Here is a 72,089-nt window from a genome sequence, read left to right as displayed (position 1 = left end):
TTTGTTTGCTCTCACTCACTTTCTCTCTCTCTGCCCCAAATGACTCTATTTATCCAGAGTGGAAAAGCTTCAGCAGGAGAGACTGGGGACCCCCTACATCAGACTATCCAATAGCCAAGTGGTGAGGGCACTCCCTTCAGCAGTGGAGACTCCCTGTTGAAATCCTTATTCTCCCTTCGGGAACTTCAGCAAAGGGTCTTATTCCAGGTGATATCCAGGTGATATTCCAGGTGACTACCCTAACCACTGGGTTAAAAATTGTAAGGAATGTCCTCCTCCCCTCTGCCTGTTTTGTGTGAACTTGTCTGAGCTGCTCAAAGGGCACCTAGCTGATTGGGCACTGCATACAATTTAGGCAGCTAATCTTTCCTCCGGTTTGTGCATCACTCTGGGACTCAGGCAGGAGATAGGCATCAGGACACCTAGCAGAAGGAAGCAGTGTAGATGATCACAGGCAGCAACATAGGCACCTAGAAAGTTTTTATTGCAAAAACTTAGTTCAGCGGGAGTTTTGTGAATCACACTGTAACCTAAAACTGGGACTTAGGCTCCTAAGTATTTTTGTGAATCTAAGCCTAATTTACCATACTTGTCTGTATTTTTGATCAACGGCAAATCCTAGGTATTTCTGTGAAATACAAAGAAATAGATGAGGAAAAAGTATAATAATCCTTATATAGCAAGGAAACAAACAATACAAAGTCAATTTATTTATGTTATCAAATACATTGCAAAAATTAGTGTATGGCACTAGTGTATATAAAATACAAATATCACATTGACTTTACATTAATTCACTGTCCTGTCCTGTTGCTTAATGTGTAATTATGCCACTATACCAACACTTTTGAGACAAGATAGGAGATGTAGTCATTCTCTGAAGAGACAGATAAGAATTGCCTAAAACTGTCTTTTTAATCGAGGAGGATAGTAAGTTATTCTTTTTCACCTTCCCTCTACTCTGTGAAAAAACTTATGAATATAGACTATTTCCAACTCTTTTTTATTTACTTTTTTATTGGTTGATATTATAACATACATGCTTATGCCTTAAAATGTAGGCTCTGCACAAGACACGTGCAATGTGGTGCATAACTATTGTGCTATAAAACCAGATGCTTGGCTGGAGTAAATCAGCACAGCTCTTCTGAGGTCCATCACTAAAGGTTTTTCTAAACTAGAGGTTTTTTACCTCAAGTTAATTGATTGCCATTTAACTCAAGGCAGTTAACACATTTGGAAACGTTAGTCTGGATACTCCCGACATGCTTGTTCCAGGTTTCTAACATTTGCATTTTCCCCTCAGGATCAGCCACATAAAATGTGTTTGAACATAATATTTATTTAGGTATGTCAGAACAGCCTGAACAAATACACCTTCATGATTACCACTGTTCCCAGTTTGCAGGAGGAACTTTCATTCCCCTGTCCAGAGGCAATGAAATGGATCATGTTGATTATGCCATCTGTGCTGGCCAAGGACAAGGCTCTGACTTCTTGTGCCTGGCCTACACACAGGTTTTGTACCCGTATAAGTATTTTTGGTTAGGGTGTGATTTTTTGTTTAACCTCTAAATAATTCCACTGGTACAACCATTAGCACGGATGCAGTTATACCAATATGTGAAAAACCTATGCACTTTTATCTTAGTATGATTGTGTTCACACAGTTGTAATGCTTTAACTACTCTGGTACAGTTAAAGTGGTAAAACTTTTGTATGTAGATGTGTTCTTGCATCAGTTTTGCAAGGCTTGAGTCTATAAAACCTGTCTAGACTAATTCTAATTCTCTGTGGCAGTGACCCAGCACACATCAACATTTAACACCAAAATTGCAACAATGAAATCCAGATTGTACTCAGAAATGCCTTCTGGGATTAATGGTTGGCTTAGATTCTAGAATGGTTAGCACAGATGCTAAAAAAGACAGTACAATGACTGCCTTGAACTCATAACTAGAATGGATTCTAAACTGTTTTAATGGTAACCGGTGCAGGTTATCAACTCTAGATGTTTCACCTACTGAAGGTTATCTTCAGACTATCCTTCTCGGGTCTTCACTACAGTATTGTAAAAATTAATATGTTCCAAAAGTTTACTTGATGCCCTATAAACAGACGTATGCATGTTTAGCTACAGTTGAACATCACATTTTTCTGCTAGTCTATGAAATTAAATAGGCATTTATCTTATAATTCTCAAAACTCAGACACCGTATCTAACTTTTCTCTTTTAGAATTAATTCTTTGTATATTCCCAATCCTTGCGTTGCTGTAGGCCTTGTATTAATAAGTTATATAAAGGCAAGGTTAACATGGCTTACTTTGTAATGAATTCTAGTGACACCACGGGTTATTCATAGAATCATAGAATCATAGAATATCAGGGTTGGAAGGGACCCCAGAAGGTCATCTAGTCCAACCCCCTGCTCAAAGCAGGACCAAGTCCCAGTTAAATCATCCCAGCCAGGGCTTTGTCAAGCCTGACCTTAAAAACCTGTAAGGAAGGAGATTCTACCACCTCCCTAGGTAACGCATTCCAGTGTTTCACCACCCTCTTAGTGAAAAAGTTTTTCCTAATATCCAATCTAAACCTCCCCCATTGCAACTTGAGACCATTACTCCTCGTTCTGTCATCTGCTACCATTGAGAACAGTCTAGAGCCATCCTCTTTGGAACCCCCTTTCAGGTAGTTGAAAGCAGCTATCAAATCCCCCCTCATTCTTCTCTTCTGCAGACTAAACAATCCCAGCTCCCTCAGCCTCTCCTCATAAGTCATGTGCTCTAGACCCCTAATCATTTTTGTTGCCCTTCGCTGGACTCTTTCCAATTTATCCACATCCTTCTTGTAGTGTGGGGCCCAAAACTGGACACAGTACTCCAGATGAGGCCTCACCAGTGTCGAATAGAGGGGAACGATCACGTCCCTCGATCTGCTCGCTATGCCCCTACTTATACATCCCAAAATGCCATTGGCCTTCTTGGCAACAAGGGCACACTGCTGACTCATATCCAGCTTCTCGTCCACTGTCACCCCTAGGTCCTTTTCCGCAGAACTGCTGCCTAGCCATTTGGTCCCTAGTCTGTAGCGGTGCATTGGTATTCTGTAGTGCAAACTATTTATGTTTAGGTAATAGAAGACTGAATAACCTTGCCTAGTCTACAGCACTGTGTTGGAACAACTGTTGTAAGTCCCTGACATGCAATACTATGCATCCATACAAAAGCACTTGGAATGAATCCTGAGAATTCACATAACCATTGTTATCACACTTGTTTTGAGCATCATGTCACTGTACTTCATTGTACTGCCAATGTAGACTACAAGTGCTGATGTAATAGTTGTCATTGTGCAAATTAGTCCTCCCAGGGCAATCCCACAATGCTCCTGTCCACTCTTTAACATCAGATTTGACATCTTGGAACACTGTCTCTGTCACCCATTGAACTATTAACCTTATAATTGCATGTAAGCCTCAGAGCAACTGAGGTGGTATTTGTCTGGTATTGGCTTTGACTGGTTCCTTCACCCAGTGTACACATTATTACAGTATAAATGTATTTCAAAACATTAACAAATTCCTTTCACAATTAACCCCCACACTTTTTCAAAATTAAAAATATTTTATTTTTCCCTTAAGTTTTGCAACCCTGGGCTCCTGAAAAACATAAACACAAGATAGAGTGTTCAGTAAATACACATGACAGCCACATGTGTATACCCTACACAGTGTGCAGACTCCCTGTGGGAAGGGGGGCCAACACTGGCATCACAAGAGGCAGTAGTTTCACCTACACCTCGAGTATGCATAGGAAAAAATAGGGACTGGATAAAGAGACCTTGCTAAGAATCTACACATATACACAAGGCAATCCCTCCAGTCCCTCAAGTATATCCCACTGTTCTACTTACCTCCCAGGCTTTTTGCATTGCATTCCCCAGTGGTCTTCTCAGCATGCCCTAAGGCCCTTAATACATAAGGTGGGGCAGGGGAGGCCTGAGTGAACTAAGTGGGCCTGTTGGAGAAGTCAAGATGGATCTCATCCCTCCAGAAAAAGGCCTGGACCACTCTTGTCTCAGCATTCTATAGGAAGGGGAAAGAGAGAAAATCAAAACATGACATCAGCAAAAAAAAAAAAAAAACCTTTAGTTCCTGATCCCACAAAGAATTTAAGCATATACATAACTTTAAGCATCTAAGTCATCCCATTGACTTCACAGAGATACATGTATGATGGCCTTAATCTGTTAATTAGAAATGGTATAAATGTAATGTGCGTTCTTGTCAGGGAAAAATGGATAATGTCATTTTATATAGCACTCCTAATTGTTCAGGTTTCTTTCACAATGGGAAAGTTCACGTAATAAGTCAGACCTAGCTGCTTTCTTTAAGCAAATTTCTCTTTCAGTATGGATTATTCAAGACATTGTTTGCTGCCTAGACTATAATAATTCTAACTAAGAGTCAGTGTTTTCTGAGGTGTGTTGATATCTTTCGGGGGGTTTTTTCAGTTACTATCAGTAAGCCAAGTATTGCCCTGTCTGTAATTTTTTGGATGCTGACATGTGAAGGACATTTTGGCATTGGAATTGCCCTGTAGGAAACAGTTTAGTGACCTTCCATTAACTAGATTGAGCAGGTAATCATATTAGGGGCTATGGGCCATATTCTCTGTTGTATCCAGCTTCCACTGGGTAGAGCAAAGAGTGCTGAGGCTTTCAGGGAGCTGTTTACAATTTCCTGATACTCTTCCTGGCCTCAGTACTGAAGCAGGATACAGCTGCATCAGTTTAGTATAATTTCCAAGGGACCATACACCAGCTGAGGACTGCTGGATCACATTCTGATCTGGCCACTCCCCCTAAAACTCCTCTCCACTCCTTGTCTGCTCCCAATACACCGCCCCTCTCCCCCATCCCCCGCGCTGGAGGCTGCAGAGACTGAGGACTAAGAGTTAACTAGGCTGGCTCTAAGCCTTCTGGGAACAACTCTATGCCAGGGCCCCTGTGTGTGGTTTCAGATCGATTTGTGCCACTCAAGTAGAGCAAAGGGAGTGGGTCAGGGCCCATAATATAGCCCTGTGTTGTTGTTTTTTTCACTCACGCATGTTCACATAATATATTTCAAGTAACATTACATAGTGCATGACCTTCCAAAAGATAACCTCCTAATGTGAACTGTTAAGGTATGTTGAAAAATTTAAAAAGAGTAACCAAAGAATTTGTACTTTGAGTCCAAACATACACACAGACATACACATAATTCCATAATGTCTTGACAATTTTTGATAGTCGATTTCCACAGAGTAAGATCAGGACCAGGTTAACGCAAGGGCTTTAGACGCTCCAGCCCAGGGCCTCAGGCTAAGGGGGGACCCACAAAAATAAATCCATAATTATATACAATTCAGTGGCCACAAACCTGTCGATCGCAATTGATGTGTCAGTCCTGGAGCCTCTGCCAGCTGATTGCAATATCTCGGCTGCTAAAGTCCAGCAGCGCAGCAGGGCTCAGGCAGGCTTCCTGCATGCCATGGCCCCACGCCACTGCTGGAAGTGTCTGGCTGCGGGGGCGTTGCTTGCAGGCTTGGGCAGTGCATAGAGACATGCTGTCCCCGTCCCGCTAGGGGAGCGCAGAGACATGCCAGTAGCCGTCCAATTCTGGGAGCGGCGTGGGACTATGGCAGGCAGCCTGTCTGAGCCCTGTTGCGCTGCCGGCCAGGAGCAGCCTGTGGTAAGCACCTCCAAGACAGAGCCTACACCTCACACCCCCTCTGGCACCCCAACCCCCTGCCCCAGGTCAGAATCCCCTCCTGCACCAAACTCCCTTCCCTTACCCCACACCCTCTCCTGCACCCCAAAACTCTGCCCCAGCCTGGAGCCCCCTCCTGCACCCAAACTCTCTGAGAAAGAAACTAATAAAACAGCTGTTCTAAGGTAAGCAGTAGGCTATTTTGAATGAACTTAACTATATTCTACATGTTTTAAGACTGAAATGTAACCACAGAACGGCTTTATACTAATTAAAAGGCAAGTTTAGTATAGCATTAATAGCCTCCATATGATAATTGTGATAATTTTTTTTCATTTAGGAAAAAAGTCTTGTATACAGGGGCCCCACAAAATATAATAGCCCCGGGCCCACAGGAGAGTTCATTCGGCCCTGAGTAAGATCTACTTGTGGTAACATTTAGTTACTAGTCCTGTACAGCAGTGCAGAGAAAGAAAGTGGTATAAGGTGTCCCCTTACTTCCCATACCTTCCTTTTTAAAAAGTGTGCCTTGCAGCATGTCCTGAAGGTCAAGAGATTCAGGCTACTATAGAGTAGGAGAGACGCAAATACATTCAAAATTAAAGGGGTCCCTATGGAGAACACCCAGCCATCACAGCCTCTTTTCTTTTATACTGTGGGGGTCCAGCTCATATGCCTCTGCTAAACTCAACTGTGGGACCATAGCACAGTGCCATACGTGGTTTTTGTGGTAGGCAGGAACTAAGGGTCAGATTTGAAAAGATATTTATGTAAGATATTTATGATTTCCCACTGACACCAACAATAATGCTAAAACCTTAATCTCCAGCCCAAAATACCCAGGCAGCCAGTGCAGATGATGGAACACTTGCTGAATATTGAAATTATTAGGGCTGCTCAGTGCTGGAGTACACCAGCCCCCTAAGGCAACAATAATACTTATGCCAGATATACTGCAACTCAGAGACAAGCTAGCATTGTAGGCATTTCACCAGATAGGCCCCATAGGCGCTAGCCCTGGTGAGTCTCAGTAGTCACTCAGGTACATAGCTAAGTAAAAGGATATTTTATTAGGGTTGTCAGGAAAGGGAAAGGCTGAAGATTCCCTAGCTATATTTGTTTAAGCAGTTCCAGTTCAAAGTGAGCAATAGTGGTTCTTGTTTGAGCTTCTGTGCAGTCCAACTGAGAGTTAGGCCTCTTCAGGCCTAGTGCCTGAGGTGTCTTCTCCAGTCCAGTCTTTATTCCAGTAAATGGCAGCTTGCAGGTTTCCAGGCTAAGATGAGTTTTTGTTTCTTATTAGGGCCCCTCTTCATTAGCTCCCTGCTCAGACACTGCTGCTCCCCAACAAGTCCCACACAGACCTTCACCCAGCTCCAGCAGTCAGAGCATGTTTCACATATATCTCTTTTCCTGGGGGTTCCTGACTGCATCTAACTTCTCTAGCTCCTGGCTCCCTGTGCAGCTACTGCTTGCACACAGAGCCAGGCCATTTCCTGCTTTGAGACCCTTCCCCTTAACTGTGCAGGGAGAGGAAAGAGCAGAGGTAGGGGTGATGGAGTTATAATCCCCTGCTTAGCAGATACATCACAATCTGTAGACTGTCTCATTCTGCACTAGGTTTAACTTCTGAAGAGATCTCAGGCATAACTCCAAGTAGGTAAAGTGCTTTGCAGCAGTTGTCTCAAGCTGACAAAAATATGAAAGTCAATGACGAAGTATGCGCTGGAAAGGAAAAATTACATAAGCGGAAATGACATCTTCAGCTACAGCTGAAAGATGATTGTCCAGTTCTAAGTGCGAATCAGACCAGTCTCCCACGCTGTAAACATGAGTAATAATCAGAAGGAACACAACATCATTTGGTGGGACAGATATAGTTTTTGCCACATATTCTGTTGTTTTTTCCCCTAGCCCACCAATATCACTTCCATCTTATTTAGCCATAGCTTCTCCCACTTCTGTCTCATTCATGCCTTAGCCTTCACCGGAAGCTGGGAAAATTATGAGTTTGGTGCATGAACCACTTAATAATGTTCTATTGCCTGTGTTATGCAGGAGGTTAGACTGGACAATCATAAGGGTTTTTTCTGGCCTTGTAATCAGACCTGTGCAAGTCACGTACCTGCTTTGAGCAAATATTAAGGCAAGTCTTTTGGGATACTTTAATGAGAGTTTATATAACTTCTTTTTTTACTATATGTAAGTTATACATAAGTTGTGATTAATACATCTTGTATCATATGGATTTGTACTCGAAAACATGGGTTATTTTACTGTGCAATACGTTTAAGATAAAACATATGAGAGAAAATATGGGGTAATTTTAGCTGAACTTACATTTTAAAAATGTGCTTAAGTAAGTGACTTATACTTTCTGAAGGCTTTATATTTTGTTAAATTAGTATTTCCTAGTATTTATGTTGTAGTTAGTATTAGGAATCTTCAATCAATCGTCAGGTATTTTGTTGATCATTTTTCTATATGCTGATGAAGATGCCAAGAGATAGAGTCCTGCGCTCGGACAATTGGGCCTGATTTCAATACCCTTACTCACAACCAGCAATAACTTATGCCACAATAACCCTATCGCCTGATTGTAGTGCAATGATTGTAATGGGGGCTACAAGTCCATACTGAGCTTAGGCAGGAGGAGAAGGGGAGCCTATGCGGTCTCAGACAAGCAGCTCTGTTGCACCCACAGGCAGCTGCTAGAGCTGCCAATAATATTCACAACTGCACCCCCTGGAGGAGATAAGGCCTACTATAAAAGAGGGAGTATAGAGCAGGAGGAGGTAGAAAGGCCTGGGACAGCAAAGGGGCAACATACCTGCAGTTTTTATACATTTTCTTTGTGTGTTCTTTTTTGCCTGCCATACAATAAAGGTTTTTGGGGTTCTTCTTGTGGATATATTTCAAACAGCCACTTTTACCTCTAAGTGGATTGATCCATAATCAGATTTTGCTGGTCTATGTTGTATTTTCTTAGTGGAATGATTTTTTTAATCACTTTGTAAAAATTTCCATAATTTTTCTTGTCTTTTATACAGTTGTTGCCAATGGTAGCTAAAGAATACACATGAAATGTATTAAGTTACATGAGGCATACCTTTGCATTTCAATTATACCATTTTGTTTTTTAAAATATAAATAGGTGTGTGCTATGCATCTCAATGTGATTTTTTACATTTTAGCTGAGGTTTCTTTCAGGAACAAAATGAGACATCTAAAAGTATTTTAGTGTATAAGTCCCTTTTCATCAAAATGACAACACTCATTTACTGTATGTCTCCACTGAACTTCTCTCTAACCATGATTTCTTCTTTGGCAGAAAACACAAAAACAAAACAAGAACAATGGCAGTGCTGTTCCCTTAGCCAATGGGATTTCCACTGTCTCAAAGCCAGTACCATTGGTAATAAGTATGAAAATCATGCTGCTTTCACTGCTACAAGTATTATTTTCCCCAAAGCATGAAAAGCAAACTCACTCAATATAAACATGATGCACCAGCTCCAGAGAGCACTCTGTAAAAATACAAGGCTTGGTAAGCAGCTGGCATTGATTATAATATTTCCTCTACAGCATATATGTTTTCATCCTTGGGATTTCTTATTTGCAGATTTCCCCTAAAATTGCAAATTCAGTCAAACACAGAAAATGGCATAGTAATGATGACAGGATACTAGTCCACTAACTAGTAACTGGACTTTTCCCATGAGGTTTGAAATAGCTAGAAGAAAAAGTAAGGCAGCAGAAAACAAGCAAACCCCAATGGTCAGCAGTGTGGGAAAGAATTATAGAAGCCAGACTGACTTAACTATGAAAGATGTAATGGTACTAACTGACATGAATAATAACAACAACATATAGTACTTGGTACCCAGTGTTCTACATCTTTAAAGTGACATAGAATTATTGACCAATCTATCTTCTCAACTATGTGACATATGACATATTTATTACAATGCTGTATTAAAACTGCAGTCCTCTCCAGGTAGAACCAGGTTTTTCCAGTAATGCTGATAATGCTACCTACATTTCACACTGATTCACCTTAAGCTGTTTTGTCGCCATTCTTCCATTATGATATAAAGATAATTCTTTCTCCAATTAAAGTCAATTTAAGTGTTCCTATTAACTTTAAAGGGAGCAGAATAAGGCCCTCACTTAGAATCATAGAATCATAGAATAGAATCATAGAATATCAGGGTTGGAAGGGACCTCAGGAGGTCATCTAGTCCAACCCCCTGCTCAAAGCAGGACCAATCCCCAATCAAATCATCCCAGCCAAGGCTTTGTCAAGCCTGACCTTAAAAACTTCCAAGGAAGGAGATTCTACCACCTCCCTAGGTAACGCATTCCAGTGTTTCACCACCCTCCTAGTGAAAAAGTTTTTCCTAATATCCAACCTAAACCTCCCCCACTGCAACTTGAGACCATTACTCCTTGTCCTGTCCTCTTCTACCACTGAGAATAGTCTAGAACCATCCTCTCTGGAACCACCTCTCAGGTAGTTGAAAGCAGCTATCAAATCCCCCCTCAGTCTTCTCTTCTGCAGACTAAACAATCCCAGTTCCCTCAGCCTCTCCTCATAAGTCATGTGTTCCAGACCCCTAATCATTTTTGTTGCCCTTCGCTGGACTCTCTCCAATTTATCCACATCCTTCTTGTAGTGTGGGGCCCAAAACTGGACACAGTACTCCAGATGAGGCCTCACCAATGTCGAATGGAGGGGAACGATCACGTCCCTCGATCTGCTCGCTGTGCCCCTACTTATACATCCCAAAATGCCATTGGCCTTCTTGGCAACAAGGGCACACTGCTGACTCATATCCAGCTTCTCGTCCACTGTAACCCCTAGGTCCTTTTCCACAGAACTGCTGCCTAGCCATTCGGTCCCTAGTCTGTAGCTGTGCATTGGGTTCTTCCGTCCTAAGTGCAGGACCCTGCACTTATCCTTATTGAACCGCATCAGGTTTCTTTTGGCCCAATCCTCCAATTTGTCTAGGTCCCTCTGAATCCTATCCCTCCCCTCCAGCGTATCTACCACTCCTCCCAGTTTAGTATCATCCGCAAATTTGCTGAGAGTGCAATCCACACTATCCTCCAGATCATTTATGAAGATATTGAACAAAACCGGCCCCAGGACCGACCCCTGGGGCACTCCACTTGACACCGGCTGCCAACTAGACATGGAGCCATTGATCACTACCCGTTGAGCCCGACAATCTAGCCAACTTTCTACCCACCTTATAGTGCATTCATCCAGCCCATACTTCTTTAACTTGCTGACAAGAATACTGTGGGAGACCGTGTCAAAAGCTTTGCTAAAGTCAAGAAACAATACATCCACTGCTTTCCCTTCATCCACAGAATCAGTAATCTCATCATAGAAGGCTATTAGATTAGTCAGGCATGATCTACCCTTGGTGAATCCATGCTGACTGTTCCTGATCACTTTCCTCTCGTGTAAGTGCTTCAGGATTGATTCCTTGAGGACCTGCTCCATGATTTTTCCGGGGACTGAGGTGAGGCTGACTGGCCTGTAGTTCCCAGGATCCTCCTTATTCCCTTTTTTAAAGATTGGCACTACATTAGCCTTTTTCCAGTCATCTGGGACTTCCCCCGTTCGCCACGAGTTTTCAAAGATAATGGCCAATGGCTCTGCAATCACATCCGCCAATTCCTTTAGCACTCTCGGATGCATCTCGTCCGGCCCCATGGACTTGTGCACGTCCAGCTTTTCTAAATAGTCCCTAACCACCTCTTTCTCCACAGAGGGCTGGCCATCTGCTCCCCATGTTGTGATGCCCAGCGCAGCAGTCTGGGAGCTGTCCTTGTTAGTGAAGACAGAGGCAAAAAAAGCATTGAGTACATTAGCTTTTTCCACATCCTCTGTCAACCATTCTCTAATCTCAACAAAGGAAGAAATTTCACTTTCTCACATTGACAAGGGTATCAAACCATTCCATAACTCTTTAGGAAATATCGGTAGCTTGTTGTCTTTTTCATTAAGCTTAAGGCTGACTTTTCTGAAGCTACTTATGGTACTTGGACGCCTACAGTGAACAGGGCCTCCAGTTCCTTTAGGCAGCTTTGAAAATCCTGGATGTGGTTTGTCTTTTAGCTTTGAAGTATTAAAAATATTGAGCTTGGAGGAGAAAATAAATAATAATAATAATAATAATAATAATAATAATAGTAATAATAATAATTAATTAATAAAAAACCAGTGAGCAAGATTCTGTCCTTGCTGTCACTGAGCACTGCATTTGTGTAAGTACAGGCAAAATTGAGGCCAGTATGCTAAAGGAGAGCATCTAGCAGCATAACTCCTTACTCTTTCAAGGACAAAGGGTTCGCTGCAGTGCACCAACTGGTCATAATATGACCCTGAGAGAAACTGTATGCAAAGAAACGTAAGTGTGTCACTCTTGCAGCAACATCAATTACAAAAGAGGTAAAAGCAGCAGTGGCAGAAGCATTCTATTCCGCTTCACATTTTGGCTGGGAGATGACTTTTCACACTCTCAGTAAGTCATGTCATTGCACATGTCATCAAATGTCATAACAATGTGACATAGTTAACAGACAAAACTCTGGTTCCTTACTGAGCATTTAAAGGGACTGAATATAGCTCTTTTGGCTGGGAAAGTGACTGTCACTTGACTTTAAAAGCTAAAAAAGCCATGCAAAACATGTAAGCATGTTTGCTACAGGCAGGTTGCCTCCTTCTCTCCAGGAGAGATAAAAATGTAAATGTATGATGTTACACCCTCGCTGCTCCTTTAATCTCTACCCCTTAGAACATAGAAAGTCAGACAGAAGCGGCCTCTCTAGTACAGATTTTTAGGAGCAGAACAAAGATACTCTGAAAAAAAAGTAAGAGGTGTTTCTTCCTAACTTCCAGCCCTGAAAATAGCTTGGAATGTAAATGTCTATTTGGGTTCTTTGTACTTGTAAATTGAGTAAATTTGGTATGTAAGTCATCCAGGGATCTTTCCTTGGGGGGTGCCCCTTGATGTGGTGGGAAGACATGACCTTGAGAGCTATGCTGGCAGGTGTCTAACTCCTTGTAGGGCCATCCCAGCCAGACAAAGAGTCGGACCAGACAAAAAGCAGTCCATTGTTGCGGTAGATCAGACTCCTTAGCACAAGTAGACAGCTGGTCTAGGAGAAGGCACACTTTGTATTCAAACTGTTATGGCCTATGGACTTCAGAGGAGCAGCCACTTTCTGTTTTTGTCTGCATTGGCAATCAAGCTTTGTCACTGCTGCACAGCCCAGGCACTGGGTGGTGGTTACCTTTGCATTCAATGGTAATTGTCTTGCCTGCACCTCACAAGGAATTGCATTTTTGTTTGTCAGCCTGACATTCTGCACACCAGTGGACAAAATGTCCATCGAGGATGAGGTGAATGTGATTAGTTATGCACAAGCCAGTATCACTTAAAGCAACTCTTTGTGAAGGTCTGCAGTCCTTAATCCTTGCTATCTCCTCAGGCCCCACAATAAGTTGAGTGTAGTTCATCCATCAAACTCGACTGGAGACTCCATCATTAATGAGTGATGGTAAACTTGGATAGCCCCGTAACTCCATTTTTACACTCTCTTGTCAGAAAAAAAAAAACACAGGAGAAGAGTAACGTGGACCAATAAGTTTTATATCAGACTCCCAGGAGAGTGGAAAACCTAAGCGAGATCAAGGTGAATCACAAGTGAATTTAGGGAAAGTATTTTGCTTCTCACATCCAATTAATTATGGCATTCTTCCAATACTATAATGCCAATCTATTTCTTTCCAAATCCTAATACTTATAATTGTTACTGTTGTGACTTATGTCTGGGTCCTTTGAGGTTAAATTCTGTGGGTTGTTTTTTGGTGGGTTTTTTTGTTAAATTATCCTCTTTTCCTCAAGAAAATCCATTTTGTCATAAGCAAGTTGGGCCTAAGGATCCATGGGACCAGAAACCTAGATCTGCAGAGCCTGGGGTAGCTGATGTTACCACATGACTACTGGGCAGCTAGACTAGGTTGTCTCCAAGGAGCACTGTGGAGATTAGGCACCACAGGAAGTACCACCCAAAGGCACCAGAGCGTCAGCACTATGTGGGCCTATGATTGGCCCACACTTAATATTTAACCCTACAGGGCGGCCCAGGAAGCTGTCCAGGCCACTATGCATACTTCTGGCTTGCTGGGGCTCCAGGCTCCCTTTGCTTTTACCCTTGGTCTCCCATCTCTGACTTTGTCCTGACTTTGAACTTGACTACTGAATCTAGCTACTCCTGGATCTCTGACCTTGGCTGGAATCTGACCCTGACTCTTGCCTAGGGTGACCAGATGTCCCAATTGTATAGGGAAAGTCCCAATATTTGGGGCTGTGTCTTATATAGGGTCCTATTACCCCCCACTCCAGTCCCAATTTTTCACACTTGCTATGTGGTCACCCTACTCTTGCCTATTGATTTCAGCTCTCACAACTCTTCTGACACCTACTTGCCAATCACCACCTCACGGCTGACCCTTAACTCCATGGCACTAGCCCTGTTAGATGCCTTATCATCTGATATACTTTACCTTTAAAATAAAAGAGATTTCCTGATGTCAGGAACTTTTTACCAACTGGTACCAACATGCAATGAACAGTGTTAGAAACATGACCTTTGTTAAATATTAACACCTAATTACCACATGTATCTTGTTCTAATAATATAGGGCCACTGTGGTATCTCAGATACCTGTATATGGTAACTGGTGATAAGCTGATGTTACAGTTGTAGGCATAGCTATTTTACAAGTTTGCTGCAGCACACTTGTATTTATATGGGGGAAATATATCTCAGAGGTCATGTGGATCCAATAGTATGTTATCATGAAATAAAAGAGTTCATGATTCCAAGGAATGGTAGAAGGGAAAATAGCAGAATAAAGCCTATGGATTTCAAGATGGCAGACTTTATGAAACTTAGTGAATTGGTAGGAAATATTCCATGGGAAGCAAGTCTAAAAGAAAAAAGAGTTCAGGAGATTTGTCAGTTTTTGAAAGAAACATTATTAAGGGTGCTAGAGAAAACTATCCCAGTGTGAATGAACAGAGACCACCCCAACTTAACCAGGAGATTTTCAATGACCAGAAACTCAAAGAAGATTCATACAGAATGTGAAAACTAGGTCAAATTATGAAGAATGAATATAAAAAATCAAAACAAAACACAAGCCCATAGGGACAAAATTAGAAAGACCAAAGCATAACATGAGATTAAACTAGCTAGCTTCATAAAGAGTAACAAGAAAATATTTTACAAATACTTTAAAAGCAAGAGGAAAACCAATGACAGAATAAGCCCATCATTCAATGAGGAGGGAAAGACAGCCAGGGAAAATGCAGCAATGACTGAACTGTTAGATGCCTTTTTATTTCAGTTTTCACCAAAAAGATCAGCAATGATTGGACGTCTAACATAGTGAACATCAGTGTAAATGGGGTAGGATTTGAGGCTGAAATATGAAAAGAACAAGTTAAGAATTACTGAGGGAAGTTAGATGTCTTCATGTCATCAGGGCCCAAAGAAATACATCCTAGAATTCTAAGGCACTGACTGTAGAGATCTCTGAGCCATTAGCTATGAGAACTCTTGGTGAATTGGAGAGATCCCAGAGGACTGGAAAAGGGAAAATATATTGCCCATTGAATAAAAAAAAAAAGAATAAGGGCAACCCAGGGAATTATAAACCTGTCAGCTTAATTTTGGTATCTGGAAAGATAAAGGAGAAAATAATCATACAATCAGTTTGTAAGCCCTGGAAGATAATAAGATGATAAGTAACATTCAACATGGATTTGTCAAGAACAAATCATGTCAGACCAATCTAATACCCTTCTTTGACAGGAAAACAATCCTTGTGGATGGGGGTAAAATGATAGATGTAATATATCTTGACTTTAGTAAGGCTTTTGATTATCTCACATGATCTTATCATAAGCAAACTATGGAAACATAGCCGAGACAAACCTACCATAAGACCACAAATGGTTACAAAACTGTACTCAGAGATTTGTTCTCTATGGTTCATAGTCAAGCTGGAGGGGCATATCAATTGGGGTCCTGCAGGGATCTGCCCTGGGTGTGGTTCTATTCAATATCTTCATAAATGATCTGGATAATAGCATAGAGAGTACACTTATACAGTTTGCAAGATGATACCAAGCCTGGCAGGGGTTAGAAGTGCTTTGGAGGACATGATTAGTGATCATGTGATCACAATGATCTTGACAAACTGGAGGAATGGTCTGAAATAAATAGGATGAAATTCAAGATGACAAATGCAAAGTACTACACTTGGGAAGGAATAATTAATTGCACAAATACAAAATAGGAAATGACTTCCCAGGAAGGAGTACTGTGGAAAAAGATCAGGGGATTCTAGTAGATCACAAACTAAATATGAGTCAACAATGTAAGACTGTTGCCCAAAAAGCGAACATCATGATGGGATGTATTAGCAGGAGTGTTGTAAGCAACACATGAGAAGTAATTCTTCCACTCTATTGAGCATTGGTAACTAGAGTATTGTGTGCAGTTCTGGACATTACACTTCAGGAAAGATGTGGACAAATTGGAGAATGTCCAGAGGCAAGTAACAAAATTATTAGAGGTCTAGAAAACATGACCTATGAGGAAATATTGAAAAAACTGGGTTTGTTTAGTCTGGAGAAGAGGAGACAGAAGGGAGACATTATAAAAGTGTTTAAGAACGGTATATAAAAGGTTTTTATAAAGAGGCGGATGATAAATTGTTCTTCTTAACCACTGGACAAGAAGTAATGGGCTTAAATTGCAGCTACGAAGATTTAGCTTAGACTTTAGGAATAACTTCCTAACTGGAAGGGTAGTTAAACACTGGAATAAATTACCTAGGGAAGTTGTGGAATTTCATCCCTGGAGGTTTTTAAGAACAGGTTAGACAAACATCTGTCAGGGATGGTTTAGAGAATACTTCAGTCTGCCTTGGTGCAGGGGACTGGACCAGATGATCTATAGAATTTCTTTCCAATCCTACATTTCTGTTAGTACAGTGAATTTAGTTTATGACCATTGAACTTCTGTGTACATCATAAGAACAAGTAGAATATGTCCCTGTCTGATTATGTAATAATTTGCATGTACTGTGCATTAAAATGTTTTTCATACTTTAGAACTCCGGACTGCATGTGAAAAATATATGACATTACATCGTTAATCAATACTGGGTTCTTTGAAAGACTAAAAAGAAAATCCACCGTGCTAAAATCTTACTGTACTGTTGCCGGCACCCAGTGCCAGAGGCGAACAACAGCAGGGGGTTCGTTACCCGGTGTGCATCACTCAATAATCACAATGGGGTGGAGAAGCAGAAAAGTTTATTTGCAGCTGCAAACAAGGTACAGGGAGAATAGAATCTCAAATCCTGCACATCAGAGCAGGTCATTACACACACTTTTATATTCCTTAATGCTACTGCACTACACATCAGCCAAATTAAAACTTTACACAAATACTCTGCCTTCCTTATATGGGTTACAACAGTATTTATTTCCTGCAACCTCTAACAAGCATTCCTAGCAACTTAAACAACCAGCACATCCTGTCTGGCCTTGTAGCTGTCTCTCCTGTTATCTTTAACTTGGCGTCAGCAAACCTTACACTATAAGGCTTTATCTACAACTGCAACATTGTTTTAAGAGCAACAGAGCTTACTCAAACCAGCCAGGCCTGAATTCTTTTAAGGGGGGTTAAGAAGAAGCTCTTAGGCCTTCAGCAGGGAGACCTCCTCGACCCTTATGGTCTTCCATCCCCTCAACTTAACTAGTTGCCATGCCCTGGGGTCTCCAACAGTACCTTCCACAGATGCTTACAGAATGCTTTTACAGAAGGCATGCTGTTCTTCCCAGAATATACAGACCAGTTTTCTTGCTCAGATATTCACAGGGTGGTTGACACTTCAGGTGAAAAAGTTGTGAGTAGCAAGAAAAAGCCTTAGGAAACAAGACCCATAAAGTTGTGTCAAGATATGAGGTAGTACTCTTAAAATCAAGGATCTCCTTCCCCCTCCCCCTCCCCCCCGCATACATGCAGAATGATTCTTCCAGGGAATTTTTAAATTATATCTTCTGTATTTGGAAGGGTATTTAGCAATGCTATCTACATCAGCAAATTGTGAGATATTCCTTTATATTACTCCACCTTCTTCAAATCTAGCGTGTCAAATCCTATAAGTATCTCTAAAAATAGCAGTTTATTCCTGGTGTAAAGGATACACACACACATCCCCAACCTCTTTCTGAACTTCCTAAAACTTCCTGAACTGGTTTACTTTACTTCCTGGTTTACTTCTGAACTTCCTTAAACATCAATGGATAGCTGTCTTGTGACTTACTGAGACTGGAACCTCGTCATCCTCCAGAAGGGTAGAATAAGAGAGAGACATACCATTGGAATCCTCAGACACCAACCAGCTTCTGACTCTTCATGTCCCTTTCCATCAGAGGTTTCTCCAAAAAAATTACCCCATTTCATTCCCAGAAGCTGATAGAATCTAGTTTTTGTAATGCACATTGATTCAGGATTACCAGAATCTGTTTTCCTGAAAGATGAGCAATAAAATGAGTGCGCTGATCCTGTGGAGAAGAAGCCAAAGAATATTTGGTACTGTGTTAGAAGGGTCACCTTTCTTAATCAAAGGACACCTTAGAGGTGTCTTTGACAAATGACTGAAGTTGTGTAAATGATGGGTATTTTTTGACATCCTTTAGTTTCTTTTCCCCCCCTTCTCCTATTTTCATTGTGTTATCAGTCCCCTGAATAGTGAAGTCGGATACTGTCAGAGTATAGTGCCTTAGTATGAGAGCAGGTGTAACAAGAAAACTACTTGGAATGACTAACTGTTTATTCATTTTAGATTTCCTTGCCATTGGGGCTTTGGCATAGGTCTCCTGGTACCCCTGAAGATTTTCTTGCTCTATCTGAATGGAAATGGTCTGCTTGATATAAACACATTCACAACAGATGTTGTTGTTTTTCAAATTTAAGATTGTTTAATTTACATAGATATACACGAAACAAACCCAAACTTGGTGCCACAGACAGAAAATTGTCAATATATTTCACAAGGTTGTTCCCAGCTGCTTCCAACTCCTAAATTGGATTTGGATATTTGAAATATTTCCCCCTTTTCCAGGTTTTTCAAAATTCTCTCAAAATTTTTGGTACATCATCTCCCTTTTCTATTATATGTATCCCCACCCCCAGATGTTCCTTGGTTCAAAGGAAAACATATGCTGCTTATTAGCACTGGGTAGCATTCCTGCACTGATACTTTACACATCAGTATTCAGATGAGGCTAGTTCCTCTGAGAACAATGCTGTTCAGGAGCTGCTATATGATTCTCATAGAGATGAAATCTACAGGATTTGAGGGAACGAGGTCTGTGAAGAGAGGGGAAGCTAGCTGGTTGGAAAATAAAAACATTCACAGAAGGTTCGCTGTCCAAGAAATAACCAGAAGTACAAAGTAATAAAAAGCCTACCAGTAACAACTATCAGGTTGTCTAGTTAAATTACTGATTCTTGCTGTACTTTAATTCATACTGTGAGTGCAGTGTTTCAGTGAGAACTGAAAAAAGAAAAGGAGTATTAGTGGCACCTTAAAGACTAACCAATTTATTTGAGCATAAGCTTTTGTGAGCTACAGCTCACTTCATCGAACTGAGTCACTTAAGATAACTTATTTATTTAACTATCTATACAAAATAACTTAGTCAATAAAACCAGTACTGATGCTCCTGTAAACATTACTTGTTTTGGTCTCTGCAACAGGCTCTTGTCTCCATGCATTGTGAGAGTCAGAGTCAATAAAAAGTGTGGCACTGCACAGTGTCCTGTAGAATGCATGGCAACTTTAAACTTATTTCATCATGGAGCTTAATTCCGTATATGACACTGAATACACCCTCATGCTATAATACTTTTTACACAATTATTTTATTCCCCTCTGCCTCAGCTATAAAAACAAAAGAGTGTGGAGTGCTGCCTTTGTACCAATCATGGTATGTTTTAAATGTACAATAGACAAGCGACGTATGTATAACTAACCTGTACCAGCTTTCATTGCTACTGTGTCACTAATTTTAGTGAAGTCTAGATCTCTAATTCATTAAGGATAGAACTTACTTCAGATTGGGAAAAAATAAAAATTATACCTAATTATGTGATGGGCTGGCTGGCTCTTGGAAGGCACTAAATGAAAGATAATCCTGAAATACCTAAAAGGATAGATAGATTTTGTGGACACTTGTGATATAAATTACTGTCAGCAACTCACAGCACATGAACCATTGAACAATTGATAGATATCAAAAATATAGATTTGTTTGAATTAATTGGCATTCTTACCAGCCATCTTCAGGTTAAATAGTCAAACAGATTGAATTACTCTATAATCTCTAGAAGTCTAGGTAAATCTTGAGATATATTAGCTGAGTAGTGTGAAGAGGATTACACTATTCCTTGTCTGTGGAGAGAGAACTTATTTCAAAGATTGACAATCTTGCATCTTTCATGAGCACTAGATACACTTAAGACATTAAATTTTTTTTTGCTTTTTCTCATTTTCAGGCTTATATTATGCATCTTACACTTAATGAAAGTTTTAAACCTGATCTGAATTATTTTAGACACTCAGTGAGAAAATAGTGGTATTTGTCATCATCTTAAGTACAACTAGTGGTAAGAGGTATTTTTACTTCTGGGTAACAAAATATTCTGTTTTAATGAAGAGAAACCTATATCTTAGAGATATTACCAATGCCTTTAAAGTCACAAACTGTCACTCACCAAAATATATATATATATATATATATATTGGTTTCATACATTCAAAAATTACTCATGCAGGGAACAATTAGGAGTTTACTAGCTGATTGACAGATTATCTTTAAACAGAAAAGGTAATAAATAGAAAAATAGAGATGAGGAATAATAAGCATTCTTTACATAATCAATTTCCAGAAAGACTTTAGAAACTACAATAGAAAGCCTCCCTGATGAACTTTAACTTAAATATTTTATTTTATACAGTCTCTTACATGCTAAAACATTTACACTGGCCCAAATAATCTCTCTATTACACATCTGCAACCACTCTGAATTCAGTGCTATAAAGATTAGAATTTGACCCACTGAATTTAAATTTGAGACAGAATAAAATTATTTTAAAAGCAAGCAAGAAAACACTGCAGTTGTACCATTAGAATATGTAGTAGGAGTGACATGCTCAATGGAGATGATAAGGTGTTTGAAAAGAAATAATGGAAGAAAAAGGATCATGCTTTAAAATCCATTCAGCTCAGTTCTTCTTGAAGCAGATTGTAACAACAAGCCTTCTTCCCACTACATTGATTAATGGATTCTGTTGCGAAGTTGGCCTTGATTTAAAGAATGTCATTATTTTTTTCTTATTTGTTTTACTTCTAGAATTGTACTAAACAACATAACATACATAATGCACATTATATTTTATATGCTGTGGTTTGAGGCCCTACTTCACCCAATAAGGGCAGACACTGGAACAGCTATTACTCTTTGCAGGGGATTTCTCTAAAACATTAAATATCTGTTACATATTAAGTATGTCTTTCAAAGAGGTTTCATTATATGATGTTACTGGAAAAATTTAGATACATGATACTTTTTCTCTGACACCATACCTGGTAAGATGTGTTGTGCTGGTTTGCTATTTATATTACCACTCTTTGCTGAAAAGATACAAACAAAAAACAAATCCATTCCATTATATATTGCCTTTTTATCCTATCTATTAGATTTCATTAGAGTGTGAACCAACATGTTTATTCTACACATGGCTGTCTTTCTGTTTCAGGATCTGATCCAACTCTCATTAAAACTGCTGGAAAAAACATCCATTGACTTCAAAGAGAATTGGCTCAATGCCTATATTTGCAGAGCGAAACTATGGAGATCACCATGATATGTTAGTCAGTTATAACACCATATAACACATTTTAAAATTTCTCTGTCCCCTTCATATACATACACACAAACAAGGATGACTTTACTCCCAATAAAGCATTCAACTTTTCTTTTAAAAGCTTAGAACATGAAACTGCAATGTAGTACGTAATAGAAAAGAAAAGATCACACAAAATTTATTCAGATCTGTGTATGCATGTAAAGGGGACAGAAGTGAAGAAAAGTGTTATATAGTGGTAAAACTCTATGTGCTTTTCTGGAGACTCTTCTCAATACTTTACTTAGATGCAAACAGTGAACAAACTCTCTAGATCACAGGTAAATCATTCCAGGACAGTCTATGGACACAATCAATGGCAAAGGTCTTAGAGACTTAAATGGTACATAGTCAAGTCGTACATGATCCATACCTTAGAATGGAAGGTAATTTTCACACCTGTTTTATTGTAAACAAAGTACTTTTTCCACAGTAAGTACTGAGCTTGGGATTGTTTTTAGGCGTTTACAGAGATGAGTGCAGTATAAGAACCTTAAAGCAATAGAATAGAGTTTACTATATCCATTATCATTCTTATTCTTTTTGAGGGGAGAAAGTTCCTACTTTTCTCCTTGCAATTTACCACAGTTAGTTTCACATTCTACATTTACAAGAAACTTAATAAGGAAATATGTAATCAAAGTAATGTAACTTCATGATTATCTTGTTAAATTACTACCTTTCAGTTTCATTTGGTCATTATTAAATTTCCAGTTTAGAATCTCTATCTCCTGAGATTCATCTAAAGAAGAAAATATTGCAAATCTAGCCCATTTATTCAGCAATTAAAGTTTGTGATTTGTAAAAGAGTTACTGGGTAATTTATTGTGGAGTGACAGAGACTGGAAGGGGCAATAAGCAGAAAGAATGATTCATTTGTGAGCTTACAATAAAGCAGTTACTTTCCAGTTGCTGTTCTGTTCTGAGCTGATACTGACTTAATGCATTATCAATACTGACTGCTGAGATATGGGGACCAGTCATCTGAAACAGAACATGATCTGTGGTGATCAATGGGAATGTCATTGATCATTGTAAACACAGGATACATTATGCTTAGTACTGGGCCATTCAAGATGAAAGATGCTCTGGCACTCAATCATACTTCATCACTGGAAGGCAGATTAGCTTAATAGAAAATATATTAACCATGCTATCAAGGACTTTTCTACTCCCCTGGTAGTGTAATAGTCAAAGTCACCCTAAAAAACTGGATTATATTTGTTAGATAAGTGATAACAAAATATGAGTAACCTTGACATTTCTTCCAAGGAAGATATATATATATATATATATATATATTAGAGCAGCACATGACAGTTATTGTGGTACCTACTTTTCAGTTAATGATTCCTTTCTGTCTGTACTGCATTTTTGTAAATATTAAACACGTGCTATGTTTAGCTAGTTAACAAAAAGCATCCAGTCTTCATATAGCTTAGTGGCCACTTGGATCCAATAATGCATAACTTTATAGACCACATGCTCTTCCTCTCTATGCCTAGCATATTCTATAAATAATATTATGCGGTTGTGCACTTAAGTATTCAATACAAACCAAAACCAGCTTAAGATACATTAAGTCTGATAAAGATATGATTGTCTGCCATGGGAATTTATAGCAGTGTGCTGTCTGAGTTAAACACCACATTCCTCAGTCCTTCAAACAACAACTCACTGAGCTTCTGAAATTAATCAGCCTGAAAGCCAAATGAATCCCTTGGTTTTGATTCTTCTCATGCTGAAGATCCTTGATTTGATTCAAGTCAAATTTTTCATTTAATGGTTTGAACAAATGAAAGAAAGAGATGTGCCAGACAATGGACATGAGTCATTGCTCTGACAAATTTAATTCCTGAAATAAATGAAGAGCTCTGGCACTGAACCTTGAAGCACCTGGTTATGTTTTGACTTTGTATTGCCCTCCTGATCTTTAACAATGGAGTTATTCAGTCTCTCTTCTGTGACACTCAAATGTTTTAATAGAAATAGGAGACTTTACAAAGTCCGTATGGTCAATATTGCAATTCGGTCCTTGTTGATTTATTTTCTCCTACTGTCTTCTTACTTTCACAATGACTTGTACTGGAAGTATTTTACTTTGTGTCTATTAATCAAGTGCTGGAATTCACCATGTGTATCATAAACAAAAAATAATTACTGTGTACATTTTATCTCCCTTCAGGAGTGTTTTTGTTATGTAAAATGCTCAATTACAATTTCACTTTTTACAGAGAGCTCCGCTATTGTGTTGCAAATTCTTTGGTGGTTTAGTGATGTAATTTCATAGCAGTTAATAAAAGGGCATTGAACAACTGTACCAGGAACTCAATTTAGACAGAAGCCTCCCAATTATATGCTTCTATTTGGCAGGTAGGCAGTTGTGTGGGTTGATTGCTACCCTCTGCATTTTATAATATTTATTTAAAAATTTCATTGGCTTCTCCCTCCGCTTCTAAGTGCTTTGTCTTTCTCTTTCTCTCCCAGTCTTCTTTGATAAACCTGCAAGATTTGCTCTAAACTTATTATGACCCAAGTTCAAGTGAGAAAAAATATTTCTCTCCTGGTACTCAGTCCGTGCTATGTGCCTGTTTTGAAACCCCTTACTGGCTTCCATCTACCTTCCACATCAAGTCCACACATCTTGTCGTAACCAGTCAGCTCCTCTTGACATCTTAATGCTCATTACTTTCTATTCTCCTTCATGTTGTCTGTTCCCTTGCTAATACGGAGCCTTGCACACCTATTGTTCTATATACAGAATTAGTGTTACCTATTTTTTAATCAGGCTCTTATTTCTCTTTCTATATTTTAAACAATGTGCATCAAGTATGGGGGTTCAGAAGGATGATTTTACTTTCTTGTCTTTTTTTCTTTCATGTAGCAAAATTTTACATTTCAAATGATTTTTATGTGGAAAGAGAAGTCCAGACTAATTTCTAATTTGTTTAGTATTAATTTTATCCCACTTTGGAATAATAATCTGTTCAGCAATTAAACAAATATACTACAACTAACTGAATCTGTATGATGGCTATGGGTTATACTATATAAAAGATCTGTTTGGCTTGACAGTGTTCATTTTGTGTATATGAGTAAGGAGAGCTATCATCATCACAGACCAAGCCAGTCTGTTTAAAGACCTGGTTCATCAAGATACTTAAGCACAAAGGCCTAACTGGAAACCTGAGTAATCCCACCTAACTCAGTAGGGTAACTAGTGTTTAAAGGCTCCAATTCAGCCAACCATCCCTGTTCAGTTAACCACTTCACTATGTGCTTGAATCCAATTAAAGTGGGATTTAAGTATATGCTTAACTTTAAATACAAGTTTAAGTGCTGAATAATGATAGACTTAAGCATGTCCTTTAAAAGATACACTAAAGTGGAACTATGCACTTGCTTAGTTATCTTGTTGAGTTTGGACCTAATTGTCCTTTCCTGAACAATTTTTTTTTGTCTGGATAAATTAGATTTGTACAGCAATAGAAATAAAACTGCATCCAATGTTCCACTTTTGGATAGTAATTCATAAACTGTAGGTGAGTGCATTAATCTCGTTCTCCATTCTATATTCAAACTTCACAGTACATTGAAGAAGTTGGTCTTCACTCCTGAATTCATTTTTACCACTGGACTTAGACAAACCAAATTATGATAACACACTGTATAATAAATTTTAGACTGAGATTAGTTATGATGGAATTAGGTAGTTATTTATGAATGAATACATTAATCTCTTTCCAGTGCCACATCTACCTTAGTATATTTGCAACTCACGTACACATCTGAGAACCCAAATTAAAATAGGTGGTGGGGGACGAGAACAATTTATTTTTGTACTGTGGGTGAGGAGCTGGATCCCTGATATATACCAGCTGAATTCTATTTATTTCACAGATAAATTGTAGCATGATTGATTTATCCTAGGATTCTCTATTATTTGACTTATGTCAAATATAATATCTATTTAATGTAATTGCCGTAAATAGTTTGCTCAGTCAATATATGAACTACAACAAATTATACACAATGGTCCAGATCCTGTTTTCAGAGACACAATTTAAATGGAGTCACTATGGATTTGCTCTTGCTTAAATGAGGGCAGAATTTGGTAATGAAGAGTTTGAACTCCTATATTCAAGAAATACTGCATGTCCTTTGGACACACATTTTCCTTATCTTAGACATTCTTAGTCACAGCATAATAGAAGTACATGAGTAAAAGGATCCTGGTTAACACATCTATATTCATACTAACACAAGATGTGTAGTTTACCTTTGGAACAGAATAAATATAGGGCCTGATTCACCATTGCTGTGCACTTTGTATAATAATTTACACTAGTGGAAAGTGAAAGCTACTAGTCTGATATAGGAGCCTTTTTACATCACTTGCATACTCACTTTGTTCTAGTGCACTTTGCACAAAGTGCAAGGAAATGGTGAATCAGGCCCAGAGAATCTCTAAAGAGTGGTCAAACACTCAGTTTTGTTTGAATCTCTAAAAAGTGGTCAAACACTCAGAAGGGCTAGCCTATTACTCATAGTTTGGACTATGGCCCTAATCCATCAAAGCATATAAATATGTCTAAATCCCTCTTCAGCAAATCATTTCAACATCTTCTTAACCTGAATTACATGTTTAAGTCGCATTGAAATCAGTGGGACTTCAACATGTGCATCAGTATTTTGCTGGACAGCTGAATTTAGGGCTATTATTCTATATTGTTCCTAAAGGAGGAAACTTTGTAAAAGCCTTCCCTTATATTAAAATCCATTTTGTAATTTTGTTATTATAATTTGTGAGTCTATTCTAAAGGATTATATAATCCGTTTGTGGCCCTGAGACACAATTCAGTTTGTCTATAGGATTTATTCCAAAGTGGATAATGTCACATTCCCCACAATTAGATACAATATTTTGCTATTTCTTCTAACATTTGTAATGGCATTGTTTGAAAACCCCTCTTATATTTAAGTGTCTTTGGAAGGCATATGTGTGTGGTGAACTGTACATGGGGCACGGTAGCAGGGGGAAGAGAAGTTCTTTCAAAGTAGATCTAGCTCTCTACATGCCCAGCAGAAGAAAGAAAATAAATAAAAAGTGCAAATCCAAACATCCCTCAGAGTTCATTTTATTTTTAACTTCTTTTTGTCTGAGACTTCTGTGCTCAATGATGTTTTCTGACTGCATCTGAACAAAACAGTATAGTAAATTATAAAGCATATGATAGTTGTGATTGAAAAGTGGTGTCTGTATTCTCTCTGTGCACTGGGCAGAGAGCTTTCATTTCATATATCATTTATAACTTGCTTCAGTGATTCCACAAAGTCAGTAAAAATCTTTTACACAAAGAAAATCAGTTGAATATATTTGTTCAGAATGGCAAAAGCTACAGATAAGGTTAGGTTTGAGAATGTCTTTATAACCCCTGTTTTCACATGCACAGCACAACTTTCTAAAAAACTTCTCTTGTCTTGGCTGAAATGTTTTCAGAATTAGTTTTAGTGGAAAGTGGTTGGTAGTTAGTTGCATTTTTGAAAAGTTTGAGCAAAATCTACTTTATCATTATTAAGTTGAATGACATTAGGAAATGTTTTTTGCTGTGAAAAAAAAATTACTTTTCCCCCCATGAACTCATAATTGAAGACCAGCTACATTTTAAAGTTTGAGCACCTGCTATTCCATGTCTTCCACCCACACAGAAATCTCATTGGTGTCAATGGGATACGGCCTTCAACTGGTGAATAGAATTATAGCCTGGAAATTAGCCTTCACTAGTCTCTATGCAATTTGTGGGACTATGAAATAATCCTATCCACATCTAAATTATCTCTCAACTTCATTATTACAGCCCCATCCTCGACCTCCTAACCACTACGAAGACCTTCCACCAGTCCCTCTAATATGTCCATTAGAATAACCTTCTTGCACATTGGTGTGACTCTTTCCCCTGCTTAACCCTTGAACTCTTCTACTGACTCCCCTTCTCCACTGCATTCAGTTTAATGTTTTTCATGTCTTTCAAGTCCCTAACTTGTATGTTACCTATAGATCCAGCCTAGACTTTTATCATGCCCTCCCTTCCTTCACTCTTTGCTCCATCAGAGGTGCTAGCCTTGATGTCCGTTTGTCCAATCCTTTCATAACACTCTCCAGGCTTTCTTCGACAATGCTTCTTATGTGTGGAATTCCTCCCAATTCCTAGCCACCAAACCACTTCACTCTCTTCATAGAATTCCCTCCTTAAGAGTTATGACTTCTTTAGTCCCCTGAAGAATCAAAAACAATTATTTTAAAAATATAACTCCTTTGAACTGAATCAAGCCATGCAGGTGTCATATATGAGTAACTGCATTATTATTACCATATAAAATTAGATTAAAAATATTTTGGGGGGAACCATATTTTCATGTTTGTACAACTGTGGGTGTTGTCAATACAATTTGTAATAACTTACTAAAAAGCTTTAGATTATCCCTGAGGATCCATGCATGGAATTGATCCATGCATGGAATTGATGCATGGTTATGCAGAAGGGAATGAGCATCATCTCTGTGAAACAACTGTCTACATCTCTATTATGAATTGTTATGTATTATTTGTATTACCATAACATCTAGGAGCCAAAGCCAAAGTCTGCATAGCACTATATCTTGCAGAAGCAAGGATGTCTGCAGGGAAAGCCAGGCAGGCAGTAATATCATTCCAAAGTGGGTTATCTCCCTCTGGGTCCTTTTCAGAGCTGCCTATGTCCCAACCAATGTCAGGTCAGCTCCTGCTGAAACTTTGCTGCATGTTTGAGCAGGGGCAGGAACAAAGCAGTAGTCATGCCTGCTAGATTTGCAAAATCCTCTCCTGCCTTTCCCCTGTAGACCCCTAGAACCTTGAGAGTTCATGGCCCCTCAGAGCCCTAAGGCTAAAGGGGATGATTTCAGGATAATTTGATTAAGTAAAACTTCCCTTACAGATTTTTTTTAAATGGCAATTATTGAACCTACTTGGAGATCTGGATGCTAGAATAATCATTTGATTCATGATTTGGGGGTAGAGAGTGGGTGATGTAACCAACAGACCAATTTATTAGGTGATTACACCATTTATCACAATGTTCTGGATTTTTATATGGATATCAACTCCATATATGCAGTATAGATATAGATATACACAAACACACAAATAAATAAATGATACAAGATAATGTTTTATTTTTTTTTAAGTAGGATTCTACACAGGCACAAGAGTTAATACTGCAGATGCCAATGAATAACTGGGGTCTTAAAATTTGTTTCTGGCTCTTTTTATGTTTTTTTCAGTTGAACTGATTGGAACTAAGGTATTTAGTTGGTTGTGCACGTAGGGGAATCCAATCATAGTTCCAATGAAGTGACAAATCAGCAGGTGTAAATCAGTGCAGCTCTATTTAAGTAAATCAAGCTAGTTTAATTTAAGTCTGTTGAGATTCTGGACCCAGATATTTATAATGTCTCAAACAATCATAACAGTTTGCTTTCGGTCTATATTACACACAAGTAATGCATATATTAACATGGAGCTAAAAAAAAGAAAAACCCTTGTGCATTCAAGCATCTCTGATTTTGTTGAGTCTTTCGATTCTAAAGCCAAATGAATAGATTGGGCCCATCTCTAACAGCATGTTCTATCTTTGCTTAACACAATGTTTACAATAAGTAAAGACAAAAAATATTTCTTCTTTGAAAGTTTTGTCTGAACACATCATGCACATATTTCACTTGACTCTGGACAAAAAGCTAGTTCAGTAATAATCTACCAACACAACCCTGTCCCTTTCAGGTTTTCATACATGCTTTTGTGTTCTATATTTCATTGCAATCTTCTCTCCTAAGAATATTGCCATAGGCTGACAGTCAATATCAAAGCTCGGTCTCATCATGTCAAACATAATGAAAAGTAAAAAATAGCAAATGAGAAAGCTGGAACCAGACATTCCTATGGGTCCCACTTGTACAGATTCTGTAGGTTCCTCTGGTTTATCAAGCAGCTCTGAGTTAGAAAGATGCTTCGTCAGCTCTACTTGTATCACTAGAGTATCATCCATCAAAAACATCTAATGGAAAACAGCATACTAACCTAAGAAAGATATTCAAACTATATTATTGAATGCCATAGGGAACCTATCATTCCTTTTTTTTTTAAATCTCCCACTAATAAATAAACCCAGGGACAAAACTAAGGCCTGTTTTTAAAAATAAACAAACAAACAAAAAAACATAAGACTAAACCACATGTCCTGTTGGTGTTGAATATGCAGTTATTGAGTGTTACAATAATGGTGCTTGTTCCATGTTTCCCACTTAAGGAGAAGAACTCAGGGAGAACATGAAATCCTCTGCTATGTAGTACTGAAGCTCAGTACTGGTGGTAAATGGGGTCACTCACATTATCACTTACATACTGGGTCTTCCCTTACATGGAGAAATTTAGTCTAAATCTTTCAAGTATAAATTGTTACTCAAAGTGTGGATCCCACTTAAAACTGGCTTTTTATTGATAGGATTGGTGGTGATGTTCTTGATTTGCAGAAATTGCTGTCTTATTCAGCACAGTACTGACACGGCTGGGAGCACTGCTGACTTCTTCTGAAAGATTGTTCATGTTTTCCCAGACATCTGAAGTAGCAGCCATACAAGGTCTAGTAGCTCTTTAACACAGAGTCAGAAGATACCATGTGCCCGTTATTCTAGGATAGCTTAATTTCTTTCCATTGATAAAAAAAATACCAATCATTTGGTTTAGGAATGCTCAAGACCTTTTAAAATATTAGCGTAATAGTATTTTTGTATATAATAAAAGAAGGATGGCAGAATGTCTCTGTGATAGAGTGCTTGGAAGGCCAGTCAATCTAGCAGTTAGTGCACCTGACTTTCAGTTCCCTTCCTGGCTGAGGTACCTGGTTCCAAATATTTAGCCAGGAATCTTCTGGCCTCCACTCACATCTGGGCCTCAGCCCTTAAGCAGGTATGGTAGGGGGACACGCTGTGTCTCCACCAGGTCCAGCCCAAGAGAAGTAACACCAGCAGAGTCGTCCCAGCAGAGAGTCTAAAACCATTGTCCTGGACTACTTCCTACCTCCCTCGCTTCAGTCTGAGTCATTGCCTCTATAGTCCAAGCACTCTATAGTAGCGCCCCCTTGTGGACTTTTTGCAGCATCCTGCCACAGCCTCAATTCCCTTTGGGCAGGGGGAGATGTAAGTCTTGAGGAGCCTAGCCCCACAATGTCCTTACAGTTAAATAGTACAAGTCACTCACTGCTGGGTGCTTCCCAGTGTCTTCTACCTGGAACGCTCCCTTAGAATATGTGCTAGCTACTTATGCTACACAATCTGTTCCACACTCAGAGGACCTTTCCCAGACCTGAGGAAGAGCTGTGTGTAAGTCAGAAGCTTGTCTCTCTCACAAACAGAAGTTGGTCTATTAAAAGATATTACCGCCCCCACCTTGTCTCTTTAATATCCTGGGACCAACACAGCTACAACTATGCTGCATACCCCAGTGTTCTCAGCAGTCTGTCTCTGAGTCAAAGGTGCAATGCTTCTCCCACAGCAGCTGTCAGGCTTGTAAGTCACACTCCCCCTCATATAGATAGGTAGAGCTACTTCTTGCCTCTTCACCAGTCAGCTGAACTGAGCTATTTCTCCTCCTTTTCTTCTCCCTGTAGACTTGGCATTGCTGCAGGTATAGTGGGGCAGGGCTAGCTGGTCAAATAGGCTTTCTTTTTCCCTTTTCCTGTGGGTGTGAGGTTTCTCTGCTCCATCACAGTCTCCTCTCAAAATGCTGTCTCCCATTCCTCTCATTCCTCCACTAAACCCTCCTCTGCTCAGCTAATCAGTGATTACAATGAAGTAATGAAATCCACAAATAAAAAATAATGAAGAAAACTTCTTTATCAGAAAACCAACTTGTTGTTGTGATATCAACAAACACTCACTTTCATCTTCTTTTTTTCCCCTCACCTAACAAGGTTTCTAGTGATTGTAGAAATATAAGCATTTGTGCTGCTATAAAACCAACTTAATTTCACATACATATCTTGTCCCCCCAGTTTTTGGTTGAATTTGCCATTGAGGAATGTGTTTGATTACCTTGAGAGCAATCCCCATACCTATTGCAACTTTTCTCCTCTCCAATAACTTTAATAAGTCAAAGCTCTAAAGCAGGGGCGGCAAACTTTTTGGCCTGAGGGCCACATCGGGTTTCCAAGATTGTATGGAGGACTGGTTAGGGGAGGCTGTGTCTCCCCAAACAGTCAGGCATGGCCTGGCCCCTGGCTCCTATCCGACCCACCCTGCTTCTCGCCCCCTGACAGCTCCCCGGGGACTCCTGCCCCATCCAACCCCCGCGTCCCCTGACGGCCCCCTGGGACTCCTACCACATCCACCACCCCCTTCTCCCTGTCCCCTGACCACCCCCAGACCCGCCACCCCTGACTGCCCCCTGCCGCCCCATCCAACCCCCCTGTTCCCTGCCCTCTGACTGCCCCGAACCCTATCCACACCCCTGCCCCCGACCACCACCCCCAACTCCCCTGCCCTCTATCCAACCCTCCCTGCTCCCTGCCCCCTACCCCCTTACTGCGCTGCCTGGAGCACCGGTGTCTGGCGGCGCTACAGCCACACCACCCAGAGCTCCAGGTCAGACCGGGGCTCTGCAACTACGCTGCCCGGCCGCCCAGAGGATTGCACCTGCGGCGCAGCACTCTGGTGCTGCGGGGGAGAGGGGACAGTGGGGGAAGTGCCCGGGGCGAGCCTCCCGGGCCAGGAGCTCAGGGGCTGGGCAGGAGGGTCCCGCTGGCCGTAGTTTGCCCACCTCTGCTCTAAAGATGCTAACCTCTGACTTTACAATTCTGCCAAGTCCAATCAAAATTTTAATTATATGTGAACAGCTGTTTCTGCATTTACAGCCTTTGGGCCAAATTTGTAAAGATATTTAGGCACCTAAAGATGCAGATAGGTGCTTAGTGGGATTTTTCAGAAGCAACTAAATCCCACAGAAATCAATGTCCACGTGCTTTTGTAAATCCAACTAAGTGGCTATCTGCATCTGTAAGAACCTAAATAAATTAAAAAATCTGTCCCTTTATTCTTTATTTCTCCTATGTGCATTTCCAATTAGAAAATAGTGTGTCTGCTGACACCAGCTTCCGACCTGCTAAAAAATTCAACAAGCAGCACCAAATACTCAAAGAGAACTAACACCACAGGACCCACTGAGATGTCACATGTCTTGGCAGTCAGAAAAGGGGCATGAGTGAAGACACCTTAATTCTGTTTCCGACTCTTAGACTAGGTAGATTCTCAGCTACACCCAATGTGAGCTGTGTGTAGATCAAGAGGAAAAGGGAGTGCTGAGTGTGTACAAAATAACTTTTTGTGGCTCCCTGATTCTGAGGTTGCTTTTGCACTGACTTAGTCCCTAGCATAGTTTAGAGAAGCCTAAAGGCCACATTAAACTTCACTGTCTGAGGGATGTCACACTGCCAGCTACTGGAGAACTCCTCCAAACAAAAAAGAATCTCCAGCTGGCTGGATCCACTGACTGTAGAGCTCCTTTGTACTGGTGGACCAGCAAAAAGGGTCAATACCATGGCACAGAGATTAGCCCACTGCGTGACCATAAGCAGTTAACCTAAATGTCAGTTGTGGCTTGAGATGCAGCCTTTGATAGGGTGGAGGAAGAAAGTTCATAGCAGAACTGTGCAGAAAACAAAAAAGGAAAAGAACAATGGATACGTTATGCATGCATAAGTCTCCAATTTTAGTGCTGCTGTTCATTTGCATGGAGCTAATGTCCATGAAAAATTCCCTTCCCCTTTTATGTTTTTGATTCTTGCAGCAGAAGAGTGAATATATGCTGATACAACACAGTTATATACAGAACTAGAGTGGTGAGGGAAATGGAGACTCTGAATATAACCAACCGTTGTGCAGAATCCCAATATATTGGACTCAAAGATGCAGCCCTGCTCGGACCCTTATAGAACAGCTGGAACAAAGAGCAGATCCTAAAGTCCCTGTATCTGCCAAAGGGAAGATCCTCCCAGCTCATGTACTGTGGGAGACAGTCATAAGCTTGCCTTCTCCGGAACTTCTTGCACATCCTGGAGTAGGATGGGTGCTGTGGATGGGGAAGGCATGCTGAGGTTGGTGCCTTAAGATGTAACATTAAGGCTTATAAGGCTGCCTGAGGGTGCTGGTGTAACTTAGGGTACATTTACACTTCAAGCTGGAGGTGTAATTTCCAGCTCAGATAGACAATGCACATTAGCTCTGATCAAGCATACTAAAAATAGAAATGTAGCCATGGCAGCACAGGTAGTTGGATGGGCTAGCCACTTCAGTGAGTATCTAGCGATCAAGACAGAACTGCACTTAATGTGGCTAGCCCGTCTGACAGGCCCACTCCTGCAGCTATACTTCTGTTTTTCTCGCCCTATCTCAATCAAAGCTAGTGCCCATACATCTACCTGAACTGGAAATTATGCCTCCAGATTGAAGTGTAGACATACCCCTAGAAAGCCCTCAGGATTGTCTATGTCAGGGGCCACTCCATCCCCAAAGCAATCCAGGATCAGGAGGGTGCAATGGTGGTGGCTTAAAGCCATCTGAACCCTCAACCTCTGTCTGTGCTGCATTGCAAATTTCACTGTTATTTTATATTTCTAAGTCAAATGATGGATTTTGTTACGTTTAGGAAAAAGTTAAAACATTTCAGAGTACGAGAACATTTCAAATTATATTAACTTCAAGCTTTCAAAAGAAAATGAAAGTGACACTCTAGCAACAATGCTAATATGAAAGAACTTCCAAGAACCTGTATTTTTGTGTTTTCCAGTTAGGGCAAGGGACGTCTTCCTGTGAAATTAGGAAAACACTTACTGCAATATATGTATATTTGAATTAGAAATAGGATTATAATAATTAATTTATTTTAAATATCTATACGTAATCCTTTTATAATCCACTCTTAAAGTATACTGGACACATCTCCAAGCAAACATTATTCAAAATAGCAAAACATCATAAAATTAGACAATTGTAAAAGGAGAGAGACTGAAAAAGCTAACAGTTGGCTAAGTGGGTGTTTGCTGATTCACTGATACCATTCAGCATTTTCATTGGCTATGGCTAAGATTTGTAAAAAAAAAATAATGATTTGGGGTGTTTGAGTTTGGGGGTAAACAACCTGAGACACCTGACAGTGGTCTGATATTCAGAAAGGGTTGTGCACCTCTCTTCTCAAAATCAAGTCCCTCTAAGGGGTCCTGAGTTCTCCCCCAGATGCCCAATAAGTTTACCAAAGGCACAGCCCAAAAATTCTCTATATCTTTGACTCCAAGATTTTCCGTATCATTTTCTAATGTTTCTTAATACTGGAAATCATGTACTATTATATAGCATGGCCATAACTTGCCTCTGTAGGTCATTTGAATTAGTGAAATGCATGTGTGTATATATATTGTCTCCCTCCAACATTGCTACAGCTGCTTGCGGGGTCTGAAGTAATTATGTCAACAGGAGAGCTCTCTTCCATCAGCTTGGAGCATCTGCAGTAGCAGCGCGACAGCAGCTCAACGACATTGGAGCAGCTGCACCAATATAAGCTCTGTAGTGTAGCCATAGCCTAAGGGCATGTCTGCACTTGCCATTTAAAGTGGAAAAAGTCCCTTTTTTGCACAAAAACCATGGGAGCATCTACACTTGCCAATGACTTTTTGCAGAAGTTTCACCGCAAAAAGAAAACCGCCTCCATGAGAGGCGTACAGCTCTTACTGGTGATGCTTTTGCGGTGATGTGCAAGTGAAGACACGTTCTTCCTGTTTCCACAGCTTTTAACCTCCTGAGAATATCCCGCAGTGCCTAGGTGACCGCTCTGGCCAGCAGCTCTGCTGCTCTGTTGCCAGCTAAACAGACATCCACCCCTCCCCTGTAAAGCCCAGGGAACGTTGAAACTCCCCTTCCTGTTTTCTTGGCAAGTGATCACTTATCATCTGGCCAGGTGACAATACCTGCTGCACAGAGCAAATGACCCCTTGCTTGGAGCAATTCTGAGCTACTGGAGCTTATCAGTATTTGGGGAGAGGAGGCTGTGCAGGGACCCAGGATGCCCCGTGATCACCCACCCCCTTCCCACAAGACCCATCGTCAAAATGGAGAGAGCTCCACTGTGGGATAGCTTCCCTAGAGCGCTGCTCTCATCAGTGATGGAAGTGGTGCTAATGTGAACATTCTCTGATCCCTGAGGAATTAAGTGAGTCCACAAATCAGTGCTTTACTTTCGTCGGTTCCCTATCACCGGTGAAATTTACAGCGCAAAAACTCTTCAACTGTAGACATACCCTAAGGTACTTGCTCAAGATCACACAAGAAGTCTGTAGTGGAGTATGAAATTGAATGTGGGTCTTCAAAGTCCCAGGCCAGCAACAGAAGAAGTGGAGCTTTCTCCCTGTATATAGTATAAAAAGGAATTTAAAGGCACCAAAGCAGATAAAGTGAGAATCAGCCCAAATCTTCAGTCACAACTTGAAATTAACCCTTTTTAATTCTCAGAATATTTATTTATTTTCAAGTTCTCTAGATTTCTAGGTTTTGGTCTGAGACAAAAGCATAAGTGCTTCTAGAAATATGACAAGTAATCTGTTCTCATTAGGGCTGAAGACCCGTATTCAAAACTCTTGATTCTTGAACAGTTAACATTAGAGCTGGATGGACACTGGAAAACATACTTATCCAATATTTTATCTGAAAAAAATCATGACGTTTATTGGCTAAATCAAATTTTATGCAATCCACTTTAGGTTTGAGATAAGCATCAGAACTATGGGGATTTTATCAAAACCAAACCCCGCTGAGGTTCATTGATCTTTATGTTTTATCTTTGTTACTAAATACGTGCATAATGCAAAACATCTTATAGAAGATGTTGCATATAAGCAATCTTCTGTTATTCATATTCCTGCCTTGTACTATGTACTTTGATTAAAGAAAAGATAAAATTAGAGGGGGGGAAATAAGCCTCAAGAAAAAGGATTGTAGTTCATCTGAAATAAAACAGGGATGTATAATATATTTTAAAATCAGTGAGACTCTGTGTAGTTTAATTAGTAATAGTGAGAAAACTTTTAATACTGATAATTTACAGAACAAAATAATTCCAGACTAAATTCTGGGGAAAATGAGTTTGATAATGAGATTTCTACTTTCATCCGGAACAGAGTTACAATGAAACATTATTATTATTTGCTTTACTAACTAGTTCAGCTGTCTTATATTAAGTTTCCATTATGGGCTGTATGAAATGAGGGGGAAAAAAAGCAAGGTAAGATGTCTGCCTAAAAGAATTGCTCAATTTTGGGGAAAATGGGGAATTCCTTCATTATTTTGATTAAGAGAATCTGCAAAATCAGTCAAGATTATGCACAGTGTATTTGGTTAGTAGGAGGCAGCTTAATTTGGGAGCTGTAATACAGTATACAAGTTGCCAAAATGTCCATGTGTTCATCTACTTTTTATTGTGATTGTCTCTATGTGGACATAGATTGTTTAAAAAAATCATATAATATCATAGTTATTTAAGAATTTTCTATCTATGGGAATACATTTGGCAAGATAAAGCCCTCAGTGCAATGCAAACTTCTTGTACATTACAGTCTACACAACAACAGAAATGCTCTGAAGTGACAACTGTAAAACTGTAAAAAGAACAAGGAGTACTTGTGGCACCTTAGAGACTAACACTTTCACTTGGGCATAAGCTTTCGTGGGCTAAAACCCACTTTATCAGATGCATGCTGTGGAAAATACAGTAGGAAGATATATATATGCCGAGAACATGAAAAAATGGGGGTTGCCATACCAACTCTAATGAAACTAATCAATTAAGGTAGGCTATTATCACCAGGAGGAAAAAAAAAACTTTTGTACTGATAATCAGGATGGCCCATTTCAAACAGTTGACAAGAAGGTGTGAGTAACAGTAGAGAGAAAAAATTAGCATGGGGAAATAGTTTTTAGTTTGTGTAATGACCCATCCACTCCCAGTCTTTATTCAAGCCTAATTTAATGGTGTCCAGTTTGCAAATTAATTCCAGTTCTACAGTTTCTCGTTGAAGTCAGTTTTTGAAGTTTTTTTGTTGAAGAATTGCGACTTTTAGGTCTGCAATTGAATGACCAGGGAGGTTGAACTGTTCTCTGACTAGTTTCTGAATGTTATAATTCTTGATGTCTGATTTGTGTCCATTTATTCTTTTGCATAGAGACTGTCCGGTTTGGCCAATGTACATGGCAGAGGGGCATTGCTGGCACATGATGGCACCTATCACATTGGTAGATGTGCAGACGAACGAGCCCCTGATGGTGTGGCTGATGTGATTAGGTCCTATGATAGTGTCCCTTGAATAGATATTTGGACAGAGTTGGCAATGGGCTTTGTTGCAAAGATAGGTTCCTGGGTTTGTGTTTTTGTTGTGTGGTGGGTGGTTGCTGGTGAGTATTTGCTTCAGGTTGGGGGGCTGTCTGTAAGCGAGGACAGGCCTGTCTCCCAAGATCTGTTACAGTGAGGGATCGTCCTTCAGGATAGGTTGTAAAACTGTAGTTTATAAGGAATAAATGCACACTAGAATTCATTTTTGAATATGCACAGCTTGCTTTTGTTTTGTTTGTTTCATTGTTGTTGTTTTAATTTACACTTATCTTTATTTAGGTTTTCTTTCATAGCCATTTAAAATATATGCATTCAGTCTGTAGAAGAATATATTCCCAATGTTATAGTAAAAGAGAACCCTGGAAAAAATTCTTGCTTTTCCAAAGACTCTTTTCCATGCAGTTGACTAACGAAGAGACATGCCATTATAATTAATACTGTCAAATGGGTTTTTTTACAAAAGCCCTCAACATTTATATTTCCTGTTGACTTCAGAGCTAAGCAAAAACTGCGTACTTTTGAAAATCCCACCTCATCTGTATAACATTGATATTATATTTAATTTGTACTTTTTTCATGACTCAGAGACTCTAAGGCCAGAAGGGACTATCGTGAACATCTAGTCTGAGCTCCTGCACATTGAAGGCCACCAAATCTCACCCACCCACTCCTGTAATAGACCCAGAACCTCTGCCTGAGCTACTGGATTCTTCAAATAATGTTTTAAAGACTTCAGTTACAGAGACTCCACAATTCACTCTAGTTTAAACCAGCAAGTGACCCATGCACCATGCTGCAGAGTGAACCCCTCACAGACTCTCTTCCAATCTGACCTGGAAGAAAATTCCTTCCTTACCCCAAATGTGGTGATTAGTTAGACACTGAGCATGTTGGCAACACCCACCAGCCAGACACCTGAGAAAGAATTCACTGTAGTAACTCAGTGTCCTCCCCATCTATTGTCCCAACTCTGGCCATTGGGGAATATTTGCTACTAGAAGTCATGATGGGCCACATTCCATTGTAGGCAGTCTCATCATACCATCCCCCCCATAAACTTATCAAGCTCAGTCTTGAAGCCAGTTAGGTTTTTTGCCCGCAGTGATTCCCTTGGAAGGCTGTTCCAGAACTTCTCTCCTCTGATGGTTAGGAACCTTCATCTAATTTCAAATCTAAAGTTGTTGATGGCCAGTTTATATCTATTTGTTCTTGTGTCCACATTGCTTAAGTAACTCTTCTCCCTCCATGGTGTTTAGCCCTCTGATATTTTCATAGAAAGCAACCATATCTCTCCACAGCGTTCGTTTTGTTAAGGTAAACAAGCCAAGTTCCTTGAGTCTCCTCTTGAAAGGTAGGTTTTCCATTCCTCTGATCATCCTAGTAGCCCTTGTTAGGACCTGTCCAATTTGAAATCAACTTTCTTAAACATGGGATATCAGAACTGCACACAGTATTCCATATGAGGTCTCACCAGTGCCTTGAATACTGGTGTGAACACTTCCCTATCTCTGCGTGATATACTTCGCCTGATGCATCATAGGATTGCATTAGCCTTTTTCACAGTTAAACTTAAGGCCCCAATTGTACAAACAGCTCTGGAAGGTTACTGGCCTGGCTAATTGCATGGAATTAGGGTGTAAGTGGTTGTGTAACTGTATGACACGACACAGCACATGTCAGAATCAAACCTATTGGCTAATGTTGAATTAACCTTCTTCTCCAGTTCTGTTAGTGTATGTGTACGCTGGAGCTGGCGGTGTAGTTTCCAGCTTGGGTAGACATATGAACCTATGTTTTCAGATCAGATAATACTCGGGGCAGCTAGCCTGTCCTGCCATTTGTGCTGCCGCAGCCACACTTCTGTTTTTAGAGTACTCGCTTGCTCAGAGCTAGTGTGCGTATGTCTACGTGAGTTAGGAATCACACCTCCCAGATCAAATGTAGGCATACCCTTAAAAGCACTTCACTCCTAATGAAAAAGAATCTAAACCAGTTTCTAAGCTGGTTTCATTGTATTATTATTCGTGTTGTAGTTGAACTTAATGGCCCTCCAAACTGAGGCTTGGTCTACACTACATACTTACTTTGGTATAACTACGTCACTCAGGAGTGTGGATTTTTAACACCCCTGAGAAACTTAGTTATCCTGACCTTAACCCCCACGTGTAGACAGAGCTATGTTGGCGGGAGAGCTTCTCCCGCCAACATAACTAGCACCTTTCATGGAGCGGGGGATATTCAACTGATGGAAAAGAACTCTCATGTCAGCTTAGAGCATCTTCACCAGAAGTGCTACACAGTGCAGCTGCGCAGACGTAAATTTGTAGTGTAGGCCCTGAGATGAAAGCCCTATTGTGCTAGATAGTGTGTATACACATAGGAAGAGATGGTCCCTGACCCAAAGAGCATACACATTATGTAAGCAAGGCAGACAAATGGTGGAAGAAAGGAAATATTATTATCCGCATGCAGACCTCAGGCAGAGAGACATTAACACTTTTCCACAACCGCAGGAAGTCTGTGCCTTAACCACAAGATAATCGTCCCTCACGTCCCTTATGTTCTCATGTAGAAATTCATGGATAGTCTGATATTTGCCTTCAAATTGCAACATACAAAAATTCTGTGGTCCAATCACTGTAAATGAGTAAGAGTCTGGGTCTGAAATATTACATATCAGAAACAGTGGAACTGGAGAAATTAATTTCAGCTTTATCTTTTTAATACACATACACTGTGATCCCCATATAGGTATCCTCAAATAGGTATACTGTGGTAATGAAAGCATCCCCATTATGTCCCACCAGTGTGCTTCATCCTTTATCTGACAAGAGAGCCCTCAGGATGAGAAGGTGATCCAGTGTCCATGCTATCTGTTTCAGAGTAGCAGCCGTGTTAGTCTGTATTCGCAAAAAGAAAAGGAGTACTTGTGGCACCTTAGAGACTAACAAATTTATTTGAGCATAAGCTTTCGTGAGCTACAGCTCACTTCATTGGAGGCATTCAGTGGAAAATACAGTGGGGAGATTTGTATACATAGAGAACATGAAACAATGGGTGTTACCATACACACTGTAACCAGAGTGATCACTTAAGATGAGCTATTACCAGCAGAAGAGTGGGGCGGGGTGGGGGGAACTTTTGTAGTGATAATCAAGGTAGGCCATTTCCAGCAGTTGACAAGAACGTCTGAGGAACAGTGAGGGGTGGGGGGGAGGGAATAAACATGGGGAAATAGTTTTACTTTGTGTAATGACCCATCCACTCCCAGTCTCTATTCAAGCCTAAGTTAATTGTATCCAGTTTGGAATTAATTTGCAAACTGGATACAATTAATAGAGACTGGGAGTGGATGGGTCATTACACAAAGTAAACCTATTTCCCGATGTTTATCCCCCCACCCCCCACCCCCCCACTGTTCCTCAGATGTTCTGGTCAACCGCTGGAAATGGCCCACCTTGATTATCACTACAAAAGACTCCCCCCCCGCCCCGCTCTTCTGCTGGTAATAGCTCACCTTAAGTGATCACTCTGGTTACAGTGTGTGTGGTAACACCCATTGTTTCATGTTCTCTATGTATACAAATCTCCCCACTGTATTTTCCACTGAATGCCTCCAATGAAGTGAGCTGTAGCTCACGAAAGCTTATGCTCAAATAAATTTGTTAGTCTCTAAAGTGCCACAAGTACTCCTTTTCTTCATGCTATCTGTAATTTCCTGAATGACCCTTGGCTGCATTGTCAGAAGCGGTCAGGGTCAAAACTAATCTTGTAAAAGCTACTGAGCCTTTTTCCAACATGCATCTTATATTTAGATAGAAAATGTATTTTATTAATACGGAAATGTAGATAAGGAACCAACCTCCAAAAGATAACCAAGAACAACATATAAGAAAATGGTCTTTTGCAAAATTTAAGCTACATGATTTTTGCTGCAGCCTATTCTGCCTGTATTTATTATTTTATTTTATTTTCACCCCTCAGCATTACATCTTGGGGATTTTTTAAAACAAATAATCTTCCCAACATACAAAATCGTTAAGCAAAAAATGGGGAAAGCTGCTGGCTAAATGTATCCCCATGAGTCATCAAATCCTGACCATGAACCAACTCCATATATTTGGGTAGTCAAGAATATTTAGGTGCTCAAATGTACTCATTCTAATTTGACTTTCCTTAATATTTTCACAGTGTTTAAGAGTGCTGTTTTCTGGAGGTCACTGATCATGGCACTCCTGAAGTGTTCTCCAGCTGCTCATTCATACCCTTAGGGGTCACTCTACTTGCTCCAGTAATCACTGGGATCATCTTTATTTTAGTTTTCTATAATCATTCCACTTTGTGGCAGAGTTCTTCATACTTTGCTATCTTCTCTTCTTCTTTTTTTTTTGTGTCTGTCAGCTGGTATGGCAATATCAATTGACATGGTCTTGTCTTCTTTTCTATAACAACAATGTCCAGTCTCTTTCCCTGACCATTCCATCTGTGACAATTGCCAGATCCCATAAAATCTTAGCCTCGTCATTCTCTAGAGCACTTTCAATTTGGTGTTCATAATACCACATAGTTCCTTTAAATCCATATGTGCCATAGTGACTCCAATGCAGACACCTGGTGACCTCATTGTGTCTGTTCGAATATTCTCCCCCAGACAGGCTCCTGAGAGAGAATATTAACTACTTCTTCTTCTTTTAGATGTCTAGGTGTCTCTAATATACCTCCATATAGATAGGAGGTATATTATAGCTCTATTATTACTTTGTAAAATTAATGGCATATTTCAACCAGCTTGACTTTAAAAGCCCTTACATAAATATATAATACAATATAAAATTATATAAAATTATAAATTTTATATTTATAAAGTTTATAAATTTTTCTATGATTTTTACTTGTGTTTATTTTAAAATTGTTGATTTTTGAAAACTATTTTTGGTATACACTTTATATTTTCACTAAAATTGTTTGTTTTTCAAAAATTGAAAGCCTAAAATTTTTCAGCCAAGCTTTTAATGAAAACTTTCACTTAGGTTAAAAACCCATTATGAAAAATGTTTTGTGGACCAGCTCTATTTTGAACACTGATTTTACCTCATGTATCAAAACTTCAAAACTTTGGGTCTAAATCCAGTGTTCAACCTGTGCAAAATAACCAATAAATAAAATAACATTTATTCTTTCTGGTGGGATAACTGTGTTTCGGTCTCAAATGTAGCAGGAGTGCGGAAATATATTTTTAAACTGTCTATAAGGTGTTAGTTTCCTTTTTTAAAAAAAAACAAAAACAAACAAACTATATTTCTTTGTTTCTACAGTCTTTGTACTGCAGAAAAGTGATTGGCCAACAAGTTATAAATATATATGACCTAATGAGCAGCAAAATAAGATTGTGATGGACATGAAGACAACTTTGGGCCTGACTCATTTCTCCTCAGGCCTGGATTCAGCAAACCATGTAAGCACTTAGTTTTAAGGACATAAGTAGTTCCTTTGAAGTCAGTGCTTACACTTGCTTAAACTTCAGTACTTGCTTAAGTATTTTGCTAAATGGGAGCCTTTCATTACAGTATTAATGTCATTATAACCACACCAGATTTTTCACAGTTCTAATCAGTAAAGTATAAAAGTTTGTTTCTCATCTTTGTATTACGCAAAGTTCTGTTAGTATTTGGGTTCAGATATGAAAACTGAAGTAGCAGAATATTGAGTTTATCTTTTTCTGGTTCCCTGAAACACTCAGCAAAACTCAAAATGCAAATATTGCTGTCATTGCACACAATGCAATTTAAAAGGGGAACTACATGCACATTTTACACTTACAACTGAGTTTTATTGTGTTGTCATTGAATCAAATCATCCAATTTAATTTTTGATGTGCCATACTGGTTCAGAAAAAATGGTAACAGGTAGAAATCCCTGACATCTCTTGCCTGACACCCTTGGAGAAGGGGTATATTCATGGTGTGGCTAGGAAGATGGGGACATGTCCATAAGGCTTTTTCAGGCTGCTTCAGGGACAAAACTGGACTCCAGACTAGGAGAACCACAAAAAATCCTTTGCTGTGCCCCCACACCTTTTGACACATGTCAAGGTTCCTTCCCCACTCTGAATTCTACGGTACAAATGTAGGGACCTGCATGAAAGACCCTCTAAACTTATTCTTACCAGCTTAGGTTAAAAACTTCCTCAAGGTACAAACTTTGCCTTGTCCTTGAATCCTATGCTGCCACCACCAAGCGTATTAAATAGAGAACAGGGAAAGAGCCCACTTGGAGACATTTGCATAGGTGAACACAGACCCAAACCCTTGGATCTTAAGAACAATGAAAAAGCAATAAGGTTCTTAAAAGAAGAATTTTAATTAAAGAAAAAGTAAAAGAATCACCTCTGTAAAATCAGGATGGTAAATACCTTACAGGGTAATCAGAATCAAAACATAGAGAATTCCTCTAGGCAAAACCTTAAGTTACAAAAAGACACAAAAACAGGAATATACATGGGATAATGGGATAATCATCATAGACTGCAAAAGTCCACGTTCCTGACCAGACCTTATACTGAACAGGCAACTTGGCTATAGGCAAAGTGAAAGAGTTGGACTTGAAGGGTTGAATTGTTACTTGGATCTCTGGGTCGATTAAATTGGGGTCCACTAAGGAAGCATGGATAGCCGACACTTGCGCTCCGGTGTCCCTCCATGCGGTGACCTTCTTTCCGCCCACACTCACAGTTTCCCTCCGTTCCGAGGGTATCTGGGAGGCATCTGGGCCTGAGGACCTCTGGTGTGATTCCGGTGCAATGAACTGTAATCTGTTGGGGTTCTTGGGGCAGTTGGCCTTTACATGGCTTGTTACATTTAAAACATCGTCCAGCTGATGGGTCACTGCGGCGAGGTGGGTTGCTGGAGAACAGTGTGGCAGGACGATAAGGTGTCTGGAGTGTTCCTTGGTGTGTAGTTGGAGCCTTGGGCTGTCCCCGGTAGTAGGGTGAGGTAGGAGATTGTCCCTTCTGGTCTCTGCTCCGACTGCGACCAGTATTGTTCCTCTCTCCTCCCTCCACCCATTTTGTTCCGGTTTGCCCTTCTGATATTCGCCCCAACTGCTACTAGTTTTTTTCTTTTCTGACACCTCAACCCATTTGGCTCCAATCTTCCCCACCTCGATTACAGTTGTGGGCTTCCCATCTAGGATGTATCTTTCTATTTCCTCAGGAACACCCTCTAAGAACTGCTCCATTTGCATTAGGAAGGGCAACTCTTCTGGAGATTTAACACTTGCTCCTGATATCCAGGCATCCCAATGTTTCACAACGTGGTAGGCATGTCGGGTAAATGACACGTCTGGTTTCCACCTTAGGGCTCTGAATCGCTGATGGGAATGCTCAGCTGTTGGCCCCATTCTGACTCTAGCCTTGGTTTTAAACAGTTCATACTTGTTCATGTGTTCCTTTGGCATTTCAGCCACCACCTCTGCTAAGGGTCCACTGAGCTGCGGCCTCAGCTTTACCATGTACTGGTCTGCAGAGATGCTGTACCCAAGGCAGGCCCTTTCGAAGTTTTCTAAGAAGGCCTCGGTATCATCACCTGCCTTGTAGGTGGGGAACTTCCTGGGATGTGAAGCGGTACCTGGAGAAGGATTGCTATTCTGCTGAACCTATGCCTTCTCCATCTCCAGTGCATGCTTCCACTCTTTTTCCTTTGCCTCCATTTCTCTCCTGTGGGCAGCCTCTTTGGCTTTTTCTGCCTTGGCTTCTGTCATCTTAGCCTCTCTGTTTTTAACTAACTTTACACCCAAGAGTTAAAAAAAACAAAAAACCAAAAACTGGCTTGTAAAATTTTTGTGCCGTAATGTGATACCTATGTTCTCTGATAGCTATTCTCAGCCTACAGAAAAATCCTTTGTCTCCAGGCAAATAGACAGAAAAACCTTCTAGTTGCTCTTAGCTAAAAACAAAAACAAAAAACCCTCTTCAAGTCTGTGAAAAACTTGTGAATTTCCCTGCAGGAGGTTATTTACCCTGCCTTGCGGTAGAGAAAACTCCAGCTCAAAAAAGACAAATCCCTTTGTTTTGCTTGCTGCTTTGGCCCCCAGGCAGAGACAAAAAGACTCTAACTGCTTTCAGCTTAAGACTTGTTTCCAAGCTGCCCAAAGGGGAAAAAATGTCCTTTTAAAATCCTACTGTGCTTCTGCTTCAAAATGATCTAAAAAAAACCCTCAAATTTATCCCACCGCTGTGCCACCATGTCAAGGTCCCTTCCCCACTCTGAACTCTAGGGTACAGATGTGGGGACCTGCATGAAAGACCCCCTAAGCTTATTTTTACTAGCTTAGGTTAAAAACTTCCTCAAGGTACAAACTTTGCCTTGTCCTTGAACCCTATGCTGCCGCCAACAAGCGTGTTAAACAAAGAACAGGGAAAGAGCCCACTGGGAGACGTAGTCCCCCAAAAATATCCCCCAAGCCCTACACCCCCTTTCCTGGGGAAGGTTTGATAAAAATCCTCACAAATTTGCATAGGTGAACACAGACCCAAACCCTTGGATCTTAAGATCAATGAAAAAGCAATCAGGTTCTTAAAAGAAGAATTTTAATTGAAGAAAAAGTAAAAGAATCACCTCTGTAAAATCAGGATGGTAAATACCTTACAGGGTAATCAGATTCAAAACATAGAGAATTCCTCTAGGCAAAACCTTAAGTTACAAAAAGACACAAAAAGAGGAATATACATTCCATTCAGCACAACCTATTTTACCAGCCATTTAACAAAAGGAAATCTAACACATTTCTAGCTAGATTACTTACTAACTTAACAGAAATTCTGAAGAGCATTCCTGATCTGTTCCCGGCAAAAGCATCACACAGACAGACAGACCCTTTGTTCCCCACTCCCTTCAGCTTTGAAAGTAACTTGTCTCCTCATTGGTCATTTTGGTCAGGTGCAAGCGAAGTTATCCTAGCTTCTTAACCCTTTACAGGTGAAAGGATTTTGCCTGTGGCCAGGAGGGATTTTATAGTTCTGTATACAGAAAGGTGGTTACCCTTCCCTTTATATTTATGACAACACAGCTGGAGACTTGTTCCAGCATTTTATTCTCAAGTAGCCTCATATAATGTTTGTATGTGCATGCCATTCATATATGTATAATAAATAGTATAGGAAAACCAAATGCGTTTTATGAATTAATGTCCTATACAGAGTGGTCATGTACGGGGAGATCTTGGCAAACCAGTAATGTGCCTGAACCACGACTGCTTATTGCTAAAAGTAGCCAAGCTAGCAGGCTGTAAGTGGGCCTATGCAGCAGCCTTAGTATGACTGAGTCAGGAGGTGAAGGGGTTTGGGTGCCAAAGAAAGCGCAGGGTTGGAAGCTTGGCAAAGCAACTTAACTGATGTGGCTGATGAAGAACAAGTAATGTTTCTGAGAAGAGAGACCTCAGACAAATGTGAAGTTATTTGGTCTGACTTTTTAGAAATCATTGAATAATCCTTAGTGGATGGAAATGGAGATGTCACTGACCTTTCCCTACTCTGTCTCCTTTCCTTCCTTTCCTTTCCCTCTCTTTCTATTCCTTTATTTTTTTGTTACATTGGCCTTTTTGTTTGTTTTTGTTCTCCCCTTATTTTTTTGGGAAGGGGTGCTCAAAAACAAATACATAAATAAAATATTAACAAGCTTAGTGCTCATTATCAGATGGGAACAAGGCTTCTTGTGCAGCATAACTTCAGTCATATTTGGGAACTGGCCCAGAAGCTAGCTAGCTGGGCTTAATGGGAAATTCACCTGAATAATTTGAAAAAGCAGCTTTCTAATACTGTTCCTCCAAAAGTAAAATTTTAGGGGATAACCATCAATGGTGAAAGTATATCCCTCTTCTCCCATATGGTCATAGTAGTAGTGACAAATATTTTCCTGTAATTCCATTTAAGCAAGGTGGAGTCAAATATATACACTATAGCAATAGCAGAGCTAGGATTTTGCAGTGGGATGTATGGAACCAGTATGCAAAGCATTTGCATCTTTTGGAAAGAGGATAATGTTTACAATGAGAAATAATCTTCAAAATCCAGACTGGCTTGCAATATGGTGAATTGTATTTTCTATTAGTTTCTTCATGACTTGAGTGAGGTCTCAATGAATAAACATCAAAGCTAGTCTATGTTCATGTATTGATAGTTTTTCAGGTAAAAAGGGGGGGGGGAGCCCAGTAGCTGTAGTCACAGATAGAATAACAAATATTCTTAACAGTATGTGAACAGTGCAAAATAATATTAGGTTATATTGGGACAGATTTTCAATAATAGTACGAGTAGCTATATCGTCTTTCCGCAGACAATATTTCCTTTAATTCTGATACATGATAGATTTCTGACCTTTATTTTCATTAGGTAAATATGGTTAGTAGTAGGCAATAAACTGGTCACTGCCGTTGTATTTGATTAAATGCACAGGCAGCAAAACAATAAAACAGAAAGCGACATTACTTGAAAATTGTGATATTGCTTCATGAGGAAAGCATGCATAAATGGAAGAAATAGTGGAAGTCTATCCAATTGCTCTGCAAAGTCTTATGGTACCTTCTGCCACTTTTGTTGCTACTTGACATGAAATAATGGCAATTTTAGGAAAACAAACTTCCTATTCTGTTTGCAGAACTTTTCAAAAAGTTTATTCTCATTTTGAGGCCAATCATGATAGCTCCATTTGACCGTTTCAATACACTTGTTTGCCACAAGGATGTCACTTATGGCATCCTGTAAACACGGTGCTGACACTTTTTTATCCCTCACACAAAGCTATTCAAAGCTGTTTTGTGAAATAAAAATAATTAGAATAGGTCCTGATTTTTGAAAATTAATTAAATCAATATGGTCAAGTAGTGGTCTGGCTTGTGCAGCAGTCCAAGGGAGTAAGGTGGAATAATGTGCCTTGTTCTCGGTACCTGCATCAACAATAACATCATGGGAGGGAAGGAAACATGATGGAGCTATTATATCAGCCATACCCTGAGTAGGTGGGCAAAAAGAGACAGAGTGGGTGGAACTTAACTCCTCCCCCTACACACCTGAAATTGTAACTGAACTATGCTGTGTCAAGTGTAAACCCTGAGCATTTTGTTCCCTTCCAGTGTAGCAACCTGCAGTGAACTTGGAGAGATGACAGGGATTCCACAGCCTCCACTCAATGCCTGTTCCAGTGCTTAACTCTCCTTACAGTTATTTCCTAAAATCAAACCTAAATCTCTCTTGTTGCAGATTAAGCTGATTACTTCTTCTCAGAACTTCAGTAGACATGGAGAACAATTGAACATCATCTCCCATATAACAGCCCTTCACATATTTGAAGATTCTTATCAGGTCCCACCTCCCAGTCTTCTTTTCTCAGGACTACAGACTGTTAGTATCTGTTAGTAAATATTAACCCTTTTAGTTATTTCTTTCTGTATATTTGATTCATTTATATATATCAACTATTCTTTAGAATCTTTATCTTCAACTAAGAGTATGTCTTAGGACCAGAACACTGGTCCTTGACCAATGAGTAACCCAATTCAGGAATTTTATGCATTACACTGTATTTAATCATCTTGGGCATCTCCATGTCTACAAAAGTATACACACACACACATATACAGAACTTACATAAGCATATATAGACTTGGGAAACTAATAAGGAATGATTGTTGCAGCAGATGTTTTCTGATGGGGAATTAATAGGGAAGAATGACTGTGGGGTAAGAAGGACTCACTCACAGATATTATCTTGAAGAATTGTTAGTCCTATCAGCTGTAAATAACCGTGCCTTCACACATGAATCAGGTAAACTGAAAATTTACAGAAATAACATCACAACATATATTTCTTTGGCAAAGAGGTCTTCTTTGTTTAAAACCCTGTATAATAACACTAGTATGAGAACTTAGTTAGGGAATGAAAACTGCATCCTTCCAGATACAGTGAATGAGAGACACTGAACCAGCTCTTGATCTGACAACAAAGGGTAATAAATGTATCTATTTACTCTGTATTCTTTATAGTACTGTACTAATCTCTGATTGATCTTAGATTATATAATTCAAATTGAGCCTGTTATTTGACAGTCTTAAATCATTAACTCAGACATGCAACAACATGCCCAGTTTTTTTAACCTTTCTTCATAGTCTGGGTTTCTATACCTTATATCATTTGTGTTGCTCTCCTCAGGACTCTCTCCAATTTGTGCACATATCTCTTAAAGTGTGGTACCCAGAACTGGACACAGTGCTCCAGCTGAGGACTCACCAATGTCAAGTAGAGTGGGACAGTTGCCTGCTGTATCTTACATAGGACACTCCCGTTAATGCACACAAGAATATTAGCCTTTTTTGCAACTGCATCATATGGGGATAAATATGAGAAAATATTTTTTTTACTCTCATTGTTGAAAAGGAAGATAAGTGAATAAGACAATGTGGCCAGGGATAATGGCTAAAACACCAGAACAGCTGATATAGGTGTTTCTTGAGCACTGTGTCCCCAGAGAGAAACTATAGAGAGATATAGTTTTTATTAATTTATTATTTATTATTATTAGAAACCAAGAAGCAGAAAAGTGAATAGATACTTATGTTCCAGAGCTGAGAACTCTGACAACTACACATAACTATGGAGACATGCAGGATTCCCTTAGGGGCAGGATCATTTGTGGGACGTGTGATTTCATCTTACAGGAGAGACTCTTGAAAGAAACAGCTCTAACCATAGAGAAATGCTTCCAAATAACAATGACAATTGAACTCTCCAGGGAAAGGATCAAAACAGTGACAGCCACTAGTGCAGAACAAATACAGAGGTTCAAGCTAAGGGAACCTAGGAATCAGCACATAGACTGTCCAACCAAGAATGCAGGTGTCATGGTCCAGTGTATATATTTTGGAAAGCAACATGAAAGGCAGAAGGAAAATGCCCAGCCTTTTGGAAACAGAGAAAGAGGTGTGGGGAACAGAATTATTTTATGTCCCAGTGCCACAGCTACCCCAGGAAGAAAAAAAGCAGCACAGTGATTGAGCACAAAGAGATTTTCAGTGAATGGGCTGATATCTGGAATAAGTGCACTGCAGAAAGAAGGCTGCCAGCCATCCCATATCTGCAACTATACTACTAGATCACTGTCCAAATATATTCAATCTGGATTGTGGAGTCAGCTGCAGTGTAATCCCAGCAACACTGATAAGCACAATATTACATGGAGGAAATGTGACCTGCTGCTGGGACTGTACAATAAAACCATTCTGTAGCCAGTAAGACAAGTCAAGCTGCCAGTAAGAAACCCAAAATATATAAGACTTTATTTAATGGAGTTCATAATAGTTCACACACTGGAGTACCAGCCACTGCTGGGCAGCAGGGCACTGCAAACCGAGTACTTGATTGTAATAAAACACCAGAATATCTGCAATATGAGAGAGGAGGGAGAACAGAAAATCTGGGCCCTGGACATGCAGAGGGAAGGAAGATAGAAATAAACCCCCTTGCACAGCAAGTGAACTAACTACAGAAGGTACTCGCAAACCTGAAAAGAAGCATCATTGGGGGTGGTAAACTGAGGATGTGCATTGGCCTAAAAGCACAGCACATTGAAAAGAAATTACTAACCATCACCAGTGTTTGAGGACATACGACCCAGTTTATCCAGGGCTGCTGTTTGTGATGTCAGGAATGGGTTATGGCATACTGAGTTAGCCAGACCATTCAGCCACCTAGCATCCTTTGCTGCAACTTTGGCAGGTATCACTGGTAGAAAGGCTGTGGGCATCAGCCAGAGGTGTTCTAATGTTCTAGTGTAAACTGAACATAGCATTAGAGGGACTCCCAGGCATTAAGACTGTAGCTGATGACATTTTTTCTGTAGGAGAAGGAGATGTCAAGGAAGAGGCAACGCAGAACCATGATACAAAGCTATGACAACTCCTAAACAGGTGCCAGGAGCGGAATATTAGACTAAATGTGGACAAGCTGAAGCTGAAGAGAATTGGGGTCTCCTATGTCAGACATCCGTTGACTTCTGAGCATCTCTGGCTGGACCCTGAGAAACTGAGATTATGGAAATGCCAAGACCAAAGGATGTAGAGTCCAGAGATGAATAGGTAGGGCCAACTATTTTTCAAGATTCTTATAAGAAGCCTGTGGTCCCTTGAGATACTTAACACACAATGATACAGCTTGGGAATTTTCATACACCTAATGACAGGCATTTGAAAGAACAAAGAAAATTGTAAGAGAGACATGGTGCTAAAGTATTACAATCCCACAGAGCAGCTACAGTTACAAGATGCCTCAGAAAGAGGCCTAGGAACTGCATTTTTGCAAACTCAGCAGACTGTAGTATTTGCTACTTGGGCCTTGACAGACACAGAAAAAGGATATGCTCAGATACAAAAGTAGCTACTGGCTGTGCTCTTTGGAGTGGAATGATTCCATCAGTTCTCCTCTGGGAACAAGATGGATGTGAAATCCGATCAACAAAACATGAAGCCACTAAGGAGTGCAACTGAGTGACCACCGCACATGTTATGGCTGCTTCAGCACTATGATAGGAGGAATGGATAAGATGCTGCCCAGAAAAGTCACTACTGGTGGTAATTATACTGAGCAGGGTTTACCTTCCAGAGTACAACACAGATGGGTCTGTGGAACAGGAGATACAATCAATTAACATGCTGCAATCTCTGATGAGATGTTCCAGGCAATTCAGGAAATCACTGAACAAGATGGGGTTCTACAGACAGTAACTCATTTCGTACTCTAGGGTTGGTCAGATAGCCAGGGGCAAGTGCCACAGGAGGTTACCCCATACTACCAAGTGAGGGATGATCTGTGTGGGCAAGATGGCATTTTGTTTTAAAGGGGACCAAGAAGTAACCCCAGCAGATTTAAGAGCTGACATAATGATGCACATTTCATACGAGGAAATGGAGACATGTCTGAGATGAGTGTATCTACATGAATGCCCAATTGAGAGTGTACATGGAACAGTTCAAGGTGTGAAAAGACTATAGTGATCATCAACAGAAGGTTTCAGAGTGGTAGCCGTGTTAGTCTGTATCAGCAAAAACAATGAGGAGTCCTTGTGGCACCTGAGAGACTAACAAAAGACAAAGATAAACAAAAGACAAAGCATTCTTAAAACTACAATACCCACCTGGTGAAGTGAAGAAACAGATTGACAGAACCAGAAGGGTACCCAACAAAGAAAGTAACAGAACGCCACTAGCCATCAACTACAGCCCCCAACTAAAACCTCTCCAGCGCATCAAGGATCTACAGCCTATCCTGAAGGATGATCCTTCCCTCTCACAGACCTTGGGAGACAGGCCAGTCCTCTCTTACAGACAGTCTCCCCAATCTGAAGCAAATACTCACCAGCAACTACACACCACACAACAAAAACACTAACCTAGGAACCAAACCCTGCAACAAACCCTGGTGCCAACTCTGTCTGCATATCTATTCAAGTGACACCATCAAACATACAGTCTCTACACTAAAGAATAAATGGACACAAATCTGATATCAAGAATTATAGCATTCAAAAACCAGTAGAACATTTCAATCTCTCTGGACACTCAGTAACAGACTTAAAAGTGGTAATTCTTCAACAAAAAAACTTCAAAAACAGACTCCAACGAGAGTTAGAGGACTTTGATAAGCCTTATGGTAATTGTTGATAACCCAAGTGACTGAGTCCAGGCATTCCAGGCACTGAGGCTGGGTTACCAGCCAGAGGGTAACTATGCTGCTGAATTTTGGAGTTTGATGGCAGACACTGAATGGAGTGAGACTGTGGAATGCTATCACTTCTGGCTCAGTGAGCTCAAGGATGAGTGGCATGGGTCGAACACCTGACTGCTCTGAATGCCTTGATTGAACTATGTATCAAGATCAATGATCTCCTGTCAAAATATGGCCAAGAAAGGAGGTTGACTAGAAAGTGCCAGCCAGGCAACGTCCCTCATCCATACTACAGCTTGAATCCTTGCAGCTCAACACGGCCCAGTCCCCTCTCTCCAATGCAGAGAACTGTGCCATTTTTCCTCAGGCTGCTCTGTGAAGCTCGATATGCATCAGGACCAGTATTTGCTGAATTATTGATGAACATCGTTGTATTTACAAATGTACCAAACAATTACAATCTGAAATTCTCATTAGATTTACCGATAATCACGTTTAGACAATGACTTGAACAATGGACACATAGTGCGACTCACTATTCACTGTAAAAAGTGTTAACCCTGTCACTGTACAATATCTTGAACTCTCTGGGCCCATTTTTCTCTGTCAAAATTAATACAACAGTATCCATGCTCCAGAAAATATCCACTCATTGCACTAAATGTATCATCCCCTCCCCCCCAAAATGGTAGTCCAGTAAGATCCAGTCCTAAGGTTCTCAGCTCAGTCAACCTCTTCTCTGTTGTGCCTATTCCATCATATCAGTTATTTCTGTAAACTTGTGAAAGTGATCTCTGATTACATGGCTGTGCAAGTTAACTAAAGCTTTATTTGATCCCTTTTCTCTTTTGTCAGGTGTTGCTTCTGCAAGCACACTAACCACCAAATTTCTTGACCACTACACTGAATCATTTAATTGGAATAGTTTATGTAGTGTGTATTTTGGAATGAGATTTTAAATAATTCCTCAACTTCCTGTAGCCAATGTCACTAAACGTACAGAAAAATTCACACAGATTCCACAGTTCTGAGCTTCATCCACCTCAATGGCGGGACCATCATTTCTGCTTTTGCCAGCTCTGTTTTGTTTTCATCCAAAAGTAAATCCAAGACTTTACTAAAGTTTTTAAAGGTTTTTTTTTCACTAACATCCCTACCACCAGTAAACCACAAGTCACTTCCTACTTCTAAACTTAAAGATGTTTGAAAAAAAATATTGGTAATTTTAACTCACATAGCTGGGGATTAGGAAACTCCAGTGAACACTGTCTACTTTTGCACTCTCTCCTCATTTTAATCCCTACTTAAATCTCAGTTCCCCTAGATGAGAATCAATAAACAATGAAGTTTATTGTTAATAAAAAATTTGTTCCCACTATTCCTGTGAGAAATCACTAGAATTACTAGAACTGAAAGACAAAGGAAAAATTATTTCTGTCAGTTTCCTTACTTTGTGTAAAGGCAGCGTATTGTTTTTTTATTGACGGTCAGTTGTACTTCCTTTCTCATGCACCAGCATGTTGACACCACCTCTCATGCACTCATGCACTGATCTAGGAGGCAATGACTAAGGCTACGATTTAGTCATGGGTATTTTTAGTGAAAGTCAAGGACAGGTCACGGGCAATAAACAAAAATGCAAGGGCGTGACCTGCCCGTGACTTAGACTATATATACTCCTGACTAAATCTGCGGGGGGAGCACTGCTGAAGGGGGTAACCTGGGGGGCTGTTGCTGGGGGGGTGGGGCCAGCATCACCAGCTGCTGGGGGCCGCTGACCGTGGCTGCTCCGGCCGCCCCAGGGACAGCTGCTCACGCGGTCCCCAGGGCCAGTTGCACAGGCCCCTGCTCAGGAGATCCCTGGGTCCAGCTGCCCGGTGCTACCTGAACAACAGCCGGAGTGGCTGGCTGCGGGGCGGCATGAACGGCTGGCTGCACAGCCACTCCAGCTGTGGCCAGTGTGGCTGTCCCCGGAGCCACCTGTTTGGGCGGCCCTGGGGTCAGTCACACTGGCTGCTGCAGAAGTCACGGAGGTTGTGAACAATCAAGGAATCCATGACTTCCGCGATCTCTGTGACAGACATGGAGCCTAGTGATGACATCCCAGAGACCTGCAAGATATTTCGTGGCAGCAACAAAGTTGAAACTGAAGAAGCAGCAGAAAGTTTTGCACCCAGAACACAGGAGGATGGAAGAGGAGAGCAGCTCTGATTATATTTAGTAGTGCTGCTCTTCAGCCCATCTAAAAAAATCCATCTGAGCAGCAGAGCAGAGATGTAATTATAGATATAGAAATCAGGGCATAATGTTTAAAGGGTGCTCTATTGGAAAAAGTACATTTTTTAATTAGTCAATTGAAAAAAATTCAAGTTGACAGTGCCCCTTTAAGTGAAAATAGAACAGAAGAATTCAAGCAGAAGTATTGCACTCTAAAAGCACTAAACGTGAGGAATAAGATGTCAGGTAAGTCCACTGAAGTGCATACTATAAATGAATTAAAGAGACAGCTAAATGCTTTTATAGAGCTAGAGGGGGAATTAGAAACAGTGACAAAACAGGAAAAATAGGGTGAGCTAAAACACATAAAGGATAAGTTTTCTGGTTCTTTTCCCATCCAACATTTCCTTATGTTCATTATTGAATGTATTTTGTAACATATTTTTATATGATAGAGATTGGCGTGAAAAAGAACTCATTTGAGGTACTCAGATGATCCCAGTGTCCTAGAAACTTCACTCTCTTCAAAACTTAACATCTAGACAGAGAAGACTCTGAAAAGTAAAAGTAAATCTTGAAGCCCAAACTTTATCTAATTTTTATTGTGTGAAGCTAACCATGAACTAGGAATCTCTGGTTTCAGAGTGGCAGCCATGTTAGTCTGTATCAGCAAAAAAAAGTGAGGAGTCCTTGTGGCACCTTAAAGAGTAACAAATTTATTTGGGCGTAAGCTTTCGTGGGCTAGAACCCACTTCATCGGATGCATGAAGTAAAAGATACAAGAGCAGGTAGGTATAAATACATGAAAGGATGTGGGTTGCTTTACCAACGGTTAGGTCAGTCTAACGAGATAAATCAATGGGACACTCTCTTACCACTTCAAAAGTTATTTCTCCTCCCTTGGTATCCTGCTGTTAATTGATTTATCTCATTAGATTGACCTCACACTTGGTAAAGCAACCCACATCCTTTCATGTATTTATACCTGCTCCTGTATCTTTTACTTCATGCATCTGATGAAGTGGGTTCTAGCCCACGAAAGCTTATGCCCAAATAAATGTGTTAGTCTCTAAGGTGCCACAAGGACTCCTCATTTTTTTTAGGACTCTCTGAGAGACCAGCAGAGGGGCAAGGGTGGATAAAAGTGACTGACTATTGTTGCTGCACTTTGTACCCTATGCATTGTTTTAAGAGTGATATTTTGTGCATTGCTTTTCTTCTGTAGCATTTTCAGTTCCTATAACTGAATCAATATTTCCTCATAATGGGTCCAATCCAGCCATCATTGAAGGCTCCTATTGATTTAACTGGGAGATGTATAATTTACAGCATGTGGTCCATTTTGTAAATAGCAAAATAAGTAGTAGAGCTGGTTGAAATATTTTGAATAAAACTTTTTGTTGGAATGAAAATTGACATTGTCAACATTTTTCATGTATCTCACCAAAATGTATGTTTTTATTTTTCCCCATTTTTATTGAAAACATATTAAAATGTTATCAAATGCTTTGTGTACCAAAATCCCAGTTTTCTCTAAAACAAATCAATAACCAATTCAAATATGTTTTTGATAAATTCCCCCACACAACTGAAAATAATTAGAAAAATATTTTAATACATACAAATTAGTTTCATTTTGAACCCTTCAAAATGAAGAAAAAAAACTCTTCAAAATTCAAACAGCTCAATAATTAGGGATTATTTTAACTTTGGGATGTTCACCACACTTTCAGCAGCTTCAGAGACATGCTACTGATTCCTTTTCCTTCAGGTTTTTCTTCCAAAACTTGCCAAACATTTATTTCAAATAATTTTGAAGTGTATTTTAGAGTTATATAATCACTTATGTGTAACTCCTCTCCATAATATGATTCAGCAACAGACAGATTACATTAGAAAATGGAGCATATAATTACTATATTTTATGTTACCGGTGTATGCAGGTTAATAAAAAAAGACTTAACGTCATTAAAGTAAGATAAGTAAAGGTCAGCTGTGTCTTAATGTATTTAATTATTTGCACACTTTATTGTAGTTTATATGCCAATGTATAGTGCTATGTAATCCTAGTACTGTAAGATTACCTATAGGGGTTTTACAATAGATCCATTTGACTGCTTTCATAGAACGTAGAGAAAAAGGTATTTTACAACAAATATAGTGGAATTTATTATGTCTTTTTACTCCATGAGAGGAAAACATTCTGTGTTATGAATGATGAAAAAGCTAGAAAGATTAATCCTTAAGCTCTTAGGTTGAACTTCTCATTTTCCAGATGCAGTAGGCCCATTTCTTGATTATGACCTAGGAGCACTCATCACACATTGGAAGGTGATGTGAAGGTGCCATTAAGCATGATCTTTCACTCCTCCAATCCTACTGTTGCTATGTTCACAATCAGTCCCTAGTATAAGTTTGATTGTCCTGTTGAAACTTACAATGGCTGCTAATGGCCTGAAAGGGGCTGAAAACACAACTGGGGATTGGTACAATTATAGGCATTCTGGCCATACCTCTAAAGTGATAACAGATGGTGGGGTTTGGAACCTCTGTGCTGGTTCTTCACCCCCGAAGTACAGTAAAAAGTGTCTGCTCTGCACTGAGGGATCTTATGCAAAATGTTAAATACCAACCATTACTTTAAGAAGCAAATCATTATAGATACTACTTCACTGGGAATTATACTATAGAGTAGCAAATTCCAGCATACTTCTATTCTATAATTTAGTTTTCAAGCATATTCTTTCTTTCCAGTTGTGACCACGGTCCCAGGGGGACCACTCTAAGATTGTTCAATCACAGCTACAATACCTTACTGGTTTCCCAGAAGCCAAAAACACAGCTTACTTAAAGCAACCCAGCCTTGGGCTCTCACCCAGACAACCAAATCAAACATAATGAGAATCTTGTTCATCACGTAAAAAGTTCGATCAATCCCACCAGGTCAATGAATATTTCAGATCTTACCCAAATACATACTTACAGCCAATTCTTATTAACTAAACTGCAATTTATTAAAAAAGAAAAGAGAGAGAGTACAGTTTTCAAGATCACTATATATACAAATATGAATAAAACTCTTAGGTCTGCTTCATAGTAGAGATTCTGAGCTTCAGAGCTGCAAAAAGTTCTTTCAGAATTAGTTGCATAGGTTATAGTCCAATGTCCAATATCAGGGTGATCCAGACTGGAGCTGGAAACCTCAGTCTTGTGACTCAAACTTCCCCTGATGAAGCTTAAGTAGATCTGAGATAACAGGATCAGGACCCTTGAGTTCTTTTTATAGTTCTCTGGCAGCTTCTTGATAGCAGGTGTTCCTTGAGTGAAGCATTGTGGGTTTGAAGTAAAACCTTCTATTTCCTAAGCACCACCGGTAATTAGCTGCATAAGGCAACTGCCCATCTCCCGCCATTTACAGTTTGTTTACTACATACTTTAAAGAGATATGAAGACAATGATATTACTACATTCAGAGTTCATCTAAATGTTAACATGTCCTTTTGATCTCTGAACTAACAGAATACAGTGACAGACAGGAACTGTTTGGTTACATTGTCACTCTCTAACAATATAACATGCATCCGATGAAATGAGCTGTAGCTCACGAAAGCTTATGCTCAAATAAATTGGTTAGTCTCTAAGGTGCCACTAGTACTCCTTTTCTTTTTACAAAAAACACAATCATTGTCTCCTAATGTGTCTGTAATGGTTGAATCTGGTTTAGTTAGCCTGCTAACACTTAATCCCTTCTGGCTCAGTGTCACACCAGTTTTTGACGCCATTGATTATAACTGACACTTTTACTAGATATGTGTGGATTTAAAATATCCAGATTTGATGAGGGTACAAGAATAGACAAGTAGGTTATTATCCTCAAAATTATGAAATGTTCATTATTTAATATGGTCCAGAGTTACACACTTGTATATTTATAGTATGTGCATTTTAATATTATGTTCAGAAGATTGTTATGCAAGTTATAAAAATACTGTAGCTTCTACAAGCCCTACTTATGGATGAGGGCTCCATTGTGCCAGGCACTGTACAAACACTGAACACAAATAAAGTTTATAGTCCAACTATAATATAAGACACAATATATGGCAGAGTACAAGAAAACAATGAGACAATATTGGTCAGCACGATAGGTGGTAATATTTAATTGTATACAATTTCTCTATATTTTGTAAAATAGGAGCCTCTGTGGAGGGGCAGTGATAATGTCTATAGTAGTGGTTTTCAGCCTGTGCTCCACAGACCCATGGGGGTCCACAGACTATGTCTAAGGGGTTTGCAAAAGGTTGTGGTTACCATAGAACAGAGGGTTTCAACCTGTGGTCCATGGACCCCTGCGAGTCCACAGACTGTCTGAGATTTCCAAAGGGGTCTGCACTTCCATTTGAAATTTTTTAGGGGTCAGGAAATGTAAAAAGATTGAAAATCATTGTAGGCTACGAGACATTTTGCTGATGTTGACTGTCTGCAGGCCGCGCCCCCCGCCCCCGCAGCTTCCAGTGGCCGGGAACAGCGAACCGCGGCCACTTGGGAGTTGCGGGGGGCCGTGCCTACAGACGGTCAACATCAGCAAAATGTCTCATGGCCTGCAATCAGATTACCCTGATGGGCCGCCTGCGGCCTGTGGGCCACAGATTGCCCACCACTGGTCTAGAGTATCCTTAAGGGGTTTGGGTTTAGCTAGAGTGGAGACGCAAACCAGCAAGACACAACTGTGGCGCCTATTGCGGCCTTTCCTTTCACTGCTCCTCCTCCCCTCTCACTGCTCCCCCTTGTGGATGTCATTTGGGAGGCGGGTAGCCCACATGACTGCCCGAATACAAGCTCCATAGAGACATCTTTTAGCCAACCTGGGGGAACTGCAACTCCTGCCTCTAGCTCAGTCTGACGTGTGAAATTCAGGCTGAGCTGAGAGCAGGCATGACACGGCTGTCAAATGTGTGAGCGTCATGTGAGATGCTACATGTGTGAGGCTTGGCAGCCCAGCATAACTCACTTATGGCTTTGCCATTTGTGAGTAATGCTCCCATCACACACTTATGCTGATAAAACATTTATACACTGCTGATGTTCAGCATAGATTATTGTTTATTTTCTCTCATTTAAGCTAAGTAGGTTGCCACAGCTTTATGTCATGCACTTGATTCTTTTGGCATTTTGCATTATTCCAGTTTTACTCTGCTGAAATGCAGAAATTAATTCAGTGAAATTATATCATCATAAACTCAGTGTGATGTAGTGGTTAATTAGGCCCCAAAATATGTAAATGATCAAATATGTGCCATAAGAGGAGAATATAAGCGAGAGGGACTGAGAGAGGGAGTACATGATGTGTTATAAAAGTTTTATCAACATAAGTTCAAATGCACACATTACTCATAAGTAGAGATGCTGGAGTCATTTATACAGGTAATCCAAATGAGCATCAGTAGAACCTTTATGCCACATCACATTGAAATCAAGGGATTTAAACTGGCATTAAAACTGGAATATCACAATGATGATTCAGTCCCTTACGTCCTCCTCCTCACCTATATACACCAGGAAAAGCCACGTACAATCTGTCCTTGAAAGATATAGATCAGCAGTTCTCCAGCTTTTTCAGTATGTGAACAATTTTGTATGATTCTCCAAATATGTCACGTTACAGAACATGAAAAAGGGCTCAGTAGACCACTGCTTGAGAATAGCTGGTGTATGTAATAACTGAAATGTAAAAATATGCTGTCATTCCCCTCAATGAACAGAACTACCCATTCTTAAAATCAAAAGTAATCTGTTCTTTTTTCCTACTGTCATTATACATAGTTCAGTTCTCACCTTAATTTGTTTTAATCTACAAATATAAAACATGAATATAATTAACCATGCACTCAGGGATGATAAATATCATATTTATTGGAGACTTCATATTATCTGACCTGAGGATGTGTGGCAGCTTTCAAAAATGTGATTGCTTCCAGCGGAAATTATGGCCCAAGCAATAGAACCGTTGAATGCTCTAAAATGCATTAACAGTGTTGCATTAAATTGAGATAACATTGCTTTAACCTCTGGATGCCACTCTAGTTAGACAAATGAAAATCTCGCTGCATTTAGAAACATTTTTTTAACTTGTTCTAAATATTTTATTTATTCTGAACATTAAACAAAATAATAAATGAACAAAAATAAAACAAAACAATAACATAATAGATCATTAAAAAGAGAGAGAAAATATAACCTTCCAGTTTTAGTCAAGAATGTAAGTCTAGTATTAAACTTGAGAGAAGAGGGAAATCATATGAAAAATCCATATAAAGCCACACACAGAAGCATATCTCCTGTAGTTGTCGGATGCCATTTTAGTGATGGACACTCAATTCATACTGCCCTTTTATATAATTCTTTGCCAACAAATAACATTGCTAAGAGGAGTATCTGTCACTTGAGAAAATTTGTAAATAGAGCTGGGCAAAAACTCAGATCTGGGTTCAGTTCCAGCTTTTGAAATCCCTCCCTGCTAACCAGAGTTCACGGGTGTAGGAATCAGGCTCCTGGTTCACTCTACATCACTATATCAAAGTTGAAAAAAAATTAGGGATGATTGGAACTTTGATCCAGAAAGATGAAACGCATTAGAATTCAGGGAGATAAGATCAGCAATATTCTCATCTGAGAAATCAGCTGCCGTTGCTCTATCCTGTTCCCAAAAGACAACATTTTCATATCCAAAAATCTTCTGGCATCCTCCAAAAATATATATTAACACATTTTATTCAAAGTTAAAGAGAACTGAAGCCTGTGGCATCAGCTCAAATTCTGGGAAGACAGATTCCTATTTCATTAAATCATATTTATATTTCCTGAATTTCTTAGCTTGAGCCAAGTCAGGAATAATATGAAGTTATTGCTTCAGAAGATGAATATTTCCTCCCACCTCTGCTTCCCCCGACAATATTTTTTAAAAAATAAATACAGCATGGCCACTGTAAGTGGCAAATACAAAACAAACAATATCAACATCCCAGTTCATGGGTGTGTAAACATCACAGATTCCCACCTTTGGATCGAAGACTTTAAAAGTTTTCCCACCTATTAAGGAAATTCAAAGTAGAAGCTAAACTCACAGCTACACTTGGTTGTTTTTTACTACGTTACACAATGCATTGAGAAGCCTTAGGCTGTATTATAGTGCTATGCCTTTACCCCCTTGCAGTGGGAATCTCCCTAGAATTGGGTCAACTGGGAAACCTGTGGCAGTGTGGCTCCAAGCTGTGATGCCAGAGGGCAGCAGAGCTACCAAGACCACACAAACTCCAGATAGATGACCCTTGGCTTCCACAGCTCCCAGAGGATCAAGGGATTTGTGATGGGGCATATGCCCAATGTAGTGAAGCGGTGTGGCTCCCCGCCGCCCCGGAGAGAGACGAGCCCACCCGGAGGCCGGGGTGGGCGAAGCTAGGGAGCTCTGAGCCCAACCCTCAGAGGGTCAGGCAGCGACCCGGAAGTATAAAGGCTCACCCTCAGAGCTCACTGGAGAGCCAGCTGCTGGGGAGGCCAGACACCTCCAGCCTAGCCTGTGACTGGGAAGCCCCTATGACCCAAGATGCCTGCCAGGATTGGCCCAACTTGCCCTGTGCCCACTACCTGGAGGAGTTGCTGGGCCTGCCGCTCGCCTGCTACTCCGAGGAACCCATGGTGCTGGATCCCCCAGAGGATAGCACCATGACTCAGGTACCACAAGAGGGGGAGTCTGGAAGTAGCGAGGGGGCAGCCGACCCTAGTCTGGTTGGAGCATTGCCAGAGCCCACGTCAGTGTGTTGCAGCCAGGATCCCCACTGACACAGCAGCGGGTCTTCTACCACTGCTAGGGCCCCGGGCTGGGACGCAGTGGAGTGGGAGGGCCTGCGTCCCCCTGTTGGGAACACTGAGGCATGGCCACGAGGTAACTCGAGGGGATGGAAGACCATGAGTGTCAATGAAGCCCTCTCGCACTAGGCCCAAGTGTTCTTGGCCCCCCTCCCACCTGGAGGCACTCACAGCAGCTCTGCGTACTGGGCCCAAGTGTCCTTGGCCCCCCCACCTGGAGGCACTCGAAGCAGTGATGCTGAGGGATCTGCAACAATATGTTGCAGAGTCAGACTGCCTGAAACTAAGCAAGGCCAAACAGGGCAGATATGGAAGAACAATGCTGAATAAAGCAGCTTTATGTATAGTTTAACAAATGATACAGAGAACAAGGGAACTAGCTGGGAACTGGATTGGCTGGCTATATGGATACTTAGGGCAGCTTGCTATTGGATAAGTATGCTGTGAAAAAGGATGTATAAAAGCCTGTGTAACTTCCTGCTCTGTGTGCAGGATTTGAGATTCTATTCTCCCTGTACCTTTTTGCAGCTGCAAATAAACTTTTCTGCTTCTCCACCCTGTTGTGATTATTGGGTGTAGCACACCGGGTAGCGAACCAACCCAAGCTGTTGTTAAGCCTCTCGGTACTGGGTGCCGGCAACAGCTTTTGGTGTCCCTGGGTGGGCCACAAGGCTGCAATTTAGCCTTGCCCGGACCCCTCCTGGTGGTCAAGGATTGCGGCAAGAACCGACGCCCAGCACGCACCTGTGAGTTCATTGGGGGCCTCGGAGGAGACGCGATTTGATCGACCCCGGAGGGCACAACGGTGCAACGCACTCATATAATGGAGAAGTAGTTGTGGACGACGGTGAGGAACCGGTCGCTTGGACATAGGGGAGGAGCAGCTGCGGACGACGGTGAAGAACCGGTCCCTTGGATAAGGTAGGAACCTTTTGAAATCTGGATTGTATACTCTGTTGGAACCTGGGGACACCCAGAGTTACCCTGTAGGTATGGGACAGGGACAGAGCTCGGGAGTTAGGGCACGGTGTACGCCCCTAGAATGCATTCTAGCAAACTGGAAGGTATTTGGTGCAGATCCCATGACTAAGAGCCAATTAAAATGATTCTGTAAAGTTGACTGGCCTCAATATCAACTAGAGGACCAGGAGTGGTGGCCACCAGGAGGGTCAGTTAATTACAACACGATCCTCCAATTAGTTTTGTTTTGTCAGTGAATGGGTAAATGGAATGAATATTTGTATGCACAAGCGTTTATGGCTTTAAGAAATAGAATAGAGCTGTAATTCTGCAGAGTTGTAATTTGACTTCGACTGGTTCGGTAGCAGCTAATGTTAGTCCCCAGACGCCCACCCCCACTGTAATGGCAGAGCTGGTGTCCCCTTCGGCCCCCACACCCCCACCTTATAAGGGTAGGATGCCTCGGGTTACAGAGATTGCCCCCTCGGTGGGACTCTATCCTTTGCTTACCGAGACTGTTGTGGCTTGCCCAGGGGCAGACGGACATCAGGCTACCACTATGTAAGTTTACACCCATGTGCCATTCAATCCAATAAACTTAGCAGCTTTTAAAACACAGGCTGGAGAATTCTCAACGAACCCAAGCCGGTTTATTTCAGTCTTTGAGGAGTGCCTCAATAGTCACAAGCCGGATTGAGACAACTGTAATATCCTCCTGAGAACCCTGTTGTCTGAGGTAGAGGGATCAGGTTACAGCTAAGGCAAGGGGAGCATCAGCTTTCAAGCGAAAAAAAAAAAAAGAAAGGAAGCTATCTGTCAAGTTCCTACCCCAAGCACTTGTAAGTGGCTCAGGGCATTTCTGGGTATGGCAGGCTTTTGCAGGATATGGATCCCAGAGTTTGGACTGGTTTCAGAGTAACAGCCGTGTTAGTCTGTATTCGTAAAAAGAAAAGGAGTACTTGTGGCACCTTAGAGACTAACCAGTTTATTTGAGCATGAGCTTTCGTGAGCTACAGCTCACTTCATCGGATGCATAGCATATCGTGGAAACTGCAGAAGACATTATATACACACAGAGACCATGAAACAAAACTTCCTCCCACCCCACTCCCCCGCTGGCAACAGCTTATCTAAAGTGATCATCAAGTAGAGCCATTTCCAGCACAAATCCAGGTTTTCTCACCCTTCCCCCCCACACACACACATACACATACACACACACACATACAAACTCACTCTTTTTAGAGTTTGGACTGTGGGCTAAACCCCTGTGCGACTATGTAAAAGGAAAGGAGTACTTGTGGCACCTTAGAGACTAACCAATTTATTTGAGCATGAGCTTTCGTGAGCTACAGCTCACTTCATCGGATGCATACTGTGGAAATTGCAGAATATCATTATTATATACACAGACACCATGAAACAATACCTCCTCCCACCCCACTCTCCTGATGGTAATAGCTTATCTAAAGTGATCATCAAGATGGGCCATTTCCAGCACAAATCCAGGTTTTCTCACCCTCTGCCCCCCCACAGACAAACTCACTCTCTTGCTGGTAATAGCCTATCCAAAGTGACCACTCTCCTTACAACATGCATGAAAATCAAGGTGGTCCATTTCCAGCACAAATCCTTACAAGGTGCTGCCAGCCAACTGGACAAGTAGCTGTTATATAGCTCATGGAGTTCCTCATCTTTCCATAACTGCCACACTGCCCAAAGGAAAGATTAGAAATGCCCGAGACACCTCTGTTGAGTCACGAGAAAAGACCCTGCGGCAACTGACTACGGCATTGGAGGGCAATATGAAGAATTCCCTCACAACCAAGAAGCTTGTACGGTGTTCTGTACTGGGAATAGCGCCACTGTTTACCGGGCCAGCCATGGCATGCATAGGCCGCTATACTGTAAGGCTGCAAATGGTACTTGAGAAAGTGGCCTTAGAGTTAGAGGACTCGGTTAGTAATTTAAAATCAGCGGTAAAAACATTAAATAAAAAGGTACAGCAGCTAAGGACGTTTTCCCTCCAAAACAGGCTGGCTTTGAACTATCTCTTGGCACCCCAAGGAGGGGGTTGCCTATACTGCCCCAGAGAGCAATTGGTTGCAAACCTTGTTTTCAGGCTGGGATTTGTAGTTTTGGCTTGGTGGTTTATTTAGCCTGTTATTGAAACTTCTCTTTCCTGTATTGCTTGTATTACTGGTATTATGCTGTGCAGTATCATGTGTCAGGGCCCTTTTGCAAAAGTTAATAAGTCATTCTCTTCAGGGGTATCACAAAGTGCTTATGCAAAGTCCTATTGTAAAGAAATAAGTAGCCCAAGTGAGAAAACTCAGAGCCAAGGTTGTTGAGTGTTCTCAAAGGAGAGAGTTGTTGGGGACACTGGGGTACGGCCACTAGGTAACTCGAGGGGATGGAAGACCACGAGTGTCGATGAAGCCCCCTCGCACTAGGCCCAAGTGTCCTTTGCCCCCCTGCCACCTGGAGGCACTCGCAGCAGCTCTGCGTACTAGGCCCAAGTGTGCTTGGCCTCCCCGCCTGGAGGCACTCGCAGCAGTTATGCTGAGGATCTGCAACAATATGTTGCAGAGTCAGACTGCCTGAAACTAAGCAGTGCCAAACAGGGCAGATATGGAAGAACAATGCTGAATAAAGCAGCTTTATGTATAGTTTAACAAATGATACAGAGAACAAGGGAACTAGCTGGGAACTGGATTGGCTGGCTATATGGATACTTAGGGCAGCTTGCTATTGGATAAGTATGCTGTGAAAAAGGATGTATAAAAGCCTGTGTAACTTCCTGCTCTGTGTGCAGGATTTGAGATTCTATTCTCCCTGTACCTTTTTGCAGCTGCAAATAAACTTTTCTGCTTCTCCACCCGTTGTGATTATTGGGTGTAGCACACCAGGTAGCGAACCAACCCAAGCTGTTGTTTAGCCTCTCGGCACTGGGTGCCGGCAACACCCCCGACCGCCCAACTCGTGGATGGCAGTCTCCCCCTCTCCCAGACCATTTGGAGGCCTGGGCCTACTGTTACTGCTCAACCCTGCCTGAGCTCCTGACTCATTATGGCCCTGCCCTGCCCTGGGGCCTGGGCTCACTACTATTTGTACTGTCAGTGCTCAGCCCTGCTTGAGGGCCTGAGCTACTGACTCAGTATTGCCCCACCCTGACCTAGGGCTGGGGCTTACTACTGTTTATATTGCTACTGCTATAGTATTATTGTGCAGCCCCTGCCTGAGGGCGTGAGTCATTGTTGCCCTGCCCTGCCCTGACCTAGGGCCCCAGCATAACGGTACTTATTTTCTGTCTCCACAGCTGCCAGGGAAGACTTCTGCGGCTGAACTAATTCCCCAATCCTCAGCTGTGTGTAGTGACCTGGTGTGGCTCCCTGCTGCCCCGGAGAGGGTTGAGCCCCAGCTAGCCCCTTTACACCCCACAATGGCTAATAAAGGGTTAACAGAGATTTGGAAGGCCTAATTAGCCTATTCTGTGCACCTGCAGGAGAGACAGGTTGGGAGAGCCAGACTGTCTGGTTCCTATAAAGGAAAGACTGCAGAGCCAATAAGGGAGAACTGAGAATTGGGAGCTTATGCCCAGGGATTGGCTCTGAAGGGAGAGGGCAGCAAAGGCAAAGGGTTCTAAGCAGCTCCAGAGTAGCTAAGAGACACCCAGAGAAATATCCTTAGGAACAGACTAGAAAAAAACTGCATGGAGAGAAGAAAATCCAGGGAGATAGAGAACTGTAGAATGTAATTCCATAATAGATGGCTGCAAGAAGGCAAAGGGAAGATGCAGCCCAAGGAACCCATGCAGGATCATAAGAAATAGATCTTAAGCTGCTTTCCAAAGGGGTCTTGGGCTAAAACCCAGGGGATAAGGTAGACCCAGGTTCCCTTGCCATCTGCTTGCTGGAGGGTGTAAGCCTCAGGAAGTGGGTGACTGGCCTTCTGCCTCTGTTCTGCCTGGACAGAGACAGAAGGCCAGTTACACTGTCACTAAGACTTTGGGTTTTCATTGGGACTTATTTAGTTACCCTGGAAGGGAGCTGAACTGAAAGATGTCCTGGCTGGTAGGGCTAGGACATGGAAGATGCAGACTGCAACAGAGCTAGTAAGGTGGGAGTAGGGGGTGCTAGAAGAATAGGACCCCTGCAACACCACAACCTGACGCCCATAAAGAGAACTATGATGGTAGGTATAGCCATGAACAGGAAGGAAAATCCCATCTCCATTGGTTGAACACTGTACTCAGTGATGAAAACCTTATGAATATTTCCTTCCTTTTACTTCTCCTGTGGATTTTCCGAAGAGGGGAATTAGTATTTTTGTGAGGTGAACAGGCAGATCTTCAAATAAATGTTCACTACCCTTCCACTTTATTGCATCATCCTTTCATTTTGTGTATGATTTATATTTATGACTGAGGCCTAGTATTAAAATCCTGAAAATATGAAGGAAAACATTCATACAGGAGTGCTTGCATATGGGGAAAACATAGATTGAAATTAATATTTTCAAAAGTGTCTAAGTGACTTAGGAAGCTATGTCTTATTTTCAAAATAGATTTAGGAATTTAAGAACCCAAGTCCCACTGACTTTCAAAGAGACTTAGACTCGTAAGTGCCTAAGTCCCTTTTGAAAATGGGATTTAGATGCTTTTGAAAATTTTACTGGAACGTTAATGCCAATCTAGAGGTCAGAATTAGGAGTTGAGTTTCCCTAAACTTTTCAAAGCACTGCTCTAACAACCCAGATTTGTAAACATCTAATGTCACTTTAATATTTCACTTGACTATAATGACATACTTATGCATGGAGCTTCTTATCACTTACTGTATATAACTCATAACAACAATAAGACACATTGTTTTGAAGTGTCACAAAGCAGCTTAATGTTATCTCATAGGAGTATAATGATTTTCTCCATGAAATATGATTAAAAGTGAATTTTACTATTTACATGCCCCTTCTTTGCTGCTTTGTGTCTGTTCACAGTGGATTTAATGCATGTGTCAAGCCACTAATGTAATGAAGTAATAATAGCTTCACACATACTAACAGATAACAGGACGTTATATAAGGCACTGAAAACAGAAATCTATTCACCCACCAAAACTACTTTAAAAGAATGTTAATATGTATTGCATTATTTCTTTTATCCCAAGAGATGAAATGGATAATATGCTGTGCCATAAAAATCTCAGGTTATAGATACAAATCTCCATAGTTAAAGATTTTTAATATTGCCTTGAAAACACTGTGAAAATTGCAATAATGTCTCTACTCACAGAACATGAAATTCTTGTATCCTATGTGACATTACAGCAATATATCATGCTTGGAGCCCATTCTGTAAGTTGAGGGTATCATTAGGAATCCCTTTATAGTTTTCACTATTCCCTCTCCTCCCTCAGCACACCGGGCACAGAGAGTCATTATGGTGAATCTTTTGGTAGAGAGAGGGGTTTGTATTAATTTTGTCCAGAGGGGATTGCTTGAAAGAGAAACCAAATATTATGATCTTCTCACCGATGAAGTTGCTATCTTTGTGATTTATTATTTGAATTGTGTTTTTCTGATTTAGACTGTAAGTATTTCTGGAGCAGTTCCTGCTCTTTTGTTTATGTTTTGCTAAATGGAATAGAGTTATACATACACATATGTACGCACACTATGCACATATTTTCATTCTTGGCTTAGGAATGTCAGAACTATGTGGGGTCCCACATTTTGTTCAATATGGATATGACACCACTAAGAATAATTGTGAATAGATGTAGTTAAAAAAAAATCTGTTGAAAAATGCCATTTTGTCTAATCCAAAATGTTCCATGGAAACATATCACTTTCAATAAAAAAAATTGATTGTGACTGTTTCTAAGTTCCAGGGTGGAATTTATGGTCAAAACCAGAGCGACTGTAACCGCTTCCCCATCCTGCCCCACTGAATTGCCAATAGGCTGGTGGATGGGTCTTTCACTGGGGATGTGGAGGACCCTTACTTAAGCCCCTGCTCCAAATCAAGGGAAGTCAGAACTTGAAGTTTAGGTTTCTAACATCCCCAGTAAGTGCTCTAACCACTGGGTTATTGCAGGGTCTCACTTGTGTGTGGTTTTTTTCATGACAAATTTCAAATGGTCTTGTCATTCTACATCAGAAAGGAAACAAACTTTGAAACCTCAATTATTTTGCAAAACAGAATTGTTGTTTTCTGGCCATCTCTAATTGCGAGACATATTGAGCTGTATTTTTATCTATCGCTGGCTAAACTATTCATTGCAAGCAATTTATCTGCTGATTATAGACCTTTTTTTGGTCTTTTGTGAACAGATGGCAATCTTTATAAATTTGATTTTCTAAACTATTCTAGTAGATATTGCAAAGATATCTGAGGGGTTTTTTTATGACGTGTAGCAAAGTTTTCAGTTGTTCATTCAGAATCTGGAATTTATTTTCAAGTTTTTGATTAGTTAATAGATTCTGAGATTTTAAGGTCCAAAGTGACCATTATGAACTAGTCTGACTTTTTGCAACAACTTTCAGATTCTTTACATAGGGATATCTTTTGGAATCCACTAAGGAGCTACCATGAAATGAAGCTGCCCACCTTCTGAATGGGTTTGTTCCACCATGAGCTCATAACACCATACTCAAATCTATTCATGCTGCTTCTATTTGTAATGCAATCTTTTAGTGATTTTAAATTCCTGAATGGCCTGGGACTCATTTAACTATGAGATTATCTTTTACCTTGTTCTACTTTATAACAGTTAAAACTGACTGGTACATTCTTGGTGATGTTGAATTGATTGGGCCCGATTTTGGGGTTTGCCTTGTTGAGCGGCTCCATTTAGCTATGACCAGAACCTTGCCAAGAGAGCTTCTGTGCACAGTTCAAGACATTGATTTGGTTTCACTTTTGTTTATCTTTTATTTGGTTTTGATTTTTAGTTATTTTCTTTTTATCCCTGACGTTATCAATTTGGTTTCTACCATGACTGAATTGAAAGCTTTCTATTTGAGTTAATATAGTTTTGAATCACAA

Source organism: Chelonia mydas, chromosome 3 (genome assembly GCF_015237465.2).
Source record: "Chelonia mydas isolate rCheMyd1 chromosome 3, rCheMyd1.pri.v2, whole genome shotgun sequence".
NCBI lineage: Eukaryota > Metazoa > Chordata > Testudines > Cheloniidae > Chelonia > Chelonia mydas.
Note: the sequence above shows the minus strand (reverse complement) of the source record.